The following is a 72,089-nucleotide window of genomic DNA, read 5'->3' as shown; positions in this document are numbered from 1 at the left end:
ATGAGAAATAGAGAGTAGCTTAGAGGTCATTTAGTCCAACCCCTTCATTTTACAGACAAGGAAACAGGTCTGGAGAGGCTAAGCGATTTCCAGGCAGTAAGTAGTAGAGTTAGGATTTGAACTTCGGTCTTAAAATCAGATCTTCTGAATCTGACCCCAATTTGCCTAGTGGATAATGATTGTGTCAAGAAAACCTGAGTTTGAGTCCTGTCTTTGATAAATACTGGCAAGTGACTGTGCAAATTACTTAGCCTTTTAGTAGCTCAGACAACTCTTGAAGAATAAAATTTGCAGAGAATGTATTGACCTGGATGGGTAGAGAGAATTTTCTTCACTGGAAGTTTTCTGAAACACGGATTTGTTCTAGTACTTACCACAAATGCTGATGTGAGACTCAAATGAGATAATGTGTGTAACTTTTGCATTTACAAACTTTAAAAGCACTATATCAATGTCAGCTCTAATGACTATTTTTGTTTTTTCAAGCTCCATCTCAGCCACTGGATTAAGTCTCTTTCTGATTACCCCAACCCATTTTCACCTTAAAAAAGACCCCACGTAACAATTTTTGACTCATTTTGTCCTCACCTAGGTTTCCCTGGGAACCTCTGAATTTAGTTCATTTCTAGGTTTCCACAAATCTGGATTCTATTATTTCAACTCAAAGAAAGTCAAAGAAATAAAGGATTTACACCATGAATCCACTAACATTCAGAATACCATCTTTCCCTTTCCATTGAAATCCTCTTTCTTCCCAGGGATTTATTCAGTCTTTTAGTTTTTTATTCTGTTAGCTATTTCTATTGTGCAGGTCATAAATTCTGCTTTCACAATTTTTATTTCTATTTTAAACTATCTAGGAGAATTCTGTTTTTTTTAAGGTTTTTGTGAGGCAAATGGGGTTAAGTGGCTTGCTCAAGGCCACACAGCTAGGTAATTATTAAGTGTCTGAGGTCGGATTTGAACTTAGGTCCTCCTGACTCCAGGCCAGTGCTCTATCTACTGTGCCACCTAGCTGCCCCTATTCTGTTGTGTTTCTGTGTTCTCTTGGAAATCCAAAGTTTCTCTGCTTAATTTTCCTTTGCCTTGAAATATTTATTCATGAATGTTTGTACTTTTTAAAACTGACCTAGAGGTCACATTCCTTTCTGCAATTAATATCTTCTCCATTGGTATATCTTCTTATGTTCAGGGTCTTTAACTGAGTTTCATAACTTCATTTTTATATTCCCCTATTGCTCACCTTTTGATTCCTTCCATTTTGATTCCCTGAGAATCCCAAAGCCATCTCAGTTTCCTCTCATAGAGGACAATTCATATTTCAACAGCCCTCGTTTCTGTCCCAAGTGACTTCTGGGAGGATAAAACTGGCCCCAACTGGATGCTGGATGTTTCTCTTAAACTTGATGGAGTGGTGTATAGCTAAATATACTGAAATCCTACTTCAGTTTTTTTCTGGCTGTTATGTTGCAGCACAGCTTTGCTTTTGTCCAGCCCAGGCTTCTGCTTTCTGATTTCCTATGAGAAGGCAGGAATTGTTTCCCTCTTATTTTGTTATTTTTTTCTCAAATATACATAAAAAACTTAACATTCATTTAAAAAATTAACTCTAATTTTTCCCTCCTTCTTTGAGAAGGCGAGGAAATTTGATGTAGCTCATTCATGTACAATCATGCAATACATATTTCTATATTATTTATGTTACAAAAGAAAACATACCAAACCACAACAATGAGAAAAGAAAAATAAAGGAAGCAAAAAAGTTTCAATTTGTATTCATACTCCAATAGTTCTTTCTGTGGAGGTGGATGGCATATTTTATCATAAATTATTCAAAAACTTCTGGGATCGTGATATTGCTAAGGCTTTCACAGTTGATCATCATACAATCTTACTGATACTCTGTTTTTGCGGTTCTGCTCACTTCACTTTACGTCAGTTCAGCTTCATCTTCCCAGGTTTTTCTAAAAGCATTTCATAGTTGAGTTCTGTTTGTAAGCCAAATCAGAGTGAAATGGGCTGTGGGAGAAAGGGAGTTGAGTGAGTATGTTAGAGGGCAGAGATTACCCTTCTCTGCTGTTCATCAGATTTTAGTTCATCAGATTTTATCTTGTTAAGGTGCTTGATGTCTTAGACCATGGAGATAGTTGAAATGGCTTCATCGCTTATTAATAAATCCTATTTTGGAAAAGTTTGAGAGGTTGTAAGGATCAGAGAAAATGTCTATTTTTTTTATATTGTTGCTCATGTGTGGTCATGCTTTAGCCTTTTAGTCCTTCCCCAAGGACTTGTACTCCTCTTATCCCAAAGGAAAACAAACTTGGAATTCCTAGAGAATCAGTCTATTATAAAATGTGAACCCCTTTCTTTCCCCAGGGGAATATAGATCACCACTCTTCTAAAAATATCTTCAAGCTTGGGATTCTAACCAAAAAGAGCTGAAATTTTGGTTGCTTCTGAAACACTGGAATAACATTCTAGGGTAGGAAAAGGCCAAATCTGCTCTTCCAAATTGTCTCTGGCCCCTTTCTACACCTCCAGATTCAGATCACAAATTTGCTTCTCTAGTTTTTTCCTAGTACACTGAGCCAAAATCTTAGTGCTGCTGCTCACTACTGTTTTCACCTGCTACCATGCCATGCTGCCCCCAGTCATTTCACTGAGGTGCTAATTAGCATGTCCATATGTTCCCGTTGGAGATATAATTAAAGTGTTTCTGAAAACCCTCATCTCTTAACTTCTTAAAAGCAATAACAACACCAACCACAACCATAACTACAGCAACTACCACCACCACCACCATCACAACCATCACAGCAGCAATTACAAGCATCACTACCACCACCATCACTGAATTTTCCTCCTCCTCTTCCTCCTTCTTAAAGCACACTTTACAAAAGGGACTTAATAAATACTGAAGCATGCTTTGGTGACAGTGAGAATGAAAACTCATAAATCTCTCCCTTTGACCATCTAGCAGAGTGCCATACTTTAAACAAAAGAAATTGGTATTCTTTTGCAGATTTACATTTGCTAAGCTGAGCAGTCCTAGAAAACTACTGTCATTTTAACCTCTCTGGGCCTGTTTTCCCATATGTAAAACAAAGGGATTGTACTATATGTCATATAAAATTCCTTTTATACTCTAATATTTTGAGCCTTACCCAAGGAGAGGAATTCTCTTTGTACTTTTTTATTTTTTATTTTTTTATTTTTTTGCATTTGTGCTGGGAGAACAGAAAAAAATCAGTTAGGAGGGCCAGTAGACTAGGCTATAGAATATTAAATTTTGGATGAACTGTGGGATCATAGAGCCCATATCCCCAATTTAAAAAAAATTACTTTTGTTTATTTGATGTAAAGGCAGATAAAATGGCATGGTGAATAGCTCAGGCTTCTGAATTGTAGAGAAGCTGCCAGTCTGCACTAGTTGAGAAAGTCTCCTCATTTGAAAGTTCACATATCCAGTCCCTTTATCCAATGGGAAAATGAGATTAGCGCTGTGATCTAATGTTTGGGGTCTAGGCTCCTACTTTTACTTACCAAAATCTCTGTGGGTTCCCAAGCTAGTTACATACTCTCTTAGTCAAGTCTGTCTGAGGATATAGGAGCCTCATCCTCCCCAGTATCAGGGATTTTTCGGAGGTAATTGCTGAGAATTTTCCCTATAGTGTCCCTTTCTTTTTTCTAAGTTATGAACTTCCACCTCCCTCTTCATTTTTTCCTATGGCAGGATACTTCAATGTAATCAGGACCTAGGAGAAAGTAATTAGAATATTGTCACATACTTGGCAATGAGAGGGACAAAGAGGACAAGAATCTCCCAGAGCCTATTCTCCCAGGCCAGCACTGGACCTCAGCCTTCCTTCTGGAACCAGGTCTCCAGAATCTCTTCCATTTCTAAATTTTCAACCCTGTGATTCTTGTAGGTCAACTTCTTTCTTCTTTGGTTGTCTTACTTGAAGATGCAGAATCCCTGCTCAGTAAGGACGCCATATGATTCCTGAGATTTCTGGGTTTTAGAAATTTAATTTCTAATTGATTATAGTCTGAAAAAACTACAGGAATCCAGAAGGCTGAAGTTAACCCAAGAACACCTGTGGGCATGAAGATGTTTCCTCTTGGGTGATATATGGAAGTATGACAAAGCTCAAACAGAGACTATCTATAGGCTGGTTGTGAATGGGAAGTAATTTCCCTAGAGATCCAACAGAGCTTTAACCAGGGGTGGGGAAGGGAAATGTGCTGAGCCTAGTTTAACAAATAATAGTAGGCATATTGGTCCAGCCTGGAACTTTGGACTCTGGTACAAAGAAAGGATGTTGACTAAATATCATAAGAGATTCTCTTTGGCTTTGAGGATATGCTTTTCTCTCTCTCTAAGCTCAAGTTGTGTCATTTGTAAAATAAGGAAGTAGGACTAGGTGCTCTTTAAGGTCCCAGTTAATCACACCATTTTATGTGAAATCATAGAAAAACATTGGACTTCACATCAAGATATTTGGGCTTAAATTCAAGTTTTGACTTTTACTACTTGCATCCATGTGCAAGCAATTTGATCTGTTTGAGATTAAGTTTTTTTCCTTCATTAAATGGAGATAATATAATTTGTATTATCTATTTTTGTATGTGAGACAAGTGCCTTTTAAATCTGAAGATGCTATAAAATGTGTTACTCTTGCTATACTGTTCTATAGTCTATCATTTAGACTATGGCAAGAGAATCTATCCAATGTATTTTACCAAGAGAATTTTATCATTGCATGCAAATTTTGGTCTATGTTATCTCTAGCTGTAAAGGAAAAAAATGCTAAATTTTAGAGGAGCAAGAGTATTTTAATGTTCTTTCATCGTCAAACTGTGTGGAAGTCTATGGTTATACAAACTCATTTTCAGTAGTCTGTGCTCTCAAGACCAATAGAACACTCCCAAGTGTTCTCAAGGTCACTTGGACTCATTAGAACTCAAGGTCTAATTTTATACCCACTAGGTTTTCTCTGTTCCCAAGTGGAGACTCCTGGCAATGTGTCAGTGGGATCATTTCACTTGTCATTTAGTTGTCTGAATTTCACTTCACTTTTCTCAAATGCTGAATGACATAGTTCCCACTCTAAAGGAGTTTATTTACGTGTACTGGGGTGGGCGAGTGGAATAGGACCTACTCAAGTAACTATAAATTGAACTCTTTTAAGGACAGAGTAGGGAGCCAAGTAAAAGTCTAGAAAAAAATCTGAGAAAGGAAAAGATGATGCTCACATAGGGTATCAGGGAAAGTTCCAGGGAAGAGATCATATCTGAAGAAAGAGAAAGTACAGTACATAAAGGAGAAAGTACCAGGTACATAAAAATCTCCATTATATAATAAGGAGAAATGTGGAGGGGAGAAGATTTGTACCACAAAATAGTAAATTATTGCTAAATATTGGGTCAAGTTGATCTCCCTTATTTGTGGCGATGCAGTTATAATGACTGACTCTTCTTTCCCCAAAACTTATTACTACATCCCCCAAGGTATCCCAAGGATCTTGTGAATGTTCCTATGCCCCTACAGTAATTGGTTTGAGTCCCTATTGGCTATGTTCCCTTTATTTGTAGGAGACCAGTGACAAGATCTCTGATATCATTTAACCACTTGGCACCGATTTGTTTCTACAAAGGGATATTTTCTCCAAAGATACAGAAAGCACAAATATATCCTTTTCCTCCAATACCTGAGAAATATATTTCCTTACACTGCCTCAGTCTCTGGGGGAAGTAATCTTGAAACTGAGTGCAATTCCTACATTGCATTGGTCTCATCCAATTCATATCCAAATGTAGCATGATGGCCAGAAGAGCCTGCATCTCAGCTACTATCAGACTGAGGTCCTGAAGGTCACTTCCAAAAGTTGCTTTTTGCTTGTCAGGTCATAGTTGCTGAACTAACTTCAAAAGTCATTTTGAATTCTCTTTTTCTTTCTCCTAACCTTATGAAATTCCCAAGGTCAAAATGATCTCATCAAAGAAGAATAAGGCAAAAGAGGATGTAGATACAGTTTCTAAGTCTTTTTAAAAGTTTTCAAAGCCAAGCAGTCTCTTCTTAAACCAAGGTTAGCTGACCAGAATCGGTAACAGAATACCTCCATATTCTCCACTGTCCTTCAGTGTATTTGCCTTATTCCTCATCTTGATTCTCTCAGATGCAGGCTTCCTAGCTTCTTTACATGACAGACTGTGTTTCAGGTACATAAAAATCTCCATTATACAATGATAAACCATAGGATCACCAGATCATAGACTTGTGACTGGTAGGGACCTTAGAGTTCCTCATTTTTTATTCTCATTTTTGCAGATAGGGAATTGGGGACCTCAGAGAATTTAAATAAAGAAAGGCATCCTTTGTTCTGTGGCCTTGATCATGGCAGCCCAAGACTGGGTAAGGGAGGGGGCCATTATAGGACCGTGAGACACAGTGATAGCAGGATGGAGGACAATCATGGATTGCCATGAGCATTGCCCCGGGTTCCAAGGCCCTGGAATAAAGTCAGGGTTGCCTTGCTTAGTTATACCTCAGTTTTGATGAATAATGATAAAAGTGATGATCAACTGGGCCTGGCTTGCTTGACTACTGAGGCAATGTCTGAGGCAATGTCTTCACATGGATAAGTGAAGAAGTTTGCATTTGGGAAAGATGGATTAATGCTGAATAGGAATATCTTAGACAAACTGAAACACATATGGACATGGTATAACTGGTTCTGTTGCCAACGTTGGCAAGAACTAACCATGTATGTTGAAGAGGAAATTGTTTGATTGACTTCTGAGGCATTCAGAAAGGGCTAGAAGCTTCAGCTGCTTCATCTTTGCTTCACTGACTGACTCCCAGACTCATAATCTGTTTTAAAACAAAACAGTTCTTTAAGAGAAGAGGCCAGGAACATTCGGTATATATCATGAGGTTATCAGACATTCGGCCTTCTTGTTCTTTTCTGTTCTAGGTAAAGGGAAAGGAGCCTTCATGGCCTTACCAATTTTGAAAGCTCCAGAGGGTGCCTTGGCACCCCAATGTTTCAGAATGAGTTTTGTAGCCAAGTCAATATTGAAACCCCAAGGAGTGAGAAGTGACCTTCTAGACCCAAGCCACTTGAAGCCGAGATGAGGACTCATTCTGCATTCATGCTGCATCTGAACATGAATTTGGTAGAATCAATTCTCTGTTGGAGTCAAACTAAATTTTGAGCCTGTTTCTCTAGTTTGGAGTGGTATAGGGAAAAATATGTTCCTGAGGGCTTTTTTTGAGGCTTTGGGGAGGACTATTTGTACATTTACTCTATATTTTTGAAGTTAAATTTCTTTTTAAATATTTCTAACTATGTCTTTGGAGTAAATATTTCTTTTTAAAAACGAATTGATATTAAGTGGTTAAATGGAATTTGAACACAAATTACTTACTCTAGTGATCATGGAAATACAAATGACGGGGGCTTGATCTGATGGCAGAAGAGAAAATATACTCACAAAACTTGTGGGGAATACCCTAGAATCCTGAGAGGGAGATGTGGTAGCCTGGCTCTGGGAGAAAGAACCAAAGCAGTTGTGCCATGACCCTATTTTTCCTGAGCAAAGATACTGGTGAGATTTGCCCTTATCTTCTCCAGTTCACTTTACAAAGAAGTAAATGGAGGCAAACAGCATTGCAAAGCTAATGAGTATTTGAGACCAGACTTGATTTCATGAAGATGAGTCTTATTCCAAACCCAGCTCTCTATTCACTGTGCCCCTAGCTGCCTTTATTTGTTACATTGGTATGTAAAAATACAACGCAATAATTTTAAGAGGAAAGGTGCTAGCATCTGGAAAGATCATGAAAGACTTGATGTGAAAGATAATGAGATAAACTTTGGAGAAACTAGAGATTCCAAGAAGCAGGTAGGTGTCCAGAGAGTAATGATTCTAGACATTCGAGAAAACCCAGGCTGGCCTTCTATTTCTCCATTAACCCAGGGTTCTGGGATGAGTCAGGAATTCCATTTCAGGGAGTGGGGCAATGGGTAGCTTTCTGTTATGTTTTACTATGTCCAGTAGACAATAAAACTAAATTGGAAATCAGAGGAACTTTGAGTCTGTTTCTTCCTGTGTTTTTGGATAACTTTATTTCTCTAAGTCTCAATTCCTCTGTCAAACGAGAGATTTAGACTAGAAGGTCTTTGAAGTCCTTTCAAAATCTAAGTCCTATAATTACTTTGAGCCAGAGAAGGAACAAGCTGTCTACCTCCTATCTGAGAGTGGTGAGCTGGGATGATGGCCCTTTAACACTTTCCCTTTGTTGGTGCCTCAGGTTGCCATATTTCTTCATTTGACTCTTTTCCTCCCCACCCAATCACCCTCCTTCCCTACTCCCTCAACACCCCTTCAGATTTTATAGCCTCCTTCAAATAACATCGAAGGACTCTAGGAGAGATAAGAGCCACTGTGTAATTACCTGGGAGCTATAAGCAACTTAAATTGGTTAGGATTCTAATTACCCGAAATGACTTTATTGCCTCCTGGAGATAGTGGGGCTGTTCTCACTCACATGCAGTGTACCTTCCCCCTTCTCCCCAAACAGCCCCTCCCTCCAACCACCCAAGGGGTCACAGAGGGGCCATGGTCAAATGCCAAGAAATCGGAGGTAGGTCACCAGGTTGGGCAAAATGATGAATCATAGGGTTTCTTGGAGACACTTTGGAGATTGTCAGGTCTTCTAGGACCAGACTTTGGAAATGGAAGGGGCCTTTGACTTTATTCCCACTAAAATCAGATCAAATTGCCAAGGCTATATTCTCCAACCTTGGAATGTTCTCCTTTTGCCATATTTTTCTCTTAGCATCTGTAACTCTCAATTCTTAGCTCAAGAGTCATCTACTCTATGAGACCTTTCCTAATTCTTTCACCCTCATTGCTCATATTTATAAGTTTAAGATGTTTACTTCTTTTATTGGAAAATGTTATTTGTAACTCTTAAGAATGTTATCATTACTAGAGTGTATAAAAATGGAAGACTTGATTGGGGTTGAGTTGATTATGATGAGATGATCCTAAAATATAAAATTGCAAAGGGAGAAGTAAAAAAGGAGCAAATAATATCATACAAAAGAGGCATGAAATTGGAACTGGGTTAAAGAAAGAATAAGATACAAATTTAGTAGTGTTAAAAATCTTCTTAACTTACAGTGAAGTGGGAGGGCAAGGGGATAGAATAAAGAAGGGTTATGGGAGAGAGCGAGCGAGTGACAGAGAGCGAGAGAGAAGGAGGAGGAGGAGGAAGAGGAGGAGTTGAGAGAGATAGAGAGAAGGATATATAGCAAGGAAAAATATGATGGAAGGAAATAATTAACATTAAATGCAAATTTAATGAACTCACCAATAAAATTGAAATATATAGAAGAATGGATTAAAAAAAACCCAGAACTCAACAATTTGTTGTTTACAAAACCACATTTAAAAATGAGATGCATATAAAATGGAATACTTGTAAAAAATAAAGGACTGAAGTACAATGTATTATGCTTCGGCTGTTGTAAAAAAAAAAGAGATGGCAATCAGAATCCAAGGTAAAAGTTAAATAGATTTAATTAAAAGAAATAAGCAGGAAAACTTCATTTTGTTAAAAGATACAATAGATAATGAAATAGTATTAATTCTAAACATATTTTCACTAAATGCAATAGCATTCAGATTTTTAAAGGAAAAGGCAAATGAATTACAGATGGAAATAGATAGCAAAACTATAATGAGAGGGCATATCAACCTTTCCCTTTCAGAACTAGATAAATCTAACCTAAGAATAAGAAGGAAATCAAGCTGATGAATAGATCTCAGATAAACTAGATGTGATAGATATTTGGAGAGAATTTAAGGGCATCAAAAAGGAATATATCTTTTTCAGTGATATATGGAACCTTTAAAAATGAACATATATTAAGTCATAAAAACTTTATAGATAAATACAGAGAAGTGAAAAGATTAAATACCTCTTTTCAGATAATGATGCAATAAAAATTACATTTAATAAGGACCATGGAAGCAAGATTAAAAAATAAATTGGAGATTTAATACCTTAATTTGAAAAAAATGAGTATATTAAAGAACAAGTCATAGAATCAATAAATAACTATTTAAGAGAATGATAATGTGGCAACATAACAAAACTTATGGGATGCTGCAAAAGCAGTAATGAGAAGAAAATTTATATTTTTAAATTTTTATATCAATAAAATAGAGAAAATCCCAATTAAACACCAAACTGGAAATTCTGAAAATTAAAGGCTATAAATGAAGATATAATTGGAAGAACATGGAACATTATTACTTATTAGATTTATGGGTAGGAAAAAAATTTGTGAATACACAGAGAGCATTGTAAGTTGTAAAATGGATAATTTTGATTATATTAAATGAAAAAGTTTTTGAAAAATAAAACCAATGTAGCCAAGATTAGAATGAAAATAATGTTTGACCTTCATTTTCAAAGAAAACCATGACATCAGAAAGGTGATAACCATGACAAGCATGTGAATTGAATCTGAGTGAGAGGGATACTGTACTATGTCACCAGCCTCACTTTCTTCTTCAGAGCTAGTGAACTGATATGAATCAGGTCGACTGGAGATGGCCCTGAAAGTGAACTAATCTGGATTAATTATGCTTCAATTGTTGTTAAAAAAAAAGAGAGATAGCAGACTTGCCCAAGGTCACACTAATTTGAACTCCCATCCTCCTGACTCCAGGTCCAGTACTTTATCCATTGCATTATGGAACAGCATTGGCCCTGGAGTCAGGGGAACCTGAGTTCAGATCCAGCCTCTCATACTTGTCATGTACTAGCTGTGTGACTCTGAACAAGTCACTTAACTTCAAGAATGAAAGTAGAAAATTGGGAGAAAAATTTTATATACAGGTTTTTTTTATTAAAGATTTCAAATCCCAAATACAGAGAGAACTTTGTTAAATTTATGAAAATTTGATTCATTCTCCAACTGACAAATGGCCAAAGGATATGAACAAGCAATTTTTGGAAGAAATCAAAGCTATATATAATCGCATATAAAAATGCTGCAATTGATTATAGAAGTGCAAATTAAAACAACTTTGAGATGCCATCTCAGGCCTATTCAATTGACTAAAATGATAGTAGAGGAAAATGACAGCTGAATAGAATATTAAAAAAATATTGAAAGATTGGGACAATAATACACCATTGGTGGGACTGTGAACCATTTCAGAGAGCAATCTAGATTTATGCCCAATGAGTTATGAACCTATTTGACCCAGAAATGCTGCTAATGCTGTTAGGTTGGTTTCTCAAAGCAATCAGGGGAAAAGGAAAAGAATCTAGAGGCTCTAAAGTAAAGTTTGTTATTTTTATTGTTGCTGTTATTCAGTTATTTTTCAGTCATGGCTGAGTTTGTGACCGTATTTGAGGTTTTCTTGGCAAATATATTGCAGAGGCTTACCATTTTCTTCTCCAGCTCATTTTACTGATGAAGAAACTGAGGCAAGCAGTGTTAAGTGACTTGCCGAAGGTCACACAGCTAGGAAGTATCTAAAGTCAGATTTTAATTCAGGAAAATGAGTCTTCCTGACTGCAGATCAGGCACTTTATTCACCTATCTACCCCAAATATTTATGGCAACTCTCTTTATGGTGGAAAATAACTGAAAATTGAAAGGTTGTTCACCAATTGGGGAATGACCAAAAGTTGTGGTTTATGACCATGATTTAATACAACTTTGCAAATAAAAAATGATGAGCAGATTGTTTTTAGGAAAATATGGACAGACTTGAATGAAATAATGAAGGGTGAAATTAGCAGAACCAAGAGAATCAAGAGAAACTGAAACTATACTCATTAGCCTGGATGTAATTTCTGTCCCTGGAGAAAAGCTACTTCTAGTTTCCTATCTAGGAATTTTACAAAGACTCCTAGAACGGTAAACTGAATCATTTCTTTAGTAATTCCTATTTTAAGGGTGATTTTTTTCAAGTCTCCTGATTGTTCCTTTATATTATGATTATTGTCAAAAAGTGTTTAATATGACATGTTCTCTATTCAATGTCTAATAGCTAGACCAATTGAGGAATGACCAAATATCAATAAAAGCTGAAAATACCAAATTCTTGCATTAATTTACCTTGGATTTCTTGAAGAAATTTCATCTGATGAAACAGCAAATTTAATAGTTCTCATCTCAAAGGCCCATGGCCCAACAAGAACAGTTGTTGTGATGGGAGGAGTGGTTGTTTGGTTTACATAGATCAGGAGAATTTAACCATTACTGTGTCCTTATAATAATGTGTTTCTTTTCTTGGTAAGGCAATGAGGTTAAGTGACTTGTCCAAGGTCATTCAGCTAGGTAATTACTAAAGTCTGAGGCCAGATTTGAACTCAGGTCCTCCTGACTCCAGGGCTGGTGCTCTATACACTGTGCCACCTAGCTGCCCCATAATAATCTTTTTAAGTACATGAAATAAAATACATAGGATTATGAAGGAAATTAAATAATCGAAATACAGCTATGTTCATATACATCTAGGGACACACATGCTCTTGTGTAGATATTTGCATACATATGTTTATATGCATGCACACATGAATATATGTCAATATATATATATATATATACACACACAGATACAGTAATTCAGAACGTGTGCTTAAGAATCTCTGCTATCAATCTCATGTTGAATATGAATAGAATAGTTGAGTGTAACAACCCTAGAATAGGAATTAGCTATGGTTCTAGTTAGTTTACTGTAACTGTAATAGCTTTTGCTAACAAACTATATTTAATTAATTATGGTTCCAATTCTATCTATTGACTGCTTGTCACTTCTCTGGGTCTTATTTCTCTCTCCCCCTGCCTAATGATTGGGTCATTTCTAAATTTGCCTTTTATGATGAATTGTGAATTACATTTGCATGCATCCCCATTTTTTTTTTTTTTTGTAAGGATACCATGGTATGTAGGATTTCTGACTCAAAAGTCCAGGACTTTTGCTTTTCACCTTTGGATTCTGAGGCTGTGTGTGTGTGTGTGTGTGTGTGTGTGTGTGTGTGTGGTGTGTGTGTTTTGTGTATGTGTGTGTGTGTGTGTGTGTGTGTGTGTGTGTATTTGCAGTCCTTCAATAAGGATGACTGAAGCTGCAGCCTTATATCCACAGGGAAAGGAAGCTCTCCCTTACCCAAGTTGCCTTCTGGGATACTGGAGCCTAACCAGGGACAGATGACAGAGAAAATAAAACCCTGATACTCTCCTTCTCCACCCTTCTTTCCCTAATTTCTGTAGCCTCCACTATAGAGTGGATTGGCTGCAGTTGGGAGCTGGACTGGGATGAAAAATTCAGATGAATCTCTAAAGGTTTCTAACAAGATTCCCAAACTAATCTAACTAACTGTGAAATCTGATCGTGAACATGTCCCCTCTGGGAGAAAGGAGTTTGGGCTGGAGGGGAGAACAACTTCTTGTGAACAAGCCAAATGTAATCATGGCTGGCTGGCCATCAATTGTGGTGATTTCATTAGTGTTTGTTATCTTTTAATTAAGCTCTTCTAATCTTTTTTTTTTTAAGTTTCTTTATTTGCTTTAGTTGGCTTTCTCTCCCTTCCCTCTTTCCTAGCCCCAACACATATTTATCTCTTTCAGAAGGCAGTGGGGGAGGGAGGGAGAGAGGGAGGGAGAGAGAGAGAGAGAGAGAGAGAGAGAGAGAGAGAGAGAGAGAGAGAGAGAGAGAGAGAGAGACAGACTGAACCTGAGCCTGAGCCTGAACCTGAACCTGAACCTGAGACTATTGGAATGGAACCCAGTGGCTGATGCTCTTTCCTGCCTCCAAGATACAGTGTTCTCTGACAAACAGGGCTCTGTCATATTTCCTTAAGGAAGAGCAAAGGTTCCTATTCTGAGTATTTTTAAATCCTAGACATCACAAATAGGAATGGAGTCCAAGAAGAGACCAATGTGGCTCAAGAAGGAAGGACCAGTCATGAGAGATGAAGGTGTTAAACCACAAATTGTCCATCCCCTATTAGAATGTAAACTCTTTGAGGGCAAGAAATGTCTCATTTTTGCCTTTGTATCCACTATGCCTGATATATTGTAGGAATTTATATACTAGATGATTGATAGTATAATACAGAATGGTAAATATAGCAATAATCCAAAAAAAAACCACAGTCAAAATCATCTAAGATTTATTAAGCACTTTCTTTTTGATGATAAGCGACATGCATGAAGGTTCTATTTTATAGTCCAGGCTCCATATTGACTCCTCATCACAGAAGTTCCTGTTAGTCTTGCTTCCCTGAATAACATGACCTTCAGACTTCTAGAGGCAATATGGTATAGTGGATAGAGAAATAGATATATTTAGAAGGAGCTGGGTCTCATTATTAGCAGCCAGCAGCTGCTGCCTTCCTGACCCCACAATGGAACTGCACTTTCTCTCTGTGATAATATCAGTCTTCCTTCTGTTAAACCACCTAGTTAAATCAACTGAACCTTGAAATTTTCCAACCCATTTCCTTGACACACAACTCCCAAATCACATTAATTTTAGCTAGAATTTCAGTATATCTTTGGAGTTGTATTGATTTTGAATTGTCACTTAAAGACCTTTATAATAGTGCTCCTTCCTACCTCTCTGGTTTTCTTCTATTTTATTCTGTGCTCCTGTGACATGGTCTCCTTGCTGCTCCTCACAGAAACTACTCTGCTCTGAGCAGTTTTACTTGAAGTCTCCCATGGTCTCCCTCTTCATCTCTCCCTTCTGGCTTCTGACTTCCATTAAATCCTAACTTCCTCAGGAAGTTTTTCTAATATCTCTGCATTTTTTAGCTTGTTGTCTCTCCCATCAGACTGTGAACTCCTTGAGAACAGTAACTGTCTTATAATAACTTCACTTAATACAGGGTCTGGCACACAGTAGGTGCCTGTTCATCGGAGGCATATGAGTATGCAGCTGTTGCCAATTCTTCTTGCCTTTCTTTGTATCTTCAATATTAACCAACCTTCCTAGTAGGTTCTTTTTTGTTTGTTTGTTTTTGTTTTTTTGTAAGGCAAATGGGGTTAAGTGGCTTGCCCGAGGCCACACAGCTAGGTAATTATTAAGTGTCTAAGAGCGGATTTGAACCCAGGTACTCCTGACTCCAGAGCCGGTGCTTTATCCACTGTGCCACCTAGCCACCACCTAGCTGCCCCCTAGTAGGTTCTTAATAAACACCTCTTGGTGACTCTGAACTTCAGTTTCTTCCTCCATAAAATGAGAATGATAATACTAACTTTCTCTTTCATAGTTATTTTTAGAAAAATACTTTTCTGGACCCTTTTGTGCAAAAACATTTATAAAAGTTCTTTCTGTAGTGGCAAAGAATTGGAAACTGAGGGGATATCATCAACAGGGGAATGGATGAACAAGTTGTAAGATATGACTGTGATGGAATATTATTGTACTTTAAGAAATGATGAGCAGGATGCATTCAGAAAAATCTAGAGAGACTTACTGAAACTGATGCAAAATGAGGGAAGCAGAATCAGGAGAACGTTTTTCACAGTAACAGCCATATGGTATGTTGGTCAACTGTGAATAACTCAGCTATTCTCAGAAATACAATCATCCAAGACTATTTCAAAGAACACATGATGAAAAATTCTATCCACCTCCATTCTTAAAAAACAAGCAAACAAATAAGAGTAACTTTATTTTTCTTTTCTTTTTTGGGGGGGAGGATCTGTATTTTCTTTCACAACATGAGTAATATGGAAATATGTTTTGCATGACTTCTCATTTAGAACCTATATCAAATTGCTTACCTTTTTAATGAGGGGGGAAGGAAGAGAGGGAGAGAACTTAAAATTCAAAATAAAAAAATTACAATACTATTTTTTTTTTACATTTAATTGGGAAAAAATAAAAGACATAAAAAGAAAAAAAGAAAAAATACTTTTCCAACCTATGCAGTACATCAGATAGATGATGGGATAAGGTTAACAGAAATGATCCAAGGGAATGAAAAAAAAACTCTGGAGATTTTGAGTGGGAGATGGAGATTGCAAAAGATTATTCTTCAATGTGGGCTAAAACAATTTTGAGAGATTATGAAAAACATTCTTCGATCATCATGTCCAAATCCTCCTCCTAATGTCAATCATTAATTCTTTCTTTCAAAGAGCCCTTGGGTGTTTTAAAAAATGTACTATATTTCTAATATCTCTTAGAAGAAAGTGACTTGAGTCTTTTTTCCCACACCAGACCATTTCTTTTTTTTTTCTTTTTTTTTGTAGGGCAAATGGGGTTAAGTGGCTTGCCCAAGGCCACACAGCTAGGTAATTATTAAGTGTCTGAGACCGGATTTGAACCAGGTACTCCTGACTCCAAGGCCGGTGCTTTATCCACTACGCCACCTAGCCACCCCAGATCATTTCTTAAAAGGTCTGATAAGTGCAAAGTTTTTCTTTCACTCCTGAATTTTAGCTGCAATGTTTTTTCCCCTGCTTCCTCTCCTCTTGTAAACCATCCTTTCCCAGACCATCATCTCTCCTGTACATCCTTCAAAGGAGCAGTTATATGAATTGTCCCTCTGATGGAAATTTATCCTTTATTTTTCATCTTCCATAATGTCTTTCCACATTTAGATGTACTGTGAAGTCACAGGATCCACCTTAAATATCTTAATCAAAGGAGCACAGTTATAGGACTAAAAGGGGGTCTCAAAGGCCATCTAATCTAATATCATTTTATAGATGAAGAAATTGAGGTCTAGTGAAGGACAACTGCTATAATATTATTCAATAAGAGATTTAGAAATGCGTGTGACCTTGAAATCCATCTAGTCCAATCCCTTCGTTTTTTATATGAGGAAATTAAGTGACTTGCCTCTTTGTCTAATTATATGCCAATAAAATTTACAATCTAAGTGAAATGAATAAATATTTACAAAAACATAAACTGCCCAGATTAAAAGAGGAAATGGAAGACTTAAAAAACACTAAAAGAAATTTAGCAATCCATAAATGAGCTTCCTTAAAAAATCCCTGAAACCAGATGAATTCATAAGTGAATTCAACCAAATATTTAAGGAACAAAGCCAACATTGTATAAGCTATTTGAAAAAAAGTTAAAAGAGTTTTATAACTTCCTTTTATGACCCAAATACGGTTTGATACTTAAATCAGGGGATGTAAAAATGGAGAAAGAAAAGATAGACCAATTTCCTTAGTGTATATAGATGCAAAATTTTAAATAAAATACTATCGAGGAGATTACAACAATATATCCCAAAGATCATACACTGTGACCAGGTAAGATTTATATCAGGAAGGCAGAACTGGTTCAACATTAGGAAAACAATCAGCATAATTGCCCATATTCAAAGCAATAAGAATCTCCACATGATTGTATCAATAGATACAGAAAAAGCCTTTTATAAAATATAGTAGCCATTCTTATTAAAAACCCTGGAAAGGATAGGAATTTATGAAATCTTTCCTAAAATAATTTCTTTCTTTCTTTTTTTTTGTTTTTTGTTTTTTGCAAGGTAAATAGAGTTAAGTGGCTTGCCCAAGGCCACACAGCTAGGTCATTATTAAGTGTCTGAGGTCAGATTTGAACTCAGGTCCTCCTGACTCCAGGGTCAGTGCTCTATCTACTGTGCCACCTAGCTGCCCCCATAGTATCTTTCTAAAACCAAAAGCAAGCATTACAGAGATAGACTTGAAACTTTTCCACTAAGAACAGGAGTGAAGCAAGGATGCCCATCATTACCAATTTTTTCAATCTTGCACTAAAATGCTAGCTACAGTCATAAGACAAGAAATTGAAGGAATAAAAGTTGGCAAAGAGTAAACAAAACTATCATTCTTTGTAGATGATATGTTGGCATTTTTAGAGAATCAACTAAAAAATTAGTAATTAAAAATTTGAGCAAAGTTGCAAGATATGCAATAAACCCACATAAGTTATCAACAATTCTATATACTATCAACAAAACTCAGCAGGAAGAGATAGAAAGAGAAATTCCATTTAAAATATTGGAAATAGGAGCAGCTAGGTGGCACAGTGAATAGAGCACTGGCCCTGGAGTCAGGAGGACCTGAGTTCAAATCTGGCCTCAGATATTTACTAATTACCACTTATACCCATTGCCTTACAAAACCTCAAAAAGAAAAAAAAAGGAAAAAAATTGCAGACAATTGTAAGTGAACCTGACAGAACAAACACAAGGATTATATGGACATAATTACAAAACATTTTTCATATAAATCAAGACAGAATTTTGAGTAATTATTATAAAAATGTTTCCCAGGTAACATGAATATTTTACCTGGGATGTTCAGGAGACAATTTTAATGTCAGGAGACAAAGCCTTGGTATGTAGTGCCGTTAATAATAATAATAACAGAAAAAATAACAATGACTGGCGCTTACATAGTGCTTTAAGATTTGCAATGTATATTAATAACTTATTTATTCCTCGTGACAATGTTGTGCTACGATCCTCATTTTACAAATGACAAAACAGGCTTAGAAAATTCAAGTGACTTGACTGGGTCACTCAACTGTGGAAGGTCTGATTCAGGATTTGAACTCAGGTCTTTCATTTTGATGGATTCAGGGATAGAAATGACCTTTGAGATTACTTAGTCATAAGATCAGAGGATCACAGATTTAGAGCTAGAAGAGGTTGTAGAGGTCATTTCCCCCATATTTCATAGATAATTGAGCCCCAGAAAGATTAGGTGATTTCCTGGGTTTCATAGTAAGTGACTGAGATCAGATTGGAACCCAGGTCTTTTAGACTCCTGTTCTCTAAACACCACTCCACACTGTTTTGATTTTGTAGATGAGGAAGTTGAAATCACAGAGAGGAAGTAATTTGTACTAGGCACAAGGTGAGTTAAGAGTCAGAAGTGGGATTTGAACCCTTAATTCAGTTCTCTTTGCATTGCTCTATAATGTTTATAGCTGGGCTTGGGCAATGGAGTCATTGGACTCCTCCTTCCCTGATCCTCTTCATCTCCAGTCTTCTTACCCAGGGAGGATCTACCCTACAGAAGTCACGTCTTTTGGAGGCTTTTCTATGGTCAGGGTTTGAGAATTACTTTCTTAGGAAAGTGAGTCAGTGAGAATAAAGGGGAGTAAATGATTCCAGGAGTCCATGGCCTCTGAGAATTTTGAATTGACCATTACATATAGGAAAGGCAGCATGGCATAGTGGCTAAAGAGACAGAGTAGGAATCAGGATGATTTGTGTTCCAGCACCTCCTCTTCCACTTACTAGCTGTGTGGTCATGGATAAATTTATATCTTTTTCAATCTCAGTTTTATTATCTGTAAAATGAGGACAATAATATTCAAAGTTCCTTACTAATAGGGTTATTGTGATATCCAAATGAGATCATGGATGGAAAATATCTTTAGAGTGTCATAGAAATGTCAGTGAACATTATAATATAGGAGAAAAGTGATTGTTTCTTGGTTACTAAAGAATCATTCTCCTAAGAAGGCCAGATTTAAAGTGACTCATGTTTGGGAAGGGTCTTAGAGATTATCTAGTTAAAATTCTTACTCAATGCATGATTCTTTCTACTCCACCCCTGAAAAAAGTCATCTAGCCTCTGTTTCAATCCTCCAATGATGATGAAATCAGTAATATTCCATTTTTTTCTATATTTAATATTTATTCTCATTTTATACAAATAATGTTTTTTTATACTTTAATAAAATATTCTTGTTTAAGAGTAAACAAAATATCCTCTCCCCCCAAAAATATAGACTCGCTTGAGCGATAAAGTAAAGGGGAGAGAAAGAAATTAAAATAAAAAATAATAGTAATAATTGTAGGTATGGCCAGGTGGCGCAATGGACAGAGCACCAGTCCTGGAGCCAGGAGCACCAGAGCCCATATCTGTCCCCATACACCCAACAATCACCCAGCTGTGTGACATGCAAGCCACCACAACCCCACTGCCCTGCAAAAACTAAAAAAAAAAAGAAAAAAAAGACTCAAAATAAAATAAAATAGTAATAATAGTAGGGGTGGCTCGGTGGCGGACAGAGCACTGGCCCTTGAGCCAGGAGCACCTGGGTCTGAATCCGGCCTCAGACACCCAGCGATCACCCTGTTATGTGGCCCCAGGCAGGCCACCCAGTGGGGATCACATTCTTTATGATAAGTCCATTGCAAAATTTACTTCCATATTTTTCCATCATTGCCATTGCTGATCACAACTCCCTCCTTTCATATTTCTCCACTACCATGTACTATATTTTCTCTCTCCTTTCACTCTGACTGTGCTGTAGGGTCACTGAGTGGTGCAGCAGACAGATCCCTGGCCCTGGGGCCAAGAGGTCCTGAGCCCCCATACCACCCCTTAAGCCCAGCATCCACCTGGCCCTATGGTCCTGGACAGGCCATCCAATCCCACTCCCTTGCAAGAGGTAAAAAAGAAAATGTGTTATATCTGACCACTCTCCCCCCATGGTCCATCCTCTCCTCCTTTATTCACATCCCCACCCCTTCCACCTGATCCCCCTTCCTTCTTACTCCAGATGCCTATACACCATTGAGTATATATGCTGTTTCCTCTCCTAGCCACCTCTGATGAGAATGAAGATTCCCTCATTCCCCCCTTGCCTTCCCCCCCTTCCATATCATTGCAATAGCTCATTGTAATAAAGAAAAATCTTATTATATGAAATATCGTGGCCTATTGCCCCTCTCCTTTTTCTTTCTCCCATTACATTTCCCTTTTTTCTATTGACTCCATTTTTACACCATATTTTATCTTCAAATTCAGCTTTCTCCTGTGCTTCATCTATAAAATCTCCTTCTACCTGCTCTATTAATTGAGAAGGTTCATATGAGTATTGTCAGTGTCATTTTTCTATGCAGGAATACATGCAGTTCATCCTCATTAAGTCCCTCATATTTCCCCCCTCTCCTCCAATCTTCATACTTCACCTGAGTCCTGTATCTGAAGATCAAACCTTCTGTTCAGTTCTGACCATTCCAACAGGAACATTTGAAATTCCCCTGGTTCATTGAAAGTCCATCTTTTTCTCTGGAAGAGGACATTCAGTTTTGTTGGGTAGTTGATTCTCAGTTTCATTCCAAGCTCTTTTGCCTTCCGGTATATTATATTCCAAGCCCTACAAGTTTTTAATGTAGTTGCTGCTAAGTCCTGTGTGATCCTGACTTCAGCTCCACGATATTTGAATTGTGTCCTTCTGGCTACTTGTAATATTTTCTCTTTGACTTGTGTGTTCTGGAACTTGGCTATAATATTCCTAGGGGTTGGTTTTTTGGGATTTCTTTCTTGGGGGGGATCGGTGGATTCTCTCCATTTCTCTTTTGCTCTCTGATTCTAGAATATCAGGGCAATTTTCCTGTAGTAATTCTTTGAAAATGATGTCGAAGTTCTTTTTCTGATCATGGCTTTCAGGAATTCCAATAATTTTAAAATTATCTTTCCTAAATCTGTTTTTCCATATCAGTTGTTTTTTCAATGAGATGTTTCACGTTTCCTTCTAATTTTTCATTTTATTGGTTTTGAAGTATTGAGTCCTGATTTCTTGTAAATTCATCAATCTCCCTGAGTTCTATTCTTTCTCTGAAGGATTTGTTTTCCTTAGAGAGCTTTCTTATCTCTTTTTCCATCTGGCCAATTCTGCTTTTTAAAGCATTCTTCTCCTCAATAACTTTTTGAACTGTTTTCTCCATTTGACCTAAGCTGGTTTTTAGCATGCTATTTTCTTCAGCATTTTTTGTATTTCCTTGACTAAGCTGCTGACTTCATTTTCATGTTTTTCCTGCATCTCTCTCATTTATTTTCCCAGTTTTTCTTCTAACTCCCTCATTTGATTTTCAAAGTCTTTTTTGAGCTCTGTCATAGCCTGAGCCCAATTTCTGTTTTTCTTGGAGTCTTTAGATGCAGGAGCTTGTGCTTCCTCATCTTCAGACTGAGTGTTTTGATCCTTCTTGGGCTCATATGCAAAATATTTCTCAATGGTATTCCTCTTGTGTCTCTGCTTGCTCATTTTCCCAGCCTAAGCCTGTTTTTGGGGTGCTTCCTGAGCTTTTGGGACACTCCCACAAGGGTCTCAGTGTGTGAGGCTCTGTCCTCCCTCCTGATCTGTGAATGACCATAAGCGCCCCCCTCTTCCACGGGGCCGAGGTGGGGGGGCCCTGCTGTTCTATGGGGAGCCTAGACTGCGATCAGGATCTGAATGTGGTCAGAGCCCCAGAGTGCTGTTCCAGGGACAGAACTCTGCAGTCTCTCTCTCTCTTCACTCCCCTCCCTAGGTTCAATGGGCTCATGCTCTGGGGGCTCCTGCTTACCAGCTCCTCCTGCTTCTGTTTCCTGGATCTGGGCTGCCTTGGCCAAGCTGCTGCCATGTGCCCTGAGGGCTGGGCTTCACATGCTTGCTCTGGCAGAGGTCCCCCACTGTTCCCCCAATTTGCGCCTGGTGCTCCCCAGGGCATAGCTCAGGAAACTCCCCTGCTGCTGTGAGCTGAGGCTCCCAGAGCCCTGGGGCTACCTCTGGGAGGCTGAAGTTCTTTCGCTCTGGCAGGCCGCCCCTCCAACCCCGGAGAGCAGAGCCTTTCTGCTCTTTTCCAGGTTACCTTGAGTAGGAGAACTGCCTCACTGGGTTCCTCTGTGGGTTCTGTCTCTCAAAAATTTAGTTAGAATCCTTATTTTCAAAGATTTATAAGAGAGCGCCTAAGACACGATCTGCTCTTGTCGCCATCTTGGCTCCGCCCCAATTTATTCCATTTTTGAATGGCTCTTCTTGTTGGGAATTTTGGCATCTAGTAGTAAGAATGGACCTTAGAGGGATCATTGGGCAATTGCTACCTAATGAAGCATCCCTACTCTAATTGTTCAGAAATGTTACCTTATATCAAGCCAAAATTGTCTTCTTTTTGCTTCTACACACCCCTTCTAGCTCTTTAATCTGGGGCCAAACTAAACAAGTCAAATCCATATTTCACAAAACATCTTTGAATACTTAAGACATTTATCATGACTATAGGCTGATCATTTGATCTCTATGGACCTTAGTTTCCTTTTATGTTAAACGGCTTTGGAGCAGATGATCTCTGAGGTTCCTATCCAGTTTTAAATCTATGGTCCTGTGATTTGTTTTGTCCACCATGGAGTTTTCTTTTTAGACTCCTCAGCCCCGGGTCCTCTGATTGATCCCAGTATCATTTAATCTCCATTCCCTTCCTTGATCTATTTGGCTATTTCTGTATGTAGATGAACTTGTCTTTGCCTTTATCAATGAGGCACCACAGATGGAGCACAGTACTTTAGTTGTGGTCTGACTAGGTACTAGCTCTGCCCTTATATGGGATCTAGGTTAGTCCATTTGGAAAGGGATACAGCCCTAAATAGGAAGTTATCGAATGTGATGTTATGCTAGCCAATATTGATAGAGCTCAGAGCATATCTTTGGCTCAATTCTGAGTTCTCTACATCAGCATGCTTAAGTTAAGGCCTTTGGTCAGGTGATTTCTTTTGTTCTTTATTACTCTAATGTCATCTTTTTTGAATCTGTTGTGTGATGATCAATGACAAGACCATGACCACCATAGCCAGATGACAATAAACACTTCAAATAAAATAATCATGATAATATTAATAACAATAACAGCATCACTTTCAGGGAACTTTAATTCGTTCATCCATCCATCTACCAGTCATTTAAGTTTTGCCACATTCCTATGAGGTTGGCAGGATAGGGCAAGGACTTCTGTCCCCATTGGCTAGATGAAGAAACTGAGTCCCAGAAACTTCTTGTCTAAAGTCACACAGAGGGAAGAACAAAGGCAAGATTAGATCTCAGGTGTCTTGTCTTGCCAATTCTTTCCACAGAACTTCAGCGACCCAGGTTGTGCCAAAAGCACTGTTTGTCAGCTAAAGCCGACCATTCCTCCTTAGTCATAGAGGGGAGTCAAAGTGGTTCAGAATAGCCGGTGTCTCATTCTTGTACTTTATGGTTTGCAATGTCCTTTTATATGTGACCCTCATAACAACCCTGAGAGATACATACCATTATTCCCATAATGCAAGTAAAGAAACTGGAACTGGGAAAAAAATGACTTGCCTAGTGTGACACAGGGAGTTAATTGCAAGTCCAGGTTTCATTCAGGATCTTTTGATTCCATTTTGTTCTGCTCATCTGTGGAGGAACTGGACCAGGGAGTCAAGTTGATTCTTTGACAGTTGAAGAGGGTGGACAGTCACTTAGACCATACCATCTTTTCCATGGAGATGCCTATGTGTAGCAGGGAGTCAACTCCTGTTTGGATGGACTGTGACTAATACTTTCTAGCTTGAAAGGAAAACTTCAGTTATGAGTCCTGTAAACACAAGTCAAATGATATGATGAAGAAGAGGGATGAGATCCATTTCCTCTCAGAAGGTGTACTTCTTCCTCTTGAAGATAGTACCTTTCTGGAAGGGTTACTTTGCTAACTTCTTAGAAGTCTCAACATGACCCACCTCAGGTACATTTCCACCAAAATATCAGGAGCGTTCTTGCATCAGATCACCATCTAGGCCAATGGAGTGTTCCATTGGGAAGACTAATCTTCAAATCATCTTACCTCCATTCCTTTTTACTCTAGAGACCACATTTCTGGATGGAATAAAAGATTCACTAAGTTGCATTTTGTCCAAAGGACAATTTGACTTTTACCTCAGGAAGTCCTTGTTGTGGCTTTAGGAAATGTCCCCCTGGACTAGAGGAATGTGGTGGGCTTAACTTCTCTTTGGAGACTGACCTTTTCTTGTGCTTTCTTATTTTAAGTCTTTCACTTTATCACAAAGGACAGAATCTAGAATAAGTTGGCTGCTGTGTCTAGGACAGTGGAAGGAAACATTGATTTTTTAAAAAATAAGGCTTGTGATTTTATTGGTATAGTGACTACCCAGTGAGGAAATTCCTCTGATAGTATAGATGAGTACCTTCACTGCAACCTAGTAGAGAATTACCTGGGGTGTTGAGAAATTGACTGATTCACCAGTCAGGATGTGTAAGAGCTTATTCTTGGACCTGGGTTTTTCTTTCTCAGAGGCTGGCTCTCTTATTCATAACACCAAAGAAAATGGAGCCATTATTTTGAGAATCTTCTTTTTCCAAGGGCTCACTGGTAATCTCTCAAAGGGATGTCCCAAACCATTTTTCTAGGCTTTGATGTGGTGGTTTTGAGGAGGAGGCTGGTGATTTTCAAAGCTGTTAGATGTATTTTGTCTTAAATGGGTCCTGCTGTCTTCCTTCTAGGATCCTGTCTAGCTTGCCTTGACTGTTGCCTAGCAGTGGTGCTGGAAATGTTAGCTCAGAGAGGGACCTTTCTTTTTTTATGTGAAACCAGCACAGATACTGCCCCATTCTGGATGTTGAGGGGAAGGTATTCCACCTATGGGGACATAGTCCAGATGCAAATGAGGATTGGGGAAAGACAGCATGTTCCATGGATTGGCCATGAAGTAGGGAGGAAACCAGGCAGAGACCAGAGACTGTCCTTGGATGGGAAAATGGTATCCAGTTGAGTATACCAGACTGGGAAGTACCCTGGGCATCATACTGGATTCCTGTTTCAAGAAGAGAAAAGAGAAAATTAAAATGAGTTCATGGAGCTTACTTTAGCATGTCCTTGACCACTGGCTATCCCATAGTAGTACTATGAAAAATAAACAGTTGTTTCAAGTCTTGGTTTTCCCAGGAGGTATACACTCATATCTACTTATTTGGCATGGTTTCAGAGGACCAAACCAAAGAGTAAATTTAGCCTGGATGCCAGAAAAATCTTTCTTCCCCTTTGAGTGGTCCAAAAGGGGTATGGTTTGCCTCAAGAGGAGGACGCCCTATCACCAAGTGTGTCTGGAAGAGGTTAAATGTTGGCTAGTTCTTACTCATAGAATTCGACAAGCTTAGAGCGAGAATTCCAACACCAAGATCTTCTGACTTTATATTCGATATCATTATTGTATAATGGCACAGTAGATAGAGTACTGGCCCTATAATCAGGAAGCCCTGAGTTTAAATCCAGCCTCAGACACTTAATTAGCTATGTGACCCTGAGCAAATCATTGACTCATAACAGTACCTTCCTCCTAGGGTTGCTTTGGGAATCCAATGAGATAATATTTACAAAGTGCTCAGTTCAGTATCTGACATAGAATAAGTGCTATAGAAATGCTAGCTATTATTATAATTAGTGGTCTAAGTGATAGCGGTAGTGGTAGTGGTGGTGGCAGGGCAGGGAGAAACCTGGTGGAGGCTGTAGCAGTCCTAATGTGCAAATTGGTTGTCTAACCTGGGTGAAGGTGAGGAAGACAAATTGAACCATCCAGTAGCTGGTTTCCTCCAAGGTTTCCCTCAGTATAGCTGGTGCTTTTATACAGGATGGGGGTGGATAGGTAGTATGGGTAGAGTGGGGTTGGATAGGTCATGTCTAAGTAAATCTGGCCAAGTGAGTGAATAGGTCTTGGGGTTGAAACCTATCTCAACCTATTCTCATACTTTAAATGTGTAAAATGTAGTAGCAGTAGTGGTGGTGATAGTGGTATAGTGATGGCAGTGGTGGTAGTGGTGGTGGTGGTAGTAGAAGTAGTAGTAATAGTGGTAGTAGTAGTCATGGGGTGGTATAAGTACCAGGAACAGCAGTTCTTTTGACAGTTTTTGGTTGCAGTAAAAATAGGGTTCATTTAACTGAATGTTGCTGTCTTCTCTGGGAATGATGAACATAGAAAGGTAGGCACATGTGGGAGAATGCTCAGTTGTACTAGCCTTGACTACCTATCAATAGCTGTCTTCCTTCTCTTACTGCCCCACTCCTCCCCAACAGGATTTTTGCCCATCAGTCTTTTTGGGGGGCAGGGGAAGTTGGTCTGAGTCCTTTGGGATCATTCTATAGTTTTTGATTCCATAGTTTGTTCCCTCTAAGGAATTCCTCAACTTCCCAGACACCTTACAGTCTTCTTTCTTCCCCTGCCTTTCCCTGAGCTCTCTGTCTCCTTCATTGAACACTTGTCCAGTCTTTAATGGGTGTGCCTTGAACATCTTCTCTCCATCCTGTTTCTTTTCTTCCTCCCTCTCCTCCCTCTCCTCCCCATTCGACTCTTAGCAGGCACTTAAAAAATATTTTTAAAATTGAAATAAAATGAATTGAATCTAATAATATGTTTAACTGAAGATTGTTCTTTTTATTAGAGACTCTAAGCTTAATGACTATCACCTGTGTGTCAGAGGGAAGGGGATTTTTACTTAGATGGACACTTTTTTGTTAGGATCCTTAGATCATAGATTTCGAACTGAAAAGGACACTGGAGGATATCTACTTCAACCCTTTCATTTTTTACAGATAAAGAAAATGGAGCTCAGAGGTTCAGTCTGGACCCAAGGTCAAATAGATATTAAATTATAGAGCCAAGCTGGAAACTCAGATCCTTGGACCTCAAGTCCATCTATTTTTTCACTTTCCCCCTACTTCTTATTTTAATTGGGGTGGCTAGCACATCCAAAGGGAATCAGTTGAATCTGAGAAATTTCTATTTTCTTTCTGTATTTCAGGAAAGTTGTGCGAAATCTTATAAAATAAGAACTTCTCTGATATTCCGAGTCCCTAATGAGAACAAATTATATCAAGAAACTATTAGGTCAAGGTTCAGAGTGTCATTGTGGGCTCAGCCTATTCATTTATGGATCATTAACGGACATTAGATGATCACCAGACTTCAACTCATCCAGTAGAAAGACGGTGAAGAGCCAGGGGGCCAGGGAGAATCTATGTGCTTTCTAGGGGAATGCCCTTTGGATCAAAATCCAGGCAATGGCTTTGATGTGGGGCCAAAGGGGAACATTAATGCCAATCCTTTATGGGTACAGAGATTCTCTAATTTTTTCAGAGTACTTTGATGTTGTCTTTTCATTTGATCTCACAACCCTTCCTGAGGTAGGGAGATAGACCCCAGGACTAGGCATTTGGATTCTTGAGTTTGTTCCCTGACTTGGCCATTCACAAGCAAGTGGTATGAAATTATTCAGTGGCTTTGGGCCTTGATTTTCCCATTTTAAATTGAAGGAATTTTAAAAATGAATTCTAAGGTCCAGCTAAGGTCTAACAATCTATGAATCTTTGATTATCATCTGCCTCGCGTTTGACAGATGCTGGAAATTGAGACGTTGACCAGGAGGATGACTTGACCTAAAGTCACTTCATTGTTTATTAATGGGTTCGTAGCTGGAGCCCAAGTATCCAGACATCGTGACAAAGGCCAGGTTTTCCAATAAGGCCCAGGAGGACTTCTTATGGGTATCAAAGGGAGGAAGGAGTGGTGAGGGGCAGATTAAAGAGACTGACCAGAGTCAGAGTAAGGTCTGGACCATGGATAAGAAGGGGTGGCTTAGGAAAAACCTGGATATATATATGCCTGACTTGGGTTGAAGGGATGGTTAAAGCAAGACTGAACCTATAGAGAAGTGGGGCTGAAGGGGAAAACAGTGGAATGGAAGAAATGGATGAGACCTTAGCATAGAGAAAGATTAGTGCTGAAAGGGCCCTCAGAATAGAAATTAAGGGAACCAGAGGAACCTTAGAATAAGGAATATCAGAGCTGAGAAGGGTCTTAGAGAATGCTAGAACTAGAAGGGGTCTTAAAACATTGAATGTCAGAGCAAAGAGGGGCTTTAGAACAAGGAAGGTCAGAGATGGGAGGGGTCTTAGAACAGAGAATGTCAGAGATGGGAGGGGTCTTAGAATGTAGAATGTCAGAGCTGGAAGGAATCTCAAAAAAAAAAGAATGTCTGAGTTGGGAGGGACTTTAGAACAGGAATGTCATATATGGGAGGGCCCTTAGAATGCAGAATGCCAGAGTTGGGAGGAGTCTTTGAATAGAGAATGTCAGAGTTGGGAGGGGCCCAAGACAAAGAATGTCAGCCCATGGAATTTTGGAATTAGAGTCATTCAGTTAATTAAATTAATTAATTTTGCTAATTATTAAGCACCTACTGTATTCAAGTACTATGCTAGGTGCTGGCAATGCAAAAAGAAAAATGAGGTAGTCTTTGTTTTCAGGGACCTTGCATTCTATTGGAAGGGAGTATGACATCAATAAAACAAATTAGATAAATAAAAAGAACAAAATAAACAGTGGTGAGAGTGGCCACTGACAACTAGGGGAATCAGGAAAGTCTCATTGGTTGATAGATTTACTCCAATCTTTCCAACCTCCTCCACCCCAGTTAGCTCTGAGTAGGATAGTGATTACCCATGGCCATGACACTACACTGAAGCAGACCCCTGATAACACACTTGGATGCTGTCACCATGAAATTCCCACCCACTTTCACCTCAGGAGGACTAGGGGGCTTGTTCCCAGCTAGGTCAACCTTCCCATCTCAAGGTCCCTCCTCCTCTTCCCTATCATTCCTGTCCGAGGCCTGTCTATCACTCACAGACATGTCCGCCTTTGGTGCTGGGAGGACGTCCACGTCTGCCAGGGTCTGCAGGCCCCTGAAACTGCTAAGTTTTTCATGCTTCCTCCACTTGGCCCGCTGATTCTGGAACCAGATCTAGGGAGAAGGAAGACAGGACAGAGAGAATAAGAGGAAGGGGATAAAAGGATAAAGTAAAACCTTCATTGTCTGGCAACCAGCATTTAAACATCATCTTATGACTTCAGAGTACCTTATGTGCCTTATCTCACTGAATCCTTCAATGCCCCAGTGAGTCACATGGTGCAGCTATTCTTATTCTCACATCATGACTTGACATCCTTGGTTCTCTCAGTTGATTTTCCTTTGACATAAAGTCAAGGACTGCCACCCCCCCCCCCCCTTCCAACCACTCGCCTTTGGTTGCTTTCGAGCTTATCAACATCCTTCCCAAACCAACACAAAGCTCCAGATGAGATCTGAGAAGGACAGAACATGGTCTTGTTTCGGCAAGTTGCCTCACTGCCCGTGATGATGACCATTTCTAGGGACTATTGTGGAGGGAATTTTTTCAGATATGGGTTGGAGTAGCTGGTACCTGATTTCCCTCTCAATTGTGAATTCTGTGATGCTATAAAGACTAGTATTGCTTTTATTTCAGGAAGTCATATAAAAGGCCCTGGGTTCAAGTGTCACCCCTGGGTGGTCCTTAAGTAAGTCATTTCCTTTCCTTGAGTCTGATCCTCTTCTGAAAAATGAAGGACTGGAGCTAGCTGACCTCCCCTTTTAGTTTAATCCTCTGCTCTGTGTTTTAAACTGAGAGAACATGGGGTGGGAAACCTGAGCTTGGCTTCTGACTTTTCTGGAAAATTTGTGTTGCATTAGTGCTGTGAATGTGATCAAGGCTTTGGCAGCTTGTAGGATGTGTTGCTGCAGGAATGCAGTGGAAAGAACAAATGTAAGCCAATCTGCTGGGACCTAGAGATGTGATCTTGGGCAAGCTGTATGGTACTGTGGATGAATATGGATTTAGGAGTCAAGGGATTTTATACTAATCTTGTCCTCAACCCTTACCACTGCCATCTCCTTTAACCCTCTCATTTGATAGATGAGAAAACTGAGTCCCAAAGAGGTTAAGGGCTTTCCCCAAGGTTCCCAGATAGTACTTGGCAGAACCAGGGTTCAAATCTGGATCATAGATCTAGACCTGGAAAGGACCTCAAAGGTCTTATCATCCAACTTCCTCATTTTACGGATGAGGAAACTGAGGTCCTGAAATATTGACCTCAGAAGCAGTACAAGCATCCTTAAATTTGGGCATGGGGGCAGATATGTGGCACTCACCTGTATTCGAGCCTCTGGAAGGTTGATCTTGGCTGCCAGTTCATTGCGGACATGGATGTCTGGGTAGTGGGTGAACTGGAAGGTCCTCTCCAGTTCCTGGAGCTGCTCTGTAGTGAAGGTGGTTCGGATTCTTCTTTTGCCTTTCCTCTCTTCTGTATTGTAAAGAGGGTCTTCTTTTAACGGCAGTCCCTTTCCCCTCCCTCCTCCTGCCTTCCCACCACTGACATAAGGACAGTCCTTCAAGCTATCTTTCAAAACCGATGGAAAGCCCTTTGGTATTTCCCCATCCACTACAAGCTGGAAGTGGAAATCTTTGATTTGGGCTTGGCCTTCAAGGCCCTCTGCAATTGGGTGTCCATTTTACTTTCTACTTACATCCTTCATATTTGTTATGCTAAGCTCTACTGCCCTTTGGACATGTCCTGGGATTGTCCTGCCTCTTTGCTCTAGACATTATATAGTCTTCCCACCATCATTGTTTGTTTTTTAGCCTTCAAACCCCACCTCCATGAAAGTTTCCATGATTTCCTTCACTGTATTACCAAACTCACTCATACTTGATTTTATAATCTCATCATCTCTGAATCTGTGTTATACTTATCTATGCACAAGGATTGTCCTTTTTTATTAGGCTGCAAATTCCAAAGAGCAAGAACCAGGTCTCATTTGTTTAGGCCTATTTTCCCCTTCTCTAATTCCTAGCACAGTGTACTAGGGACTTCATATATTTTGGTGAATGTATTTCCTGGAGCTTCATATTAATTAAGCTGCTCCAAATCTTTGGGAAGGGTAACCTGTAGCAAAATGACCTAGTTTGGCTGACGAGGATGTCTGGGATGGCAGCACGATGGAAAGAGATCCCGCCTGGGTTTGAGTTTCTGCTTCTCAGGTGACATTGGACAAATCATCTACTAACCCCTCTGGACATCAGCTTCCTCACTTTTAACATGTTGGGATTGGGTTAGTTGACCCCCTACTCCCTTCAAATGCCCAAACTCTTTTTTTCTTCCAGTCCTCTCATTCTCTATTTCAAGGATTCTTTGACTTGGAACATTCAATATTCTAATATTCCTTGTTCTTGTGTCCTATGTCCTATGTCCCTTTCAGCTTGTCTTCTAAATTCCATCTAATTTTAGATCTATCTAATAGTATATGTTCTAAGGTCCCTCCTAGCTCTGCCATTTCATATTCTAGGATCCCCACCCAGTTCTGCCATTTAATATGCTAAACTCCCTCCAGTCATTGACATTTGACGCTCTAAATTCTCTCTGATTTCCGAACTTTTCTGTTCTGGGGTCCTTCTACTCTCTAACATCCCTTGTCCTAAGATCCTTCTAGTCTCCCATATTTTGTCTTCTCAGGGACCTCCTGGCTCTAGCATTCCAATCTTCTCTTTCCATTCCCATTCTTTGGTAGAATCTCCAATGAGCTCCCAAGCATCAGCAATAACCAGAAAGAGGGCAAAGTTTCCTAAGACAAGAGCCATATTGTATCTTATATCTTTGTCACTAGGGCTCTCCACACCCAGTAGGAGGTGGATCATTTCTTCCTTCTGACTTGCTGACTAGCTATCTAATCCTAGAATAATTGAGTCTCTATGTATTTTTTTTTCCCTTGGATGTTACTCAAAGGGAGCAGAACCTTTCTCTCACCTCCCCCATTTCTCCTTGGATGCCTGTTCAGAAAATGTGATTGTCCAGAAAACCATCTGGTACTTGGCTTCACAAATTAAGTAACTTGAAGGTCACCCTTTGGGCTCCTTGGTGAAACTTGTTTGGGGGTTGGGGGTGAGAAGTGAGGAAAAAATACATATGGAGAAGTTGTGTCTGTAAATAAATTTGAAGGAAGGGGAGCCAAAAGCAGGCTCATGGTCAAGTGAAATTTCTACGTCAGAAGTGTGGAATGGACCACCTGAAGGGATCACTGATTTAGCAAGGCTGAGTTCCCAGCTCCCAGCCGTGAGACAGAGGGTTCACCGAGCTGGCAGAGACCAAAGTGTGAAAGAGGCCAACAAAGGCTAACCTGGCTTCAAACTAAACATGCCTAGGAGCAGGCTGACTGATAATGATGGTTTCTGCTGAGGGCTGCTGGTGGAGGGCAGGCGTCTCCTGGAGCAGGTCTGAGATCATGGATTTGGAGCTGGAAAGATTTGTAGAAGTCATTGGTCCTCCCTCACCTTCACTATTTTTTTTGAAGAGAAAAACCAAGACCCAGAGATTGACTCAAGTAATATGTCCAAGGTCACACAGTTAGATTCATAGGATCCTAGATCGGGATTGGGAGAAGGAACTTTGGAAGCCATCTATCTAGTCCATCTCTCTAATCTTTCAAAGGAGGAAGGTAAGGTCCAGAGAGTGCCCCAGGAACGTGTCCAAGTCACACAGGGAGTCATATTTGAAGCAAAAGCTTTGACTCTAAACCTATCACTCTTTCCATTGCCTCTTGGAGCTCAGCCTAGAGACATGGAGGATGAGGGCTGGTTTTTTTCATAGAGTGAAGCTTTGAAACCTTAGATTGATCTGCTGTTCATAGACATGGATCTTTGGAGTCAAGAAAACCCTGCTCAGGGTCTGGTATCCTTGGTTTCCCCAAACCCCTTGGTCTGATTTCCATAGTCCTCTCTCCCCAGGCTGGTACTTCTTCCACTTTAGAGTTTCATGTTATTTGTTGGCACAGTGGTGCAGGGCTAGACCAGGAGTCAGGAAGACTCACCTTCCTGAGTTTAAATCCATCCTTAAACACTAACTATCTGTGCAACCTTGAGCAAATCATGTAATCCAATGTGCCTCAGTTTCCTCATATGTAACATGAACTGAAGAAGGAAATGGCAAACTCAGTATTTTTTTGCCAAGAAATTCCCCAATGGAGTCATAAGAGTCAGACATGACTGAAAATGATTAAACAACAACTCATACTATTTTCCCTTTTTATAATCTGGTAGAGTCTCCAATGAGTTTCTGAGCATTAGCAGTAACCAGGAAGAGGGCAAGGTTTTCTAAGACTAGAATCATGTTGTATTTTATATCTTTGTCACCACTGGACTCTCAACACCCAGTGGGAGGTGGATCTTGCTTCTAACTTGCTGACTAGCTAGCTAATCCTAGAATAATTGATTCTCTCTGTATTTTTTTTCCCATGGATTTGACTCAAAGGGAGCAGAGCCTTTTTCTCACCTCCCCCATTTCTCCTTGGATGCCTTTATATAGAGAGTGAATAGATGATTCACTATTTCCTGGTTGTGCTCAGCTTTTTCCAGTCTCTACACCTCTACTTCATTTTATGCTAGGCCATGAGATTTTATTTTCCTCATTGACTTGTTACACTCCTCCCCATCCTTTGAGGCCCAATTTTTGACTCTCTGAACCCTTCCCCTCTTTCCAGCTCCCTCCAGATGTTTTCTTTGCCTCCTTAAATTTCAAATATTGCTTTATATCTCTGCTATACCCTCCTGATATTCTTTTTTCCCCCAATGGGGTTAAGTGACTTGCCCAAGGTCACACAGCTAAGTAAATATTAAGTGTATGAGACTGAATTTGAACTCAGGTCCTCCTGATTCCAGGGCCTATCCACTGCACCCCCTAGCTACCCCACCCCTCATGATATTTTTATCAATGCTTATGCTTGCGGAATTGATTGAATGAATGAACTGGGTCTTATCCAATCTTCCTTATCTAATCCCTAGGGCTACCATAAAGCTGAAAACTGTAATGATCCATTATATCTATTTTTATGTCCATATTCCTAACCATATCTTCTCTATCTGGTCATACTTATGTCCATAGATATATCTATAGCTATATATCAAATTGAGTTGGAAAATACATAGTCACACTTAGACATTTGCATCTATACCATATCATAAATATGTAAATATGTGCATGCATGTTCCAAAACTTATGTGTATGTGTGCATATCTACATAGATTATGTGTGTATATGTGCAATTATGTTTTTCCTTGAAATGTGTATTTCCTCTCTTTACACAGATGAAAAGCCTTCATACCTTGCCTTAGTACCTGATTTCATGTGGTCAAGTTTGTTACCTGGTGGCCAACCTTTTGGTGATAGACCTCTCCCAACTTAAGTAGGTTGGTCTTAGACACCCCTGAGTCTTTTCAGAGTAGAGGGATCTTCAAGGGCTTAAACTATGATGATGAAGCCTTAAAGATTCCAAGGTCACTTCAATACCTTAATAAGGGCAGTAAAGGAGAATGATAGCTGCCATTTTGTACATTGATGTGGGTTTAATTTGATTCTCAAAGTGTTTTATTAAGTGTCTGTTAGACAGACACTTCTAGCAGTGTCTAAGGTCCTGGGGATAAAAAAAAGTCCTCATCTTCAAGGAGTTAAATTATCCTGGGGGATGTAGCAGTGAACTGATAAGTACATGTAGGATAATTTGAGGGAGGAGATGAAGCTGACTGCTAGAAGACTGTGGAAAAGCCTCCCTCTGGGGCTGAGGCTTGAAGGAAGCTGCAGATCCTGGAAGATGGAGGTCAGGAAAGTTGGCCTTCTGGTCATGAGGTTGGAATTCTGACCACAGCAGTAGGTCATTTGGTCAGTGGGAGAGAACCATGTGGAATAGGGTTGGGAAGGTTTTGTAGCTGATGAGAATTGGGGGGGTCATTGACAGAGAGAAACAGACTTGGGAACTTTCCCCACCTGGTGGCTGTGATTAGATGATATTTTAAAAAAATTTTATTTATTTAAGGTAATGAGGTTAAGTGACTTGGGCAAGGCCACACAGTTAGGTAATTATTAAGTGTCTGAGTTCATATTTGAACTCAGGTCCTCATGACTCCAGGGTCAATGCTCTATCCACTGCACCACCTAGCTGTCATGATCAAATGATATTTAAGGGTGGAGAGAATAAGGCTAGACCTTCTTCGGAACATTCCAGCCAGAGACAACTGGGTATTTGTGTGAGTCTGAAAGCAGCAAATCCCAATCTGGAACAAAAAAAACCCCATTTCATATTGAGGGTTTGGTGTCTCAGGAGGCAATCAAGTCCCAGGTGTAGTATTAGGAGTAGGGATTATGAGAGGAATGCTTGTTCCCTCAGAAAATCTTGGATCCTACAACTTTGGTGGGGGTACCCTGCTTAGGGGCATTCCAATAAAAGACTGGGAGGCTGAGAAAAATTGATGCCTAGACCATGATGGAGGGAGGGGCCATTTTGGGTTGGCAGCCTGGGAAAAATCCCCGATTGTTCCACCTTAGTTACCACTCTGTTCTAAACATACACATTTCCCTTCAAATCAACATAGATTCTTCTTACCTTCCATTAGGGAAGGGAAACATTTTTTTTTTGTCTAAGCAACTCAGGATTTTTCTGTTTTTATGTGATCTTTCCTCTGAGGAAGAAAAACACCCCGGGCCAAAGACCAATCATGTGTGGGGGGAGAAAAACAAAGTCAGAGGATAGAAGAGTTATGACTCTGGCTTTGAATGAGTCAACAGGGGACTCAGATATCTATTTGTTCACAAAGTTTTTCTCTTTATAAAGGCTGGAAATTTCCAAGGTCCTTTGAAATGTGCCAGAGACATTCTCTTTATCAAGGCAAGGGGGGAAGGGAAGGACATGCTGTGGTACATGCCACATGGTGGGTCTGGCCTGCTGGTTGGCAGACCTTCCAAGAGAAAAAAAAAAGAGAAAAGAAAGCTTTCTGTCTTCTTCATCATTAAAGAGACAGAGTAGCAGGTTTGGCCACACACAGAGAGCAGTTGTGTATGGAGACCTGGCACCTGGGATCACAGACCTAGACCTCAAAGGGCCTTTTGAGGTCCTCTAAGCTAACCCCCTCATTTTACCAGAAACAAAGGAGACTGAAGCCTAGAGAAGGAAAGCTGTTTGCTCAAGGTTCTAGAGAATTAGTCTTGGGAGGGGGCATGGTGCAATGGTTAGAGGGCAGAATTTAGATTCAGAGAACCTGGTTTTGAATCCCAGGGCTGCTACTTACAAGTGTGACTTTTGGCAAACCACTGGGCCTCAGTTTCCTCATGTGTAAAAAAATGGCGATGGGGTGGGGCAGGGAGAGTTTGATCTAGATGGCCTTTAAGGAACCTTCCAGGCCTAAAGATCAATAATTCTAAGAATTATGGTCCTAGTCCTACCTTGCAACTAGTAACTAGACCTCATGAGTCATAGTATCATTGAGCGTTAAAACTGAAAGAACCCTCAAGGCCATCTCAACTAGCCACTTTCACTTCTCTTTAGAGATGAGGAAATTGAGTCTCAAACAATCTAAATGGCCAGTGTCACCTAGGGAATAAGTAGCCAGGCAGGTACTTCACATGTGGGTCTGCCAACTCTAAATTCTACTCTTTCACTCTGCCACACTTTCTCTGGGTCCATTTGTACCACCATTTGGCCACCCACATGGCCTGTGACCCAGTGATGCCTCCTCCTCTCCTTCCCCTCCACCTCATCATCCACAGGGTGTGAAGGCCACTCATAATTGGGTCACTTTGCTATACATCATGGGTAAACAAGATAAATTGGACGCAAGATCTACCCTTAAGGTAAATAGAGCCTAGCTGGGGAAACAGTTACACAATCAAAATATATTTGTATGTCTATATGTATAGGTGTGTATTTATAGGAAGATGAATATGCACAGACATATCTTCTATTTCAATTCAAGGAAAGATTTAATATGTATCTTGGAGGAAGTCTGGCCAATCAGGATTAGAGAAATTCAATGGAGGTTAAGAGCCAATCCTTTAAGTTTTGTGGAAGAGATCAGACTATTCCTGAGTTTTGAAAAGTCAGGGAGAACTCAGCTAAGTGAAGGAAGGTGGGCATGTCAAGAGTAAAAAGAGGTGGGAAACCAAATAGACCAGACTGGCTGAATTGGAGAATTCAGGAGAGTGATTATGACAGATGCAGTAGAAAGAAGGACTGAGGTCAGAGATGAAAGACCTTTAAAACCAGGGTAAGGACATCAGTCTTAGTTCTATAGGCAACAGGGAGCCATTGTGATTTATTGACTAAAGGCATGACACTTGGTTGCTTATAAAATAGTGTTGGACTCTCTAAGGTTCTATACAGCTATAGAATTTAATAAATGAAATAGGGTCCTCAGGATTATTGAGAGAAGGGGGGTTAGAGGAAAGGAGTCAATCAAAAGACTAGTCTAAGGTGATGAGAGACTGGATTAGATTGGTGACAGATTACAAATGATAGGATTAATTGGGGGAGTGTTCTAAAAGAAGCTAGGAAGTATAAAGGATAGAACACTGGATTAGGGACCAGAAAAACTCATTTTCATGTGTTCAAATCTATTAGGAGTCAGTCCTGACTTAAAAAACAACTCAACAACAATTTGAAAGAAAAAGCACCAGGAACATATAGTGGGGGGAAGGGATAGAGAGAAGTCAAGGTTGACAACAGGAAGTTGCGTCTGGAGATGGCCAGAGTGGCCTATCCTGGATAGAATTAAATCCATTTTCTTTTCTTTTCTTTTCTTTTCTTTTCTTTTCTTTTCTTTTCTTTTCTTTTCTTTTCTTTTCTTTTCTTTTCTTTTCTTTTCTTTTCTTTTCTTTTCTTTTCTTTTCTTTTCTTTTCTTTTCTTTTTTTACAAGGCAAACGGGGTTAAGTGGCTTGCCCAAGGCCACAGGGCTAGGTCATTATTAAGTGTCTGAGACCGGATTTGAACCCAGGTACTCCTGACTCCAGGGCCGGTGCTTTATCCACGACACCACCTAGCCACCCCTATTAAATCCATTTTCAATGGGAACTGTTTTTTTTTTTTTTTGAGATGCTGAAGATCCTTCCAGAGAGATGAAGAGGGAGGAATAAACTGAAGGGGATAATTAAGAGTTCAGTGGTTTATGGGGGCAGCTAGGTGGTGCAGTGAATAGAGCACCAGCCTTGGAGTCAGGAGTACCTGGGTTCAAATCTGGTCTCAGACACTTAATAATGACCTAGCCCTGTGGCCTTGGGCAAGCCACTTAAACCCGTTTGCCTTGAAAAATCTAAAAAAAAAAAAGAGTTCTGTGGTTTAGAAAAGAAGAAAGTGTGATCAAAATTCTTGGTAGTCAGTTCAGCCTCAGCAAGGAGGAAGAGAGAATGGATCGACAAGCATGAATATTTGTAGTATAGATGAGGGTGGATGAAAGCTTAGACTGAGCAGCTTAGACTGGGCAGCTTAGACTTAAAGTTCTCTAGAGTCCCTTTCACTTTAAGTTATTCTCTGAAATTCCTGTGACTTTAATCCCTTCACCATAGTTGGAGCTGGAGTCAGGGAAGGGCAAGAGAGGTTGAGGAGCAAGGAAAGATCCGAGGTAATTAACTCTTGAATATCCTGGTAAAGGGTTCCTAATTAGGTGGGAATTTGGGCTGGATGAATCTAACATCTCAGACCACCATTTTATGATGCTCTCAGACCCTGTTCATTTTACTCTAGGCTCCGCTCCTCACTTTCTGGACTTTTCTATCTCATCACAAGTCATATTATTCTGGAAGTAAAGAGAGACTTGAATCCTGTTTCCGATATGTCCAAACTGTGTCACCAAGGACCAATCACTTCTTTGACTCTTCGTTTGCTTATCTATAAAGAAATGCCTTTAGATCTTATCTCCTGGGACCACTGGGATCATGCAAAATGCTGTGATCAATGTTCTTATGTTTTTTAAGTCATAAATAAGATTAATGCTATTTATAACTCTCTGTGTGCAGAAAGTCTGTCCTCTTCCAGTTAGTTCTAATACTATTGCTTCATTCTTTTTCAAACTTTCACCCTAATGACTTCTCTTTTTCTCCAAGACCTGGCTTTTCTTTGTACTTTTTTTTTTTTGCAAGGCAATGGGGTTAAGTGGCTTGCCCAAGATCACACAGCTAGGTAATTATTAAGTGTCTGAGGTCAGATTTGAACTCAGGTCCTCCTGACTCCAGGGTTGGTGCTCTATCCACTCTATCTTCTCTTTGTTCTTTACACAAAATGGGCAATCAGTGATCAAGTTTCAACTTAGGGAGGCAAGGAGACAGTTACATTATTCCAAGTCTCCATCAGACACAGGAACATCTTTAATTAACAATCATGCTATCCCTTAATGGATCAACCAACAAACATTTTTTGAGTGTCAGCTGTGCCTTGACACTGTGATGACTTCTAGGGATACAAAAAGAGGCAGAATAAGTCTCTGCCCTCAAGAAACTTACAAACTAATGGGAGAAATTTGATGCAAACAAATATATACAAAGCATATATGCAAGGGATAAATAAATAGGGGATAAAAGAGAGAAGGCACTGGAATTCAGAGAGGTTGGAGAGGATATCCTGAGGAAGCTGAGATTTTAGTTGGGACTTAAAGGAAATCATAGAAGTCAGAGTTAAGGAAACAGGTCTATCATGAAGAGAACACTAGTCCATCTACATGAAGAGGGAAGGATAAATAGGCACTCCATAAGTATTGATTGACTAGTCGATATCAACTATGGAGAGTGCTGTGGGAGAAGGTATCCTGGGGCTGGTCACAATCCTGCCATTGGCTCTGTGGAACCCAGGACAAGTCACCCTCCCTCTCAATTTTAGCTTGTTCCTCTGTAAAATGAGAGGATTGGGTGAGATGACCTCTGGGGTCCCTTCCCATGCTGACATGAGGCAATCCCAATATTCCATTTCAAGACTAGTTGAGGTTAATGGGTTAAAACTCCTTTCCTATGGTCTTACTTTGAGGACCATTTCTGACCAAAAGCAAATTGAGGGAAATTTTAGTGAATAAAGATAAATTTTGCTGACTGGAGAACTGAAGTGGCTACTCTCATCTTCTCCTCAACCAGGCCCCATCACGTCTATTGTGGGAACAAGATTTCATGGTCTGCCTTTACTCTCATTCTGCCCGCTCACTTTCCCTCTTTGCTATTAATCTGTTTTTGATCCCTTGAAGACCTTTCAATCAAAACTGGTGTCTTGGACCCTTATATTTATACTTAAGCATCCCTGGTCTCATTTCTTGGGCAGCAATGGTTAGAGCCTCTATATTCACAGAATAAGCAATTAGGTGATGATTCACCTTTAAGAATGATGATGATGATAGCTAACATTTATAAAGAACATTAAAGATTACAAAATACATTACGTGTGTTAATTCTTTTAATGGTAAAACTGAATTTAATGTCTCTCCCTGACAAGCCTTTACCCCCAGCTTCAGAACTTGGGGATCTTGTCTCTAGTTAGGACATGCTCTCACCAGAACTGTCAATATCTTTTCCAAAAATTAATATCTTTGATTTTTATATCACTTTCATTTCCAAATATATGATGTTCCCCAAATCTTAGTGGTTTTAAGCTATCAGAATTTAAAAATTAACGTTATTAAAATTTTAAAGAATCACTGTATCCTGCTCATAGACTCCAGTTTTGCAGAGAAGGTTGTCCTCTTGTTTTTAAAAAATTCATTAACTGAATTCATGTCTTATTTGAAGCTATTAAAACTTAAAAGTTCACACCTCTAGCTTTAAATGTGCATTGTTCTATGCTCAGAGATCCAAGCTTTGCAAAGAAGAGAGGGAGGTTGTCATTTTGTTCTTAACGAGACATTATTTTTATTATTAACAAGACTGTCTTACTTTAAGACTATTAAAGATTAAAACTTAAATCTATTAAAGTTTAAAATCATACTAAGACTTTTGGGACAGTTGTACCTTTCCCCCCTTCCCTTTCCAAGAGATTCATGGACCTTTGTAAGAAATAATATTTAAAAAAATATAAAAAAAATCACATCTGGGGGTAGCTAGGTGGAGCAGTGGATAGAGCACTGGCCCTGGAGTCAGGACGACCTGAATTCAAATGTGACCTCAGACACATAATAATTACCTAGCTGTGTGGCCTTGGGCAAGTCACTTAACCCCATTGCCTTGCAAAAACTAAAAAAAAAAAATCACCTCTGACAGAAGAGGTAATGTTCCATTCTCATGGATCCCAAGTCTGCAAAGAAGAATCAAAGGTTGTCTGTTTATCTTGAAAAGATTTCTATGAAGTCAGGTCTTCCTTTAGAGCTAATAGAGAAAATTTCCTTTTTATTGAGATCAGTTTTCTTATCCTATATGGATGTTATAGATTTATGTAGCCTTTTTCTAGTGATGAGGAAACTAAAGGTCAGAGAAATTAAGTGGCTTGAACAAATAGTATAGTTAGGGGTAATTAGAACTCAAATCCAGGTTTGGTTTTTTTTTTTTTGGCTCCATTTCCATTTCACCATACTCTTGGATTAAATATCTAAGCCCCCAGTTGAATGTATGCTCCTTGAGGGTAGGGATTGGTTTATTGTTTGTCTTTCCGATTCAGGCCTAGGTCTAATGTCTTGTACCCAGGAGATGTTTAGAGCTGTTGAGTCCAACTGGATCATTGAAACTTAGCATTCAACATGTTAAATCTCTGCCCTTGGGAATTTTGCCTCTAGTTAAGACATGCTGTTGTCAGATAAGCAGCGGTCCCTTGATTTTAAAGCTTTATAGTTGAAACAACCAGTCATCTCCTAGTCATAGTCAACAACAGAAAGAAGCCATACTTTTCTTCTTAATTAGGCTTGCTTTTTTTGGGAACCCAAAATATGCTTTACTAAGCATCCTATCAGCATTCATGTATTAAGTAGGTATCCCAAAGCATCAGTTTATTATATAGTCATAACTTGTGGTGTGGCTCTTAAGGGAGTGACTGGGTAGCCAGACTAATTTGGATTGATCTGAGTAAGTGACATCATTCATTAATCCATCAATCAAACAAATGGTTGTTGCTATCTTTGCACTAGTCCCTGGGTCTATGATGTGGGCCATATAGACGAATCAGTCTCAGAGGATGGGGATTGATAAACCACCTAGTTCAGTTTCTAAGCTATATCTATTTCAGTACTGACATAATGAGTTTTAATGTCTCTCCCAACTCAGATATTCTCTAGATCACAGATCACAGCTTTACGACAAGAGGGTCATCTAACCCAACCTTCCCATTTTATAGAGGCAAAGTCCAGAAAAACCAACTAACATAGGGAATAATGGACAGCAGAGCCAGGATTCAAACACAAGACCTTTGACTCCAAATCGAACCCTCTTTACACTGTTCCAACTGAGAAAGAGAGGAAGAAGTAGAGAACAGAGCCTGCCTATCCCTAAGCCTCAATCAATCTCTAAGACAATCCACAAGCATTCATTAACAAACTCTTATGTACCCAGCTCTGTCCTAGGTGCTGAGAGTTCAGGTACATTAAATGAAACAATTCCTACTTATTAAGGGCTTACTCTATGTAAGATATGCATGTAATCAATAAGATTATAGAATAATACAGAATTATTATTACATATACATATTTACAATTACAGAATAATATTGACTATTACCAAATATTAAAAGGCAAAGGTACCATTTGGAAGTGAAAAATAAGTCTGGTGAGAGAAGAAATCAGTGTGACCTGGAGTAGCCTAGTAAAACTTGATTGGGAGTTGAGATTTCATGGAATAGAGAATGTTAGAATCAGCAAGGAGCTGGGAGGTTCCGCGGAACAGGGAATGTTTGAATTGGGAGGATCCTTAGAACAGACATGTCAGATCAAATAATGTCAAATCTGAGAGGAGGCTTAGACCAGGGAATGTCAGAACTGGGAGGGTACTTAGAATAAAGAGTATCAGAGCTGAGAGGGACCTTAGAACGTGGAATGTCAGAGCAGGAAGAGGGGACAGACAATGAGGAAGTACTTCAGAAAAGGTTAGATAGTTGGTTAATGATCAAATAACTTCTCCAAAGGTTCCTTTGAGCTCTAAAACACTCTCCTAGATTAAGCCATGACCTCTCCTCCCATAGATTAAGCCATGATTAAGCCTGTCCTTTCTACCATGGCAGGGAGACCCTAGCCCATAGAGTTTCTTGATTTAGAAGGAAGGAAGGGAGCAAGGATCTATTAAGTCCTTACCATGCTAAGTGAACACTTCACAAATATTATCTCATTGTAATCTCAAAATAACCTGGGAAGGAGATGCTATTATCTCTATTTTCTAGATGATAAACTGAGGCACAGGATGGTTAATCAACTTGCCCAGCTAGTAAGTATCTAAGGCTGGATTTGAATTCAGGTTCTTCTGATTCCAATCTCATTGCTTTATTCATGGTGTGACCTGCCCTCTTGAGAGATCTACTTTGTCAAAACCCGGTCCCTTCGAAGAGAAATAAGGGAGGGTTGAGTTATGTATTATGGGTGTTTGAATGGAGCAAAGGGATTGTAGTGGGAGGGAAGGGAAGGAGAGAGATGCCAACAGGGAAATGCCTCCTTTTGAGTTTCCTCCTGTACTTTTATTAATTGTGAGAGCTATGTCATCACACTCCAGTGGGCCTTCAAAGGGAGAGAGTCAGCAAAGCTTAATTAAGCCTGAGCCATTTAGCACATTGATCATAAGAAATACACAATTTACACAGGTGATTAGGCCACCTAATTATAGACCAATGTTTCTCTTGCTCAGATCTATTCCTAGTGTGCTTGTTCTATCTATCTATCTATCTATCTATCTATCTATCTATCTATCTATCTATCTTTCTATCTACCTAGCTATCTATCATCATCCATCCATCCATCCAACCATCCATCTCTCTCTCTCTCTCTCTCTCTCTCTCTCTCTCCCCCATCCATCCATCTCTCAATCTAGTCTGTTCATTCATTCATTTATTTGCTTATTCATTTTTTTTTGGTTTATTTTATTACACGGGGAGAGGAGTTTGACAAAGATCAAGAGTGAGGCTCTTGCCAGGAGGGAGAATGAATGCTGACCAATTGGGTGGGATCTGGCCTCCCCTCCCTTGGAACTTCCCCTTTGGGTTCTGGATGCCATCCTGAGAGTCTGAGTTTCTCTTGAGGATGTTTCTAGATTGTCTGAGCTGGTCCTGAAAATCATGGGCCCATTTAGGACTGGAAGAGATGTCAGAGGCCATATGTATACTGTGATTCACTCATTTTACATGTGAGCCCTAGGGATGTGAAGTGATTTTGGATCCTAAAACTTGAGCTGTAAGGAACTTCAGAGATAATCACCCCAACCCCCTCATTTCACAGATGAGGAAACTGAGGCCAACGGACCTTAGGTGCTTGCTGAAAGTTCCATGGATAGTGAGTGGTAGAACCAGGATTGGGCCAAACCATCCTCCTATGGTCTTTGTGGCCCAGGATGACTGCCATCTAGCCCTTATCTCTGCTCTAGTCCCTCTCGGTAGGAAACCAGAACTGGACTCATCCAATGGGATGATGAGTATCAGTTAGGACATCTTCACCTCATAACATTTGCTTCTTGGAGAGATTCTGTTTAAGTCTCTCCCTTCTAGCCAGCTTTTGTTGTGCCACTAATATTTTTTTAACTGATTCATACTCTCTTCCCCTTTTCAGAATATAGGATCAAAGGAAGGGCTGAGTAGTGAATAGAAACTTGACTTTGGAGTAAGGAAGACTTGGATTCAAATCTTACCTTAGGTACTTACTACCTGTGACCCTGGGCAAGTCATTTCACTCTGTTTATCTCAGTTTCCTCACCTGTAAAATTATCTAGAGAAAGAAATGGTAAACCACTTTGGTGTCTCTGCTAAGAAAACCCCAAATGGAATCACAAAGAGTCTGAAATGATTCAACAACAATGGCAACCCCCAAATGACATTTACTGAGAATTTCCTGAGTAGATGCTAAGAATGTCCTCTTCTAGAGGACATTGCCGGGATTTTAAAGCACGCTTTGTCCAAAGCTATTCAAGCTATTGTGGAGAAGCCTCATTGCTCCTGCTTCCATTAGTCCTTTTTTCCTTTAGATCTCCTACTCTCTTTGTTATTAGGGACTCTAGTCATGGGATCTTAGGTCTAGAGGTGAAAAGGACCTCAGAGACCATATGGTTTAACTTTGTCAACTTTGTGTGTGTGTGTGTGTGTGTGTGTGTGTGTGTGTGTGTGTGTGTGTGTGAAGCATTTTGGGATCACAACATCCTAGATGGAGGAATGAGTATTAGAGGCTACCCCCATCATTGTATAACCCAGGAAAGTTAATTTTGACCTTGGACATTTCTCTTCAGTATATCTACCTGGAAGTTTCTACCCTCCTTCCTACATAAAGTCAACAAAAAGGGAAGAAACCACATTGTAACCCTTATGGGATTGCTGCCTATTTTCTTACTTTCTTGGTCATATTCCTGGTTTCTTTTTTGTCTCCAGTCATATCAACCAATCTTTACTTCCAAAGCTGTGCTCACACCTGTCTTCATTGCTTCTAAACAGAGGTGTTGAACACACAGCATGAGGCCAACAGTATTCCCATGTGAAGAAGCTCAAATCAGATTAAAATGTAACATGGAAATGTTTAACACAAAAGAGTTACAACAAAGCATGATTAACATTGCTTTTTAAAACTAAGTCAATATGGTATTCTCCAGGATCCTTATGGATATATTTTAGGCTATGTGTGACAATGCAGAGAATGAATAGTTAAAGTTAGAGACAGGAGACCTGAGTTCAAATCTTAGCTTTCTTCTTATTACCTATATGACCTTGGAAAAGTGTTTTCTCTCCTCCTTAGATCACGGTTTACCCATCTGTAAAATGAGGGGGTTGGACCGGGAACCTCCATGTATTTTTCATATCTGAAGCTCATGCTTTTATGGGTTTGAGGAAGCAAGAAGCTGCATCCAATGCTGGCTCCCTCCTGCTGCCGCTGCTGGCTGCTTAGGGTTCCACGTGCCCAGATACCAGAGCTATTAATCACCCCTCCTGTAGATAACACAATCAGTGCTGCCCCAGTGGTTGGGATGGGCAGAGTAGGCACAATGGTCGACTTCTCTTCTAGCAGTGCCGGTGGAAGATGGTGAAATGCTCATTTTGAGGCCAGGGGGAATATTGATCCCAGGCTTCCTGGACCATCCAAATGAAATTCAAGCACCAATACCCACCAAGTCCTTTCCAAGATTCTTAGAGAAAATTGTTTTCCTTGTTTTTCCAGTTAAGAGACTTGGTTGTTCAGAACATACCACCAGGAGAGAATGAGAATCATAGGAGCCCAGATTCTTATATTTAGAGTGGGTAGATACTGTAGAGCCTTTAAGTACAACCTCCTCATTTTACAGATGAGGAAACTGAGGCAAGGAGTATTCAGTAATATTCCCAAGGAATTCAGTAAATATCAGAAGCGGGATTTGAAATCTAGGCTTTTTTTGATTTCCAATATGGCACTTTTCTTCACTATCCCTATGTGGTCTTGTCAAGGGAAATTAAAAGCCTTGACTAATCTCACATACGTTTCCTGATATAGCTTACAATATAAAAATGGGGTATTTATGCAAATATAGAAAATGAAAATATGCAATATTATATAAAAATAGGAGACAGACTGGCATAAGCAAACATATGCATACATTTATCCATATATTTATAGATGAGCACATATAGGTCTAAGGTTCAATTACCCTCATTTTACAGATGGAAAAATTGAGAAATTTTCCCACAGAAATAAAGAAACTTAGGGGCAGCTAGGTGGTGCAGTGGATGGAGCACCAGCCCTGGAGTCAGGAGGACCTGAGTTCAAATGTAGCCTCAGACACTTAATAATTACCTAGCTGTGTGGCCTTGGGCAAGCCACTTAACCCCCATTGCCTTGCAAAAATCTAAAAAAAAGAAAAAAGAAATAAAGAAACTTACACAAGGTCATACAGGTTAAGTAATAGCAAGATATGAACCCTACTCTCTTGATTCTATGTCAACATTACCTAGGGTCATAGGAACAAAGAGCTAGAACATCTTCCCCACTGCCCTGGTACGTAGATCACAACGGTGCTACTTACCATGTAGGGGGTGGTCAGTAAGGAAGTTGTGACCATGGTCTTCCTCTCCTCCATGTCTTCTATTTCCCTTCAATGGCTCCAGTTCTGGACTTGCTACCAGGAAATCAATAGGCTGGGAAACTGTCTCTTGGGGTTCTGGGGAGCTTGTTGATGTCCCTGGGATTGTTGTTCCAAGGATCAGTGGTCTGGGAGAGGGGACTGGTGTCATCTGACCAGGGTCCCTCTCCCATTTTCCTACCAGCTTGGGACCTGGAAGAGGCAGATCCATGAATTAAATGGGATCATCCCCAGAAAAACTTTCTAGTCCCCTATTTGAGGGAAAAAAATGTTTATGCTGTGGGGGAGAAGGAGGAAGTGTACTAGAGAGGGAGAGGAGAAGAAGAAAGGAGGACAAAGAGGAAAAAAGAAGAAGAGGGAAGAAAGAAAGAAAGAGAAGAAGGAGGAAGAAGAGGGGAGAAACAAGGAAAAAGGATGATGAGGAAGAAAAAAGGGAGAAAAAGGAGAAGAAAAAGGAAGAAAAGGAGGAAGAGGAAGAAAAAAGGAAGCAAAAGAAAGAAGAAAGTGAATAATGGATTTAGGTGTATTTTAGACAATCCCAGGAGTAATTTCACATCTTTCCTAAGGTGGAAAACATTTTAGCAAATCATTTTCCCTCTCTGTGCCTTTTTTTTATAATGAAAACATTGGACTAGGTGATTTTAATCTATTTACCAGCTCTGAGGCCCCTCCCAACTCTGCCATTCCCTGTGCTTTGGTCCCTTACAGCTCTGTTCTAATAATTTATGTTCTTTGATTTCCAAAATTCTGCAATTCTCAGATTTTTGTGATTGCCCAGCTGGGTTCCCCCCCTTACTTCTTTCTCTTTTTAATTTGGCAGAAGTTGGGGTGGGAACAGACCCAGATAATCTTTTTCCTGATTTGGTCTCTCAGGTTTCCTGATGGCTTTATGGGAGAAACCCTTCTTCCTCCCCATCCCCCAGACTTGTAGAACTGGGTCTTTCTTTCTTTCTTTCTTTCTTTCTTTCTTTCTTTCTTTCTTTCTTTCTTTCTTTCTTTCTTTCTTTCTTTCTTTCCTTCCTTCCTTCCTTCCTTCCTTCCTTCCTTCCTTCCTTCCTTCCTTCCTTCCTTCCTTCCTTTCTTTCTTTTTTCTTTTTTTGTAAGGCAATGGGATTAAGTGGCTTGTCCAAGGCCACACAGCTAGGTCATTATTATGTGTCTGAGGTAGAATTTGAACTCAGATCCTCCTGATCCCAGGGTCAGTGCTCTATCCTCTGTGCCACCTAGCTGCCGTCAGGGTCTGTTTCTATAAGAACTTTCAGTTTTCCTTCTATTCTGGTGGATGAATAGCAAGGCCTGAGAAGAGTAGATGGGTCTGGAGTCCCAGCCCCAAATGGATGAGTGAGGACAATGGTGGCCTTAAATAAAAATGAAGTAATTTTGTCTTGAAGGCCCTGGGAAGGTTTTCTGACTCAGTGCCCAGCCCCGGAGTGCCCATTTCCAAGACTTCTGGTAAAGAGTCCATGGCTGGGTGCTCACTGCTTTGGATTCCAGTATCCCAGAGTCCTCTGAAAGAGGGTAAATGTCCTTGGTAAAGAAAGTGGCCCTAGTAATAATCACAGGTGGCATTTATATCATTTTTAAAGGTTTGCAAAATGCTTTACATGAATGGTCTCATTTGACCTTAAAATTACCTGTCCTCTAGAGACAAGTGCTACAGGAATGATGGTTTCTATTTTATACAAATGAAAAAACAGCCTTAGGGAACCTAAGTGACTCCTCCAAGGTCACTCTGGCAGCACTTTACAGAAATGGGATTTAAACTCATCTTCCTAACCCCCAGTCTGGTCATTGCTCCATGGTGCTTCCCATACCATATTAGTGGGTCAGTGGCTGTTAACATTTGAGTCAGCCACAGTGACCTTCAGGCCTCTGAGGATTAGTTCCTGCATATCTAGCCCTGTTTACCTTTCCCACAACCCAGGAGGAAGCTAGTACAAGCATTATTATACCCATTTTTCATATGAGGAAATAGCTGGCTGGAGAAACTAACTGGTGCAAGATGATTCAGAAAGAATTTTTTGGTGCTGGGACTTGAATTCAGGTATTCTGGCAATTATTCAATTCTCTTATTCATTGCTGTACAGACACTGCCTTTTCTTAGTATCTGTGCCCCTCTTTTGCTAGGCAGTATGCATCTCTCTCTCTCTCTCTCTCTCTCTCTCTCTCTCTCTCTCTCTCTCTCTCTCTCCCTCTCTCTCCCTCTGTTCCTTTGTCTCTCCTCTCTCCTTCTTCTTCTCTCTCTCTCTCTCTCTCTCTCTCTCTCTCTCTCTCACACATACATACACACACACACACACACACACACACACACACACACACAGTTGGGACACTAAATAAAATAGAGAAAAGGGCCTAGGAGGCCTGGAATTAGGAAGAATCCTCTTTTTGAGTTCAAATCTAACCTCAAACAATTACTAGCTGTGTGACCCTGGGCAAGTCACTTCACTTTTTGCCTCAGTTTCCTCATCTGTAAAATGACCTGGAGAAGGAAATGGCTAACCACTGCATAGCAATATCTTTGACAAGAAAACTGCAAATGGAGTCCCAAATAGTCAGACATGACTGAAAAATGGTTGAACACCACCACCACCAGCACCTACCTATGTAGTAGTACACAGGAATTAGTCAGAGGACCAAGGTTTTTATTCTACCTTAAATATGATATATGTGACCTCGAGCAATCACTTAATCTCTCTGTGACTTGGTTTCTTCCTTTGCACAGTAGAGGGCTGTTTAGATTCAATGACTTCCAAGGTCTTTTTCCAGCTCTAAATCTATGATCCTCTGACCACCCAGAGCTCTTCCAAAGTGATTTAGATGATTCTGTAGGCCTTTATAAATTTTAACATTCTCAACTTTAAATTCTGTGAGCTGAGAGTTCTAGATTCTAGTTCTGACTCCCCCACAAATGACCTCATCATGCTGGGCAGTCTTAGGTAAATCACAATACCTCTCAGTCTCCTTACCTATTACATGGGCAGGCATGTGTGCAAGGAATGATCTTGAAGGAATAATTCTAGGACCAAGAGTTTTCCATTGATAATGGAAATCTGAGCTCTGTTCAGGGACTGTAGGAGTCAAGCATGGACTCCACCATCCTTTCTTACATTTTCTAGGGAAAGGTTCACACGATACTTACCCTGGGGGAGGTCCAGTGGCGTGTCGTCCAGACTTAGGGCATCAGGAGCATCCTGGTGGGCATCCCTTCTGCCTTTCTCGGAAATGTCTTTTTTCCTTGTTGATTTCTTCAGGATCTCCTCAATGGAGAAGGGCAGACCCAGTTGCTTGGGGGCATCACATTTGTCCAGAATCTTCCTCTCCATCTCTCTGCCCCCAAAAGAAGGAAGGCAGCTTCAATTCTTTCTTTGAGAGCCAAGGGTGGAGGAGGAAAAGAGTGAGGATTTGGGGTTGGCAGCTGAAGTGAGGTGGGAGGAATAACTGATTCCTTCCTGCTGGCAGTTCTAAAGACCTATGAATGGTGTGAGAGACACTGCGACCTCATGCTAGAGATTCCTGCCCTCCCCAGTCCATTCTCTCTGACCTCTAGGAATTCTTTTTCTTGGAGTCCAATGGCCTTTGAAGTGGAGCCACACATCATATCACATCATATCAGAATGAGTCACCCCAGCACTATTGGGCAATCTGGAGGGTGGGCTATTGGACATCCTGTGGTTCTGGAGGCTGCAGAATTAAAGAAGGGAGAACCTCGAGAAGTGACAGCCACCACTCTGGCTCTGGCCCCCCAATGCCGGGTTTACAAACCTGACCAACTCCTGAGCCTTCCCTTCTCTTTCACAAATTAATCAACAGGGATAAGATCCCATGGAAAAGGGATCAGGGGCAAGAGAGAATGGAGAACTGGAGGGAAGGGATGAGGGTCAAAGGCCTGAGGTTTTGTGGGTATTATCCAAACCACTGAACCTAGTCTTGGAAGATTAGACTATTTCTTTCCTGGAGGCTGATCATGTTCCAGGAAACTGCAATTCCCCTCTAATCCCCTAAATGTCTCTGTAGAGATGAACCATCAATCACCAAATCCAGAGGAAATGATTCTGAATGTGTCTTCTCTGGACAGCCTCTGGAGGAGGCTTGATCTTGGCCAACAGGCTCAAGATCCCCTCAGAGTCCAAACTTTTCTTTTCTTTTTTATCCAAGTAATTACTGGGGACTAAGAGTCCATGGCGAAGGAGAGCAGTGGTAAGTTGAGACGTAAGAACCAAATGCCAGTCACTGAGAAGGGTTTCTTGTCTTCTCTCCACACCTTTTTTTTTTTCAGGGTGTCATCTCAAAATTCATCTCTGTTTTGGGATTGCTCCAAAGACAAGGTAATTTTTGGTCCTCCTCTGGAATTAGATATTTCAGATTTCTCTGGAGAATCCTGGTCTCTATCTCCTTCCAATTCCACACTTTGATGTTCTTTCTTCCACTGAGGTTTTGCGGGTCTCCAGCTCCCTCTCACAGACGCCTTTTTAGACCTTCTCTTTGTTTCCTTATTCCAATTTCTGTTGGACTTTCCTTATCTGTCAATGTTGGCAAGGCCTGTCTCCCTGCGTCCAATGGGCGGACAGTTCTGGACCTGATAGGTCGGGGTCCCTGTAAGGAATTACTGTGTAACCAGGGTGGGGGTAGGGAGATAATAAACCACGCCCGATAATGTGGAGGAGTCCATCCCCTTCATAGGGCAGGGGCTTCTGTGACCAAGAAGGTAAAAAGGGCGATAGGAAGAAGAAAGGGGGAATGGGAGACTGAGGCTGTAATGGCAGAGGGTCTGAAGAAGAGATCTAGGCTAGAATGAGGGGAAGGGAGGGACCCTAGGCTAACAAAGGCCCCATTAAGACTCCAGGTTGTCATAAAAGGTATTTACACAGCTCAAAGAATTTATGGATCAGAGTTTATTGCTATATAGAGAGGAAGGCCAAGGCCCTGGGAACAGGGATCCAGTTTCCAGCTGTGGCCACTCCCGACCAAGTGGACTTTAGTCACTACAGATGTGGCTCTGCCACCAGAGGTATGCGAGGGGCCGTCTCCTAAGGGATTGCTGTGGGTAGCCCATTCCCACCGACTCCCTGGTCTTGAGTGTGTACCTGATGGGGGAGGGGGACAGTAAGACAGCCTCTTGGCAGGAAATGAGTATTTACTGAGTCATGGTAAGAAACTTAATTGAACCTGACCCATAGATTCGACTCAATCAGCAAGCCTTTAGCTGTTTGCTTGTTTTTCAGTCCTGCCAGACTCTTTGTGACTCCATTTGAGGTTTTCTTGGCAAAGATACTGGGATGGTTTACTATTTTCTTCTCTGGCTCATTTTCAGATGAGGAAACCGAGGCAAAAATGGTCAAGTGACTTGCCCACGATCATATAGCTAGTAAGTGTCTGAGGTCACATTTGAACTCAGATCTTTCTGACTCCTGGTCTCATACTCTATCCACTGAACCTCTTAGCTTTCCCTCAACAAATGTTTATTATTTCCCATTACTCTATTCCAAGTCCTTGGGATCTTGGAATAGCAAAAAACATGGCCTCTGCCTTCAGACAGCTTCGATTTTAGTTAAGGAACAGCATGCCAAAAGCTATGTGCTTAGAAGAAGCACACGAATCCCTCTTTTTAATTGTATTGGGTGTAGTAAGCATCCATCATCTCCTGTTAAGGTTCACCTAGGTGATGTGCCCTCACTCTACAGCTGCTTTTCCTTTTTTCTGCTTAGATCCATGGGGAGCAGGGTTAGGGAGAACAAGGAAAGGGAATGTGATCTCAGAGGGTCAGGAGACCCCAGACCCTATGAGGGCAATGGGGCTTCTTGTTTCTGAGCCGGTGTTAAATCCACTCAATCTGCTGTGGGTTAGGTTAGCTTTGGCCACAAGTGGAAAAGAGAGCCAGAAGGAAGAACATACCTTCCATGGAGGTTGAGGGTGGGGTTGCTCCTTGTTGAGTCTATCTTGTTCTCATGCCCATTCTTTGGGCCTCAGGTTGCAGAATCAGAGTCTCCAGACTTTCTGTCTTTGTGTCTGATGACTGGTCCTCACACAGGATGTATGAGTCAAACATCCTGGGTAGATAGGGCTCTCTTCTCCTTTGCCCACCTCAAGAGGAGGGCTGGTGGTGAACCAATGAAACTCAAACTGTGAGTTTCCTAGAACTCAGATGGCATGGCGGATAGAGCTCTGAACTGAGAATCAGGAAGATCTGGAGTCACATCTGGTCCCATGTGCTTTCTAACTGTAGACCCTGGGCACGTCAAGTAATCACTGCCTTTTAAAATGTTTACATCTGTAAAATGGGGTTAATAGTTGTACTCACCTTCCAGGGTGGCTATGAGGATAAAAATGGGATATTATTTGTCAGCCACTTCATATATATATATATACATATATATATATATATATGTATATATATATATATGCCAGCTACTTATATTATTGATAAGTTATGATTTCAGAGAAATCAATTAATCACAAACATTTATTGAGAAGGAATAACACAAAGCTCCGGGAACACAATTAAAGAAATGAAATAATTCCTACTTGTAAGGAGTTTACATTCTAGGGAGGGAGAAAAAAAGTGAACATAAATATATATGTCTGTGTATGTGTGTGTGTGTGTGTATGCATTAAAATATATGGTATTATAATAATATTAAAATACAGCATTACAATAAAGCAAATTAGTACAAAGCAGGTGAATACAAATCTGGACTGGGCTAGACTTGGCCAGAGGTAGCTGGAGTCCCCTCCAGGACAGAACACCCAGGAGGGAGAACCTCACTGGGTTGGAGTTGAAAGGGGCTTTGGGAAGGTGGGTGCTGGCAGTTGGAGAAGGGATCAGGAAAGAGTTCTTAAGCTACTTGGAGTAAATCTGAAAGGAAGGGGTCTTGTTGGGGTGCTTGGCATGAAGGAGGAATAGGGGAGTCCGGCTTGTCTGAAACCTAGAGGACAGGAAGGGGAGGAGTGTCCAATGAGGATGGAGAGTTAGATGGGGCCAAGTTGGTACCCGAGTCTGTTTCCATAAAGAGCCAAATCTAACATGCCTAGGCCATGAGACTAGAGTTCAGAAAAAGAGACTCTATTTCTCCAGTGGGGGGTGCTCCACATTCTGTTTGGGTAGAACTTTAAAGTCCATATGCCCATTGACAATGAGTTGGTGCTGCCCGGGAGAGACAGACAGAGACAGACACAAAGACACAGAGAGACAGAGAGAGAGAGAGAGAGAGAGAGAGAGAGAGAGAGAGAGAGAGAGAGAGAGAGAGAGAGAGAGACAGACAGACAGAGACAGACAGACAGACAGACAGAGAGACAGAGACACAGAGAGACAGAGACAGAGACACAGAGACAGAGAGAGAGAAACAGAGAGACAGAGAAAGAGAAAGAGACAGAGAGATGGAGACAGAGAGACAGAGACAGAGACAGAGAGAGAGAGATAAAGAGAGAGAGAGACAGAGAGTGAGAGAGACAGAGAAAAAGAGAGAGAGACAGAGACACAGAGACAGAGAGACAGAGAGATAGAGACAGAGAGAGAGACAGTGACAGAGAAATGGAGACAGAGAGACAGAGAGAGACAGAGAGAAAAACAGAGAGAGACAGAGGGAGGCAGACTAACATACACAGAGAGAAACAAAGAGGCAGAAAGACAGAGAGACAGACAGAGAGATAGACAGAGAGACAGACGTACAAAGACAGACACACACAGATAGATAAATAGAGAGAGAGACAGACACACATAGATAGATAGAGAGAGACAGATGGAGACAGATAAACAAGCAGAGAAAGAGAGGAGAGAGAGAGAGAGTCCATGTTGAGGGATAGAAGGTCACTGATTTTTTTGAAAACCAGAGCATCTGTCTCAGCACTTCCAACCAGGTAGGCTTGGGTAGACCGCCAAGCTGAACCTAGGGCCTCCCAATGGTTATCAATGCCATCTGCTGGTTAAGAGTATGCTCTGATGATCAGAAATAAAGACAGACTCAAACGTGGAGAGATATGAAGTGCTTGTGAGTAGGCGAGCCAATAAAAATCACAATAATACCTAAATGAAGGGAATAATAATAGCTACTGTTTATATGGTACTTACAGTGCCACAGTGGACATTAGACACTGTGCTAAGCTCTTTACAAAGATTCTGCCCTTTAATCCTTACAGCAACCCTACTAGGTAGGTGCTAAATATTTTTCCCATTTTAAAGATGAGGAAACTGAGGCAAAAAAGGGTGAAGTGACTTGCCCAGTGTCTGATGCTAGATTTGAACTTTGATCTCCCAGACTATCTACTGTGCCACCTAGTGGCATACTTACTTAATGGCACAATAATCAAACTAACAAAGAATTTCTTTGTAGTAGTAGAAAAAAAAATAATAGTGAAATTTGCCAGGAAAAAATAAAAAGGTTAAGAATCTTAAGGGAAAAGAGGAAGAAGAGACCTTGGAAGCAACAGATAAACTACTGTAATACAGTATTAGTCATCCAAACAATTTGGTTCTTAATAATAAAGATCTATTAGCAGACCAGATAAGTATCCACCAAAGAGAAGTACGTGAATGTAGTCTCCTAATGTTTCATAAATCCCATGACGCCATCTATTATGGTAGGAACAGGCTATTTAACTTCAACCGGAAGGATACCTGGAAAGCATGTATCGATCAGATCTTACACTTTCTACTAAGACAAGCTCCAAAGAGCTATTTTTAGTAAAAGACGATATTGGAACAGAATATTAGAAGAGGATAAAAGAGATTTTCAGATCTAGGGAAAGAAGAAGCATTTATGATCATCAAAGGGTGACAAGTTTTTGCATAAACACATCTAGGGCACTAACATCACAGAAACAGCTGACTAGGGGGAAAAATCTCTTTACAGGGAATTTCTCTGAGAAGGGATATCATTTCCAAAGTTTATAAGGAGCTGATTCAAATTTATAAGAATAAAGGTCATTTTCCAATTAAATGGTCAAAAGATATTAAACAAGTAATTTTAAAAGGAACAATCTAAGCTATCATCAGTGCTCCAAATCACTAATAATCAGAGAAATTAAATCTAAAGAGATTCTGAGGTTGCATCTCATCCACATCAATATGTCTCTCTTACACACACAACAAAGGAAAATGACATGTTGGAGGGGCTGTGGAAAAACTGGCATATCAGCACATTTTGGGTGAAGTTGCTAATTTGTTCACCAGTTCCAGGGAATACTTTGGAACTGTGTCTTAAAATTTAATAAACTGCACATCCTTTGATCCAATGATATCACTAGTAGTCCTATACCTCAAAGAGATCAAGGAATGGGGAAAAGAACCCAGGTGTACAAAAACATTTATATTAACTCTTCTTGTGGAGACAAAATATTGGCAACAATGGGTGCCCGTCAATTGTGTAATGGCAGAACAAACTATGGCAAGTGGATATAATGGAGTGATGGAAAGTTATTCAAAGTCAAAAATATAAATATTTATTTTCCCCAAGGAGCTTACTGGGAGGAAACAAAAGTGCATAGAGATGAACAAATCAAGTTATATGCAAAGTAATTTTTGTGGAGAAGGGATGAATGGGTCAGAATCTTAACATCTGAGGAAGCATTCAGGAAAGGTCTCTTGGAGGAGGTGACACTATCTTGCAGTCACTGAAAGATCATCCTCCCCTCTTTCTACCATGTTCTACCAGAGTTTCTGAAATTTCACCATCATTTCACTTTTTTTTAAAGAAAGATTTTATTTGAATTTTACAATTTTTCCCCTAATCTTGCTCCCCCCCCCAGAAGGCAGTCTGTTAGTCTTTACATTATTTCCATGGTATACATTGATCTAAGTTGAAGGTGATGAGAGAGAAATCATATCCTTAAGGAAGAAACATAAAGTATAACAGATAGCAAGATTACATAATAAGATATCAGGATTTTCCTTAAATTGAAGCTAATAGTCCCTGATCTTTGTTCAAACTCCACAGTTGTTTCTCTGGATACAGATGGGATTCTCCATCACAGAGAGCCCCTAATTGTCCCTGATTGTTGCACTGATGGAATGAGCAAGTCCATCAAGGTTGATCATCACCCCCATGTTGCTCATTTCACTGTTTTAGGGCAATTTGTCATAGAATTACAAATCGGAGGTTCATCAGCAAATATAGAATCCAACCTCCACCCAAAACATTAGTATTTTTTTTTTTTTTTTTTTTAGATTTTTCAAGGCAATGGGGTTAAGTGGCTTGCCCAAGGCCACACAGCTAGGTAATTATTAAGTGTCTGAGACTGGATTTGAACCCAGGTACTCCTGATTCCAAGGCTGGTGCTTTATCCACTGTGCCACCTAGCCGCCCAACATTAGTATCTTTTATGAGAACTGACTACTGCAATCAAACAATTGATAAGTATTTATTAGGTACCTTTTGTGTACCCAACACTGTGTAGGTGCTGAGGATACAAAGACATACTACTCCTCTGCCCCTCAAGGGAAGTTAGGAGAGGTGGTATGTGCATACAGATTTAAGGATATGTAGAATATTTACAGAATAAAGTAATTTTGTTGGTGAAAGCTCTAATAGGAACCTATTTCTTTTTGCCTGGACTGCTAGAACAGGGTCGCAGTGCCTCCCTATGGCGTCTAGGGTCAGAAAAAACTTCTTTACCTGGAATTTAAGACTCACTACCATCGTTCCTCTCTGAATGATTTCCTATTATTGTCCTGGAGGGATAGCTATTGACTGAACTAGACATGCAATTTCCCATCTTGGTGCCTTTGCACAAGTCTCTTTTCATTCCTGGAATATATTCTTCCTTCATCTCTACTTCTTGGAATCCTTGTCTTAATGTAAAACTCAGTGCAGGCACAACCTCTTCTGATAAGCCTGACTCGTTCCTTTTGGCTATTCCTGTTTCTTTGCTTCTTAAATATTCCCAGAATTCTGTATCTGATCTTTCCTTTGCCCCACCCCCCCCATCCTGTACCATGAATTATACTAATCTGTTAAATGTTGACTTCATCTGGTAAAATGGAAGCTCCTTTAGGGTAAGGACTGCTTTTTTTCCCTCACTTATCTCTAACCTCTGTATTCAGTACAATGCAGAGCACATGGGAGGTGCTTTATAAGGATTTGTTAAATGGAATTGAATTTCAAGAATCAAACCTGATTGGTAGCTTGAGAAAGATTCTTGGAATCTCAGAATTTTAAAGTTGGAAAAGACATTCAGTTCAGCTTGAACCTCAAGAAAAGCCCCTTCTATTAATATTCCTGTTTATTGGCCATACAACCTGCAAACTCCAAATGAAGGGGTTCTCACTGGCTCTCAAGGCAATCTGTTTCCTTTGTGGCCAATTCTAATGCAGAGAAATTTTACCTTTTCTTTTTTTTTTAAAGATTTTATTTATGAGGGTGGAGCCAAGATGGCGACAAGAGAGGATCATGTCTTAGGCGCTCTCTGTATTCCTGTACAGAAAAAATGACACTGATAATACTCATATAAACCTTCTCAATTAACAGAGCAGGAAGGAGCTTTTATAGAAGAGGCACAGGAGAAAGCTGAATTTGAAGATAAAATATAGTGTAAAAATGGAGTCAATAGAAAAAAAGGGAAATCTAATGGGTGAAAGAAAAAGGAGATGGGGGATAGGACAAGTTATTTCATATTAGATTTTTCTTTATTACAATGAGCTATTGCAATGATATGGAAGGGGGGAGGCAAGGGGGAATGAGGGAATCTTCGCTCTCATCAGAGGTGGCTAGGAGAGGAAACAGCATATAGACTCAATGGGATATAGACATCTGGAGTAAGAAGGAGATGGGGGGACAGGGGGAAGATATGGGGATGTGAATGAAGGAGGAGAGGATAGACCATGGGGGGAGAGTGGTCAGATATAACACATTTTCTTTTTCACTTCTTGCAAGGGGCTGGGATTGGAAGGCCTGCCCAGGACCATAGGGCCAGGTGGATGCTGGGCCTAAGGGGTGGTATGGGGGCTTGGGGCCTCTTGGCCCCAGGACCAGGGATCTGTCTGCTGCGCCACTCAGCGACTCTACAGCAGAGTCATAGTGAAAGGAGAGAGAAAATAGAGTACATGGTAGTGGAGAAATAAGAAAGGAGGGAGTTGCGACCAGCAATGGCAAGGTTGGAAAAATATGGAAGTAACTTTTGTGATGGACTTATCATAAAGAATGTGATCCACCCACGACAGATTGGTGGTGTTGGAACACAGATTGAGCACATTTTTTATTATTATTATTTGGGGGGGGTACAGGGCCTGCCTGGGGCCACATAGCAGGGTGATTTGTTGGGTGTCTGAGGCCGGATTCGGACCCGGGTGCTCCTGGCTCAAGGGCCAGTGCTCTCTCTGCCACCCAGCTGCCCCTACTATTATTACTGTTTTATTTTATTTTAGGTCTTTTTTCCCCTCTTTTGGTTTATGCAGGGCAGTGGGGTTGGGGTGGCTTGCATGTCACATGGCTGGGTGATTGTTGGGTGTATGGGGCTGGGTATGGGCTCGGGTGCTCCTGGCTCCAGGGCTGGTGCTCCGTGCACTGCACCACCTGGCCATACCTACAATTATTACTATTTTTTTTTCATTTTCATTTTCGTTTTTTTCTCTAACCTTTACTTTATTGCTGAAGTGAGTCTATATTTTTTTTGGGGGGTATTTTGTTTGCTCTTAAACAAGAATATTTTATTAATGTATAAAAACATTGTACAAAATGAGAATAAATAAATATTAAATAAAAAATGATTTTATTTATTTTTGAGTTTTACAATTCCCCCCCTAATTTTACTTCCCTCCCCCCACCTCCCACAGAAGACAGTTTGCCAGTCTTTACTTACCTTTTCTTTCTAACTCCTTCTGAATCCCTGTCTTACTTGTCTTGATTTAGAACTTCAGATCAGATCTCAACACTGTGTGGAATGATGCCCCTTTCTTTTTTTTAATTAATTAATTAATTTTGAATTTTACAATTTCCCCCCTAATCTCGCTTCCCCCCCCCCAACAGAAGGCAGTCTGTTAGTCTTTACATTGTTTCCATGGTATACATTGGTCTCACTTGAATGTGATGAGAGAGAAATAACATCCTTAAGGAAGAAGCATAAAGTATGAGACAGCAAAATTACATTATAAGATAACAATTTTTAAAAATTAAAGGTCTTTGGTCTTTGTTCAAAGCCTGCAATTCTTTCTCTGGATAGATGAGATTCTCTATTGCAGATACCCCCAAATTGCCCCTGGTTGTTGCACTGATGGAATGAGTGAGTCCATCAAGGTTGATCATCACCCCCATGTCGCTGTTAGGGTGGACAGTGGTCTTTTGGTTCTGCTCATCTCACTCAGCATCAGTTCATGCAAATCCCTCCAGGCTTCCCTGAATTCCCGTCCCTCCTGGTTTCTAATAGAACAATAGTGTTCCGTGACATACATAGACCACAGTTTGCTAAGCCATTCCCCAATTGAAGGACATCCACTCAATTTCCAATTCTTTGCCACCACAAACAGGGCTGCTATGAATATTTTTGCACAAGTGATGTTTTTACCCCTTTTCATAATTCTTCAATACCCAGTAGTGGTATTGCTGTATCAAAGGGGATGCACATTTTTATTGCTCTTTGAGTGTAATTCCAGATTGCTCTCCAGATAGGCTGGATGAATTTACGACTCCACCAACAATTGATGCCCCTTTCAATTTTGTATCACCTGGCTTGGAGCAGAGAGATCTTGATGGGTGAGCAGGGCAGCCCAAATCCATCTGGCTCTCTCTAAGCAATGGGTGTCAGATCAGACATGCTCCACACCCAGTCTGCTCCAGTTGTCTTCCTTGGCTATCTTGCCACCTGCTCTGTTGCCCCACTCCTCATAACTTGCTTTGGACCCAAGTAATCAAATCAACTCTTCTGTTGCTTCTGGAAAGGGCATTTCCACTAAACTGTCCCTGTGTCAATACCCCTGTGACTTCCAAGAACATACCTCCTTTCTGTGGTCATTCTTTCTCAAATGTATTGTCTCTGCCATTAGAAAGAATATGAATTCCTTGGCTATGTCATTTTGGGTTTTCTATTACTAGTTCTGAGCATAGTGACTGGAGAAGAGCAAATGTCTAATAAATAACTTTTTATTCTTTGCTTCCTTTCATACACCAAGCCTAATCTGCCTCTTTGTAGCTGTGACCAGTTTGTCCTGTTTCTGCCCCCTGGGGCCAAGCAGAATAAATTTTCTTTCCCTCTTAGTAGTTTTTTAGATACTTGACCACTTCTCTCCCCAATTCTTCTTTTCTCCAGTCAAGGGGCCATCCATCCATTGCCCTTAGGTAATTGCCATTTAGCCTTGAACTTGACCTGTCTCTGCTTTTTGGTTTGGTAACTTCAGTCTACCCACTATGCAGTGGATAGTCTGTTGTTAGCCAAGTGTCTGATCTTATGATCCTCCTCCTTCTATGAAAAGGCTGATTGTGACCTTTGATTTGGGAAAGGGAGGACAAATTTCATAATGAGAGTCAGTCCAAGAGTTGGGTATATGGGAGGGAGTGAAAGTGCTTTGAAATATCAGACCTGGTCTCGTTAATCCTGACCACCTTACTTGCTGTGGTTCTCTGGGAAAGTATGATATTGTTCTACCTACAGAGAAGTTGGTAGGGAGTGATTGCTTTCTTTTGAAAAAGCCAAGGTGCTAGTGAATGGTCTGAGCTCTTGCTGGTGAGTAATTGATGTCCATGGGACTGCTGTTCATGTCTTTGCTTTGGGGGAGAGCCTCCCTCTTTTGTAATTGTCCTTTACTCAGGAGCTATTCACTGGTGCCTTATTGAATCCTGAGGGGCAGCTAGGTGGCACATAAGCTGGGTGGCACTCAGAGTCAGGAGGACAGGAGTCCAACTACAGCCTCAGACACAACACTTACTAGCTGTGAGACCTTGGGCAACTTAACCCTGATTGCTAGAGTCATCTCCAGTCATCCTGATTCATATCTGGCCACTGGATCCAGGCAGCTCTGGAGGAGAAAGTGAGGCTGGTGACTTAGCACAATACCCCCTCATTCAGATCCAATTCATGTGCTTGTCATGGAATCACCTGTCTGATATCATGGTCCTCTTCAAGAATGGAGGACAAACATTGTCTTCATCATTGAATCCTGACCAAGAGTATCTGGGGGAGAGGGGAAGTGAGGAGGACCTACCTCCTTAGTTCCCTGACTTAGAGACAATCTCCACTTGGAGACTGAGCATATCCTTACAATGTCCATGTCCACGTGTGAGACACCTCTACAGATAGGCTGCATATGTCCCCAGGAAGCTTCTGGCTTAGAGGGTGAGGCAAGCAAGCTAAACATGTCTTTGGGGTGTTTTCTGGTTTAGAAAACTATATGGGACAAGCACATAGTGGATGAGTAAATTTATTTCCAAGGAATGATGAGTCTGGTTTAGAATGTGGGAAAAGCAGGAGGCCAGACATACCCTCAGGTTATCCTTGGCATTGATTGTGGGACAACCTTCTATAAAGATATCCTTAGAATGGATATATTTGACTTAGGGTTGAGGGCAACATCCTACATAGATGTGAATGTACTCAGGAGACCAAGGAAGGTTTTTACTTAGAGGGAGGGGCACCATTCACCACATGGCATGGGCATAAATTGAGGAGACCAGATCACCAAGTAGACTTTTCAAGGATTTTCTAAAACCCAGTCACTGAAGAGCACCCAGAATGAGACTTCATATTCACCTTGTGAATACTCCAATTGTCCAATGAAGGAGTCTACATTATGAAGCAATGGCTCTTCTCAGGGCATGTCTGATCATTGAGTGGAAGCTGGAAAACTGGAATAGAGACTGACTCCTTAGTCCTCTTAGCTATGCCCTTCTGGCTGGGTTACCTGAAGGAGAGCCCTGGAGTCAGATCCAGAATTGCAGTGAGGACCCTAACCAGATCACCAACATAGAGGGTTAGATCTGAATCTGTAATTAATGGAGTTGTAGAGAAGACCCTCAGGTAGTAAGTAGCAGACCCATATCCTCTGAGTTCCAGTGAAGGGTGCTGACCATTACCATCTTTCTTGTGTTTCCTAGTCCAGGAAACAGCAGGAAACTTTGGAACCAAATAATCGAACCAACTCTTCCATTGCTTCTGGAAAGGGCATTTCCACTAACTGCCCCTGTGTCAACCCCCCGTGACTTCTAAGAATTACCTCCTTTCTCTGGTCACTCTTTCTCAAATGTATTGTCTTTCTCAGGTCTTTCAGTATCTCTTTGTCCTTAGCACTGGTTGTCTGAACTATTCATTGGCATAGCTGAATACCCAATTAATGTTGCTTTTGGTTGATCTTAGGTCGGGCAGCTCAGAAAGTCAACAGAATCTGCAGAAATAAGGAATGAGAATAGTACCACCTACTCTCTTCTAGTTTTATGTGTCTGATAACTTTTTCTGCTTCCCATTATTGTAACACACTCACACATGGCCCTGATGTTCATCCAGTCTGCCTATGCTTAGGGCAGACCCTAGGGAGGACTAAAATCAATTTGAGGCTTAAGCAGGGTCTTTGCAAAAAAAAGTATCATCAGATTCATTCATCCCTCCATCCATTTACACACCATTTAGAATAGAATCCTGGGCCTGAGTCAGAAGACCTGAGTTCAAATTCAGCCTCAGATAGACATTAGCTGTGTGACCCTAGACAAGTCACTTAGCCTCAATCCATTAGAGAAGGAAATAGCAAACCACTCTAGTGTCTTTGCCAAGAAAACCACATGGACAGTATGGTTCACAGAGGCAGGAAAACCCAATTTAAAATTCTGTCTGTAATATACTCAGTTTAGCCCTGGGCAAAAATCACTCACCCTCTTAGTGCCAGAGATGAATAATAATGATCATATTTATGATATAGCGCTTCAAGGCTTGCAAATTGCTTCACATATATTATCTCATTTGTGAAGTAGGTGTCATCATTATCTCCCTTTTACATGTGAGGAAACAGATTGAGAAATGTTAAATGATTTGCCCAGGATCACAGAGGTTAACATGTATCTGAGGGAGGATTAAAATTCAGATCTTTCTGACCCCAAGTCCAGTACTCTACCCACCATGCCAGCTAGCTCTATCATGAAGTTGAAATAAGTCTGAAAAGGGAGGCTGGCTGCAGACAATGAAAGACATTCGGGGATCCTGGAGAAGCACAGGACTGGGGAGCTCATTTTAAAAAATCTCATCTCAACTGGGGGGCTAGAGACAAAGGAGAATAAGCCACAATCTCTGTTTGGAGGGGGCTGACTGATGGGCTGGGGGGAGAGGCTGTCTGACAGTGGCAAATGATTCCATGCCTCTGGGTCCTTTGGAAGGGAATGACTCAGACCGCCTGCTATCTTGGGGCCAAAGAAGGATCAAGTAATATTTTCAAGATTATTTTACCTCCTGATGAGGTCCCTGCAAAGTCACTGACTTTTATTTTCCTGTATGACTTGGCTATTTTCTCCTGACATGTGTTTGATTTTCTTCCTTTCCAAGTGGCTTTTATTTTCATTAAATAAGTCCATCAGGAGCCATCTGCAGGTAATGATTTTCAGTAACTACTGACCTGGGTCCGAGTCAGTGTTGGAAGTAGCTTTCTAAGCTCTGATGTGGCCTCGGTGTCCTTCTCCTGGGATTACAGCAAGGAGCTAATGAGCTCAAGGGCACAGGTTCATATCTTGTCTGGGTCAATTGACTTTCCTTTGTTCTAAGAGGTCCTGGCACATGGAAGAGAGCGAGCTGGAAGGGAAATGAGGGCATCTGGGTTTAAGACCCTGACGAGATCTGCCTTTAACAAGCTAGGTGATTTTGGGTCTTTTGTTTACCCCTCTATGGGCCTCAGTTTCCTCTTCTGTAAAATCAGGGAGTGGGATTAGAGACTTATCATATTGAGTGTCTACCAGACAGCTAGGTCATGGAGCGGATAGACTTCTAGGCTTGGAGTCAGAAAGATTCATCTTCCCAAGTTGAAATATGGCCTCAGATATTAGTTGTGTGTGTGGATCCCAGTTAAATCAGCTCACCCTGCTTGCCTCAGTTTCCCCATCTATAAAAACAATGGGAGAAGGAAATGACAAATTGCTCTACCATCTTTGTCAAGAAAACTCCAAACAGGTTTGGACTTAAGAGTTGGACATAACTGAAAAATAAATGTGCCAGCAACTAGGAAGAGTGCTGGGGTTACAGTGAATAACCTTGAAGGGGGGAGGCAACAGAGGAGAGGAGTCAGGAATGTGAGGTGAAAGGCATCTTGTTCCATGGAGCTGGACCAGGTGGGGCAGCAGATGTGAAGTGGAGTGAACTGAGGGTCCAGTTTCTGCCCTATAAAAGGAAGGTGGTGCAGTGAGTAGAGCACCAGCCCTGGAGTCAGGAGGACCTGAATTCAAATCCAAACTTAGCCACTTAATACTTACCTAGCTATGTGACCTTGGACAAGTCACTTAACCCCACTGCTTTAAATAAATATATTTTTTTTCAAAAAAAAAGATAGCCATAAAAAAGAAGGTATGGGGAGGAAATTGATGCCCTGACTTCCAATTCTCCTATTAAAGGGAAGAGAAGGTTGAGAAAGGTGGTGTTAATTAGACTTGAATTTGCAACCTTGTGATGATTTGAGAAGGGATGAGTTTAACCTGAGAGGGGCATCTTGTTCTGTGGTGTTGGAAACCAGGAAGGGCAGCAGTTGAAACGTGGAGTAGGCCTAGACTCTGATCTATGCCCCCTGCCACCAGGATGGTTGTCCCTTGTGACAAAACAAAACAGGTAAGTGAGACCGACCAGTATCTCCAACTCCACACCCGGAGTCCATCACCTTACCTGAGGGAAGGGAAGTGGGGTACTCCCCCCGTCTGCAGGTTTCTGCCCTTGCTTGTGGCCAACTATTTTGCCAATATGGGAAACATGCTAAGAGTATTGGAAAGTCTTTATTTTTAAATATTATATTGTCTTATAAAAAATCATGCCTTCATATGGGATTCTCTGAGAACAGATACCAGAAGACCACTTTCAGGAAAAAAAATGTCCAGGGCCGGAATCAGGAGACCCATATTAAATTCCTGTTTCTAGATTATATACTTGACTCACTGGATAAGTTAATTCACCTTTTACAAATTGTCTTAGTCTTTTGGGATACCTTGTGTAATAACAATCATATTTCTGTCCCATTTTAAAATTCACAAGTCTCCCAGTAATCCTGTTGAGTAAATAGAGTCAGTATCATTATTTCCATTTTAAAAAATGCAGAAGTTGATGCCCATAGAGATGAAAATCTCAGATTTAGTATTTGAAGGGATCTTAGAGGTCATTTAATCTGAACCCTTCATTTTACACATTTTATACAAAAAGCCTGAAGACATAAAATCACGGCTCCGAAGTCACACAGGTGTTAGTGGTTGAACAAGGATTGAATCCAGGTGCTCTGACTCTGAATCCAAAGCTCTTTTTACGATGGTTTTCTCATCATCTCTCTAGGAGCTCTTTGATTTTAAATGTACCCCTTCCTAAGCAAGGGTCTGCTTTGGGGATTGAAGAGAAAAGATTATTGTTCAGGTGCAGCATAGACTTGGTGGCCTGTAGTTTTCTTTTTTTTCTGAACTCTGAGATACCATGACTTCACTAATGAGCCCCAGAGTGTAAATGCCAGTATGAAATGTTTCTAAGGGCAACGGCAAGAGGAAAGCACTTTACCTGAATGCTGCAGGTAGGACATAGAATTGAAATGTGGACGTTTTGTTCTAGATTAAAAAAATTTTTTTAAATAAAAAAGCCCTTTTTATTGACGTTTTTTGAATTTATATCACCTGGATTTCCCAATGTAGCTTTCTTCTTTCCTTCTCCCAGAAAGCATTTCCTTATAACAGAAAAGAAAAAGGAAGAAAAAATAGTTTAGCAAATCTAGCCAACAAACATAAAAAGCATAGCATTATTTTCAATATTGCATACTTCTATTTTTCCCTACCTTGCATCAAAGGGGAGGGGAAGGCCCCTTTTCCTAGAGTGTCTTTTGGTTCAAAGTTGGTTATCAGAGGTCCTTAGTATTCACTTTCAGTTGTTTTATTGTGGTTTTTCTTTGCATTTACATGGTGACTTCCCTCCCTGCATTTCAAGATTGTCCCTCCTTCTCCTATAAAAGGCAATGTACCTAGTGAACAATAACCAGGGAGGCAAGAGACTTGGGTTCTGAGGTTGCTTTGTTTTTCTAAAATGGCATAAAAAAAGAAAAACTGATTTAAAAAATCATCTTTGATTGCACTAGTCTTGTACAAGGGACCTATAACTATACTATACATGCAGATATGTCCATAAGAGTGTGCATGCTTGCAAACACACCTGGTTTTTATATCTTTTTTTTTAGTTTTTTTGCAAGGCAATGGGGTTAAGTGGCTTGCCCAAGGCCACACAGCTAGGTAATTATGAAGTGTCTGAGGCCAGATTTGAACTCAGGTCCTCCTGACTCCAGGGCTGCCGCTCTATCCACTGTGCCACCTAGTCGCTCTGGTTTTTATATCTTTTAATGTGTGTGCTGTTACTTCCAATAGAATGCCCTCCTTGAGGGCAGTGATTATTCAATTTTTGTTTTTGTATTTTTCTGGCACATAGTAGGCACTGATTCTTGTCAATTTATTGATAGATATTTTATCTAATTTTCATTTGTATAGATCGTCTCCCCCAAGAGAACATTGAAGGCAGAGATTATTTTATTTTTATCTTTAAATCTCCAGAACCCAGAATAATGCTTGGCATATACTAGGTGACTAATAAATGTTTGCTGGGTGATCTATTTCTGTCATTTCTTTATTTCCTCATTCATTCATTTGTTTGTTTGTTTAGTTATTGCTTCAACTACATGCAACTAATTTTCAACAATCATTTTTTTTGCAAGTTTGAGTTTTACGTTTTTCTCCCTCTATCCCTTCCCTCTCCCTCCTCTATCAGAAAGTGGTCTAATATAGGCTATACATGTATAACCATGCTACACATAGAACCTTGTTAATCATGTTGTGAAAGAAGAATGAAAGTAAAACAGAAAAAAAATTAGGGAGCAAAAACAACATAATACCTAAGACAACTTTTAAAAATTGAAGATAGTAACATCTGGTCTGCATTTAACCTCTACAGGTCCTTCTCTGAATATGGGTGGCATTTTCCATCACAATCTTTTAGAATTGATTTTGATTATTGTGCTGCTAAAATGAACAAGTCCATCATAGTTGACCATTACCCCATGTTACTGTTGGTGTATATGATGTTTTGCTCACTTCACTCAACATCAGTTCGTGCAAGTTTTACCAGGCTATTCTGATTTTGTTTTGTTTTTGCAAGGCAATGGGATTAAGTGACTTGCCCAAGGTCACACAGTTAAGTTAGTATTAAGTGTCTGATGTTGGATTTGAACTCAGTTCCTCCTGACTCCAAGGCCAGTGCTTTATCCACTGTACCACCTAGCTGCCCCCATTTCCAGGCTATTCTGAAGTCCTCATGGTTTCTTATAGAGCAATAGTATTCCATCACATTCATATACCATAACTTGTTCAGCCATTCCCCAGTTGATGGACATCCATTCATTTTCCAATTCTTTGCCACCGTGAAAATAGCTGCTATAAATATTTTTTATGTGTACAGTGATCTATTGATGGTAATCTGTCTTTGTTCTGCTAGATGAGACCACCTATCTGGGGCCATTGTGTCCAATTCTGAGCATGTGGTAGAAGGACATTCAGAGGGGACTTGATGGTGGAGGATCTTGGAATGGTTTTATGACTGCCTGAATAAATCAACACAGTATTCATTAAATGCTAACTATATGCTAGGCAGTGTATTAAAGTATTGAGGCTAGAAATAGAAAAGGAAGGAAGTCTCTTTCCAAGGAGTTTAGCGTCTAATAGAAAACATGGATTGACTCTATGTGTGTGAGCACACATACAGACAGAGGAAGGGAGGTTCATGTTGGTTTGGGAAGTCACAGGCATAGTTGGTGGATTCACTGGAGAGAAGGATGCTTGGCCTAGAGAAGACCTATATGTTACATACTAGGTATCTTCAAGTATTTCAAAAATTGTTAAGTGAAAGAGGGAGTAGTCTTGTGATCATGTATGACTACCTATGAATCGAGTTCTCGGGGATTAGAAGAACAGTGAAGATGATATTGGCTCAATATACAGTCTTCTTAGCAATTAGTAATGTTCCCCAAAATATTGGGGTGTCTTGGGAGGTAGTGAATTTCTTGGCACTGGGGAACTTCAAGTAGAAGGTGTATGATCACTTATTGCAATCATTTATTATGTCTGGGACTCTCATATTACTCTTGTTTGATGTGTAAAGTCTCAGATTGAAGTCATATGAAGGAGGAAGTGGAAGACTTCACAAACTCACCGGTTGTTGGAAAGGTGATGATCCCTTTGCAAGGGGTAGGGAGGAGGGCAAACAAGATAGATCAGCAGCACATGAGGGAGCAAGGATGTCAAAAGTAAACACAGGTCCTTTAATTGTCTTCTCAGAGGTTGGGCCTATGTGTTCCAGGGAACTCTCAGAGGGATCCCAGTAGCGGAGTTATGCTTATTCCAGTTCCTTGTTAGGAATCTCTATTGGAAACAGTTAAAATTGCTCTAGCCATCTTCCTTATCAATTTTAATAGTATCTTTCTTTTTGAAGCAAGACAATGGGGTTAAGTGACTTAACCAAGGTCACATAGCTAAATAAGGATTAAGTGTCTGAGGCTGGATTTGAACTCAAGTCCTTCTGACTCCAGGGCCAGAGTTATATCCACTGCTCCACCTAGCACCCCAATTTTAATAGCATTTTAACTACTGATATTCAGATCATTTTTTCAGTCCTTTAAGTCTGTCTCTCTCTCTCTCTCTCTCTCTCTCTCTCTCTCTTTCTCTGTGTTTCTGTCTCTCTGTCCCAGCGTGTATGTCTGTCTCTGTCTCTCCCTCTCTGTCTCTCTCGTCTCTCTCTCCCTCTCCTTCTCTGTCTCTGTCTCTGTCTCTGTGTCTGTCTTTCTCTGTCTCTGTGTGTCTGTGTCTCTGTCTCTGTGTCTCAGAAAACGCAATTCACTTGTGAACAATGAGTGTTGTCCTTTGCCTTAGTGCTGACTCAGCCCAAAGCCATCAGTTCTGACAGTGTTGTCATAATTCTTCATTGGTGCAGAATAGCATTTCTTAAACTTTTTGTTCTCTTAAAAATTATTCAGGATCCAGAGAGCTTTTGTTTATCTAGGCTTTATTTCTCAATATTTACTTATCAGAAATTAAAATACCTTAGGATTCTTAGACAACCTTCCCCTTAGACTTCCTTTAAGAATGGAAGGAAGGAAATTAGAATTTATTAAGAATCTACTCCATGTCAGTGCTAAAGGTTTTACAAATATCATCTCATATGAGCTTCACAATAGTCTTGAGAGGCAAGTCCTATTATTACCCATTTTATAGATGAGGAAAATGAATATGAAGGAAATTAAAAGACTTGTCCAGGCTTTCACAGTTAGTAAGTATCTGTGGTAGGATTTGATTGCATATCTTCTGGACTCTTGTTTCAGTGATTTATCCACTTTACCACCTAGCTGCTTCTTCCTGAAAGGGTTTCAGGATTTCCAGGATTATATTTTGAGAACTGTTTGGGTAAAAGAAAGAATTTTTTTTTTATCATTAGGTTGGATGAAAAGAAAAAGTTTCTTCTACCTTTGCAATTCAATTATTTTGATTTAGGCTATACCTCAGATAATATTATTGTGATATTGAAAGAATCCTTTGATCTTTCGTGATTCAGTTTCTTTTCTTTCTTTTTTTTTAGTTTTTTTTTTTTTGCAAGGCAAATGGGGTTAAGTGGCTTGCCCAAGGTCACACAGCTAGGTTAATTATTAAGTGTCTGAGGCTGGATTTGAATGCAGGTTCTCCTGACTCCAGGGCCGGTGCTCTAGCCACTGCGCCACCTAGCCACCCTGATTCAGTTTCTTTATGTTCCAAATGAGGAAAACAAGCTATTCCCTAAATTTGCCATGCTGCCTGCTACCTCTTTACAATCTGTTGTCTGTGTCTGAATGGAAGAACGCCTCATCTTTGCTTAACAGGATATTTTACTTTCTTTAAGGTTCAACTCAAGTGCTATTTCCTCCACTATTCCTCCCTCCCTGATGGGCATGATCCCCCTCAATTGATTTTTGCCATACTCACTTTTGCAGCTGTATTCTCCTGGTAAGATGCCTGAGAGAAGACACTGTTTGTTAATAATTGAGCTGGGCCTTGTTTATGTCCTTGAATCCCCAATGCCTTGCATCTGTCAGGAACTTAATAGATATTTGTTGAATTGAACTGAAAAAGGGTCTTACCAATTAAAGCTATTTGGAATCAGGTAGAGAGGTACTGAGTTCCCCCTCACTGGAGGGAAGGCTAGATGTCCACTGGTCCAGGATGATGCTCAGGGGATTCTTGTTCAAGCACAGTTTGGAACAAATGACTTCTCAGGTCCCTGCCAACTCTGACTGT

The 72,089-nt window shown here is 40.4% G+C and overlaps 1 protein-coding gene across 1 annotated transcript; it reads right to left on the bottom strand.

Moving 5' to 3' along the window:
- Nucleotides 1–25,229: 25,229 nt before the first annotated feature.
- Nucleotides 25,230–51,101, bottom strand: ISX (intestine specific homeobox). Its single transcript, XM_074221073.1, has 4 exons — nucleotides 50,798–51,101; nucleotides 30,805–30,956; nucleotides 29,482–29,598; nucleotides 25,230–25,616 (listed from the first exon to the last, which is right to left on the bottom strand). Exons 1-4 carry the CDS (start codon nucleotides 50,979–50,981, stop codon nucleotides 25,383–25,385), a joined length of 687 nt encoding a protein of 228 aa, XP_074077174.1. The 5' UTR covers nucleotides 50,982–51,101; the 3' UTR covers nucleotides 25,230–25,382.
- Between the last annotated feature and the right edge of the window lie 20,988 nt (nucleotides 51,102–72,089).

This window comes from Macrotis lagotis, chromosome 2 (assembly GCF_037893015.1).
Source record: "Macrotis lagotis isolate mMagLag1 chromosome 2, bilby.v1.9.chrom.fasta, whole genome shotgun sequence".
Lineage (NCBI taxonomy): Eukaryota > Metazoa > Chordata > Mammalia > Peramelemorphia > Peramelidae > Macrotis > Macrotis lagotis.
The sequence above is the reverse complement of the archived record's forward strand: the minus strand, read 5'-3'. Positions and strand labels throughout refer to the sequence as shown.

Coding starts and splice junctions, on each gene's coding strand:
- ISX (XM_074221073.1), bottom strand. CDS start 50,981: ATGGAGAGGAAGATTCTGGACAAATGTGATGCCCCCAAGCAACTGGGT. Junction 29,599..30,804: donor TTCCAGAGGCTCGAATACAG/GTGAGTGCCACA, acceptor CCTTCTCCCTAG/ATCTGGTTCCAGAATCAGCG. Junction 25,617..29,481: donor CACCAAAGGCGGACATGTCT/GTGAGTGATAGA, acceptor TTCTTGAAACAG/GAATCCAGTATGATGCCCAG.